This window comes from Malania oleifera, chromosome 12, assembly GCF_029873635.1.
Source record: "Malania oleifera isolate guangnan ecotype guangnan chromosome 12, ASM2987363v1, whole genome shotgun sequence".
NCBI classification, from domain to species: Eukaryota; Viridiplantae; Streptophyta; class Magnoliopsida; order Santalales; family Ximeniaceae; genus Malania; species Malania oleifera.
This window is the reverse complement of record NC_080428.1, coordinates 33,458,441-33,530,529: the sequence shown is the minus strand read 5'-3', so window position 1 is coordinate 33,530,529 and position 72,089 is coordinate 33,458,441. Positions and strand designations below refer to the sequence as shown.

The window sequence follows — 72,089 nt, the reverse complement described above, 5'->3', positions numbered from 1 at the left end:
AAACAGAAACTAAAAGCAGAAACTAGTAACTTGTTTAGTTAGCATTTATAAAATTAATACGAATTAAAAACTAAATTAAAAAATACTCATTTTCATCTTTAAATCAAAATATTATTATAAAAATATAATCAAAATAATAAAATTTCAAAAAAATGCACATTAAAAAAATACTATAATAAAATAAAATTTATTATAATTATTTTACTTAGTTGTTCTACCTTCAAATTTTACTTTATAATAAAATTTTACTAGACATGACAATTGAAAAATAGAAAAGATATTTTATAATTGGCTTTATTATTATTTTTTAAAATTTATATCTATTTTTATTTTAATTATATTTAAATTTATATGATCAACTAATTTGATTTTAATTTAAAAGTGTAAAAAATGAATAATTTAATTAAAAAAAAAACTATTTCTGGATATTAAAATTTATGGCAACAATTTGCCAAAACAACTAAAAACCATAAAATTTGGTTTTAATTTTTTGGCAAACAATTGAAAATCAACAACAAAAACAAACTATTTTTATAATCTGTTTTTTCACTATGGAGAAACAAAAAACAAGAAACAATAGCGATACCAAACAGACCCTTAGTTAGTGGATCCGTAATCATTTGCTTTATGGTTATATGCTTAATATTTGTTTATTATCACATAATATTAATAATGGTTTGACAACAAAATCAACCATGTGGAGTCTTGTGGTAAAATTTTGCAACCACGAAGCCTAAAAAGTTGCCTTATAGCAGGCTATAAATTTTGTCTCTGTAGTCAAGGTAGTTGTAAGAGTTTCCTTAACTCTCTTCTAGAATATTACACCTTTTTCCATCCTAAAAATACAATCGGATGTAGATTTTCTATCATCCATGCAACCTATTTAGTTAGCATTGGAGTACCTAATCACCTCAAGGTGATTTAATCACCTATAAGTGAGCACGTAATTCTTACTACCCTGCAAATATCTCATGACTTTCTTTGTAGCTCTCCAATGACTTAACCTAGGATCACTCAAGTATCTGCTAAGTACATCGATTGCATAAGACCATGTGCACACTTAAACATTTATCAGACTACCAATTGTTGAAGAAAAAGGAACCTTTTTCTTATATTTTTTATCATCATCATCATCATTTTAAGGACATTGATTTCTTGAATGTTTCTCACCCTTCACATTTGGTGTTGCACATAATGAACAAGATTGCATGTTAAATTTGAAGGGACTTGCGGAATAGCCCTAAGATCATGTTGTAGTGCATACGGATAACCAAAAAAAAAATAATCTTATCATGCAAACCCTAATTGCGTGATTAGGATTATACCTGCAAGATCTGTCTAGTTTGATCCTAAATCTGCAAGTACGAAAATGAGCTCTTGAAGACGACAAAGAATATTCTACTGCATTCCTTGAACATGCCTTGTTCCTAAGAGAATGGGCTCATAAGCGGCTGCTAGGATTTTCTTTTCTCACGAAAACGTCTGCCTCTATGAGAATTCCCTTGTCTTACGTGATTGCGCGCATAAACTATGTAATTAGGGATTTTAATCTGAGCATTAGGACTTATATTTTTAATTAAATATCTAATTACTCTCAATATTTTAACAAAGTGTCCTATTTATAATCTCTGGATTTTATTGAGCAATTTATGAATTTTTGGCATTTTTTTATCGCAAAAAAGGTATGGGGAGCTAAAACTGGCACCAATTAGTAATTCACGCATAACATTTTCGTCCAAGCTCCGATCGAGACGATTCGAAATCCTAGAAAAATATGAAAATATTACCTACAACGTTTGTGTTTCGATCTTTGAGAGATACGGGCTCTAGGGGGATCAAGATTGGCTTCGTTCATAAAGGAATAAAAAGAAGAAAGAAGAAAGAAAAAGAAAAAAAAAATACAATACCTATGATGTGACCCAGCCATGCAGTTGGGTCGGGTAAGCTGTGCGCTAGGTTATAGGACAGCCACCCCCCTCCCTATTTAACTCTCTCTTTCCCTCTTGTTCTGGCAAGCCCCCGGGGCTCTCCTCCCATTCCTTTCTCACTCTCCCTTACCCTTCCCTGCCTCTCTTTCCCTCTCCTACTCTCTCATTCCCTGCCTCCCCTTCTCTCAAAATCTCTCTTCCTACTTCCTTTCTCCCTATCCTCTTCTCCTCCCTCTCTTTTTTCCCTTCCTTGCTCCCCTTCTTGCTATTCATGGACAGTCACAGCACTAATACGCTCCTTTTCCTCTGCTCCGGCCACCTGCCAGTAGCCACTATTCTAACCGCTGCTGCCAGCCCCCCTGCTGCAACTCTCCAGCCACAGACTACTACAAGAAATTCCAAGCGCCAACCGGCTGTCCTACAATAGCACGCACTAGCTAGCCAACTGAGACAACCTTTGCTTCTATCGTGCACCACCACCTCTGCTGCAAGTTTCCTTTGCTACCAGGAACAGCCACCTGAAGCCTCCATCTTCTCTAATCTTCCAACACCAGGCCACGCCTAGCTCTAGAACTCCACAGCTAGCAGCAACATCCCTCGAGCTTTATTCTTCTCTCTCTCTCTCTCTCTCTCTCTCTCTCTCTCTCTCTCTCTCCCTCTCCCTCTCCCTCTCTCTCTCTCATCTTTTCCTTTTACTTAGTTGAGTATTGTTAAGACTGTATTGAAATTTATTTAAAATTTTTTACTTTGACTAGTGTTTAGGATTTTTATTATTATTGAAGTATTTATTTAGGATTTTTATTATTATTAAAGTATTTATTTATTTACTTTCTCTTAATTAACTTTAGCGTTAAATTTTAATTAATGCTTCGAGTTAATTAATTAGTCTAGTAAGGTCGTGTTTGGTTCTAAAATTAAAAATTAAAAAAAAAATACAAAAAAAAAAAGAAGAAAAAAATTTGTTTTTGTTTTTAGAAATTAAATTAGTTGTCTTTCTTTTTTAAAATTTAATTTTTGATTGAAGCTTGATTTAGTTTAGAGTCCATCTTATTAATGTTTGTATTTTTATCGTGTTTGGTTATTGTTTAAGTTGTTAAGGCGTTAAATTTTTGTTCAAGTTCTTGGTTGCCTTTAAATTTTGATTTTGGTTCAAATTCTTGATTTTGTTAAAGGTTCGGTTTTTATCGCTCGCATTTATGTTTGTGTGAGTTTCCTTATTGCATGTTTTAGTTGTGTTAAAATTACCCTCTTTGGTTTATATTCCAAATTTTAACGCATGCTTCGATGTCTGCCTAATTAGATGTAGGTTTTTCGTTCTTGTTATTTAATTCAGTGCATGCTAGGATTAGGGTTTAATTTGCGTGTTCGTTTAATTTGTCAAAAGAAATCTCAAACAAATTTGAAAACCCCAAATCTAAATTGAGTTCGGTAACTTTTTATTTTCGATTGAAAAAACGTAAAATTTGAGATTAAACAGCATTCCTTGAGGAGACGATCTAGCCTTTGAGCTAAATATTACACGACAGAATTCCTATACTTGGGATAGCTTCCGAGATGCTCATTTTTTTAGTGAGTCAAGTTTTTGGCGCCGTTGCTAGGGAATGTTGGTCCTAGTCTCAAATTAGCATTTTTCTCATCATTTTAATTAGTCTCATTAAAAAAAAAAAAAACAAAAAAAAAAAGAGTTTTGAAAAAACAAACAAATAAATATGGCTACACCTGCACCATGCACACTTATGGACTTTTTGCAGCTTCAATACACCACTGCACCATCTTCCACTGTTTTACCTACTGAATAACTTGATTTCATAATGCAGCACGGGAGGACCTCATTACTACCCCAGTTCTACGGGACGGAATCTGAGTGCCCTTATTAGCACCTGACATAGTTCGAGTTAACTTGCAATTTTTTTTCTCTCATGCTAGAACTGATGAATCTACTAGACTGCGTTTATTTCTTGCCTCTTTGAAGGATGGGGCACAGATGTGATTTAATTCTTTGAGACCTCACTCTATCACTAATTGGACTGATACGGAGCGTGAATTTCTGCATATGTTTCGTCCCTCACAGAGAACTCAATTTTTACAGGAACAGATTATTCAGTTTATGCATAAGGGTGACGAGACTTTTCGAGATTGCTGGGAGAGATTCAAGGATCCGCTAAGTACTTGTCCACATCATGGGTTTGAATCATGGAGGTTAATTAATTGTTTTTATACTGCTCTTACCCCTGATTGCAAGCACTTTGTCCAGACCATGTGCAATGGAGAATCCTTCAACGAGGATCCGGATCAGATACTATCGTTCTTTGATTACCTAACTGAAAGTGTCCCACAGTGGGATACAAGATACAACCAGGCACCCATGACAGTACACCCTATTAGCATAATCAGTGATGGAGATGCATATGAGCCAAAATATTACCTAGACACTCTGTCGCCTCAATATCAGCCACAACAAACCCTTCAGAGCTGCGAGCTATTAGGATTTCCTGATGATAGCATGACGCAGATAACGAATATATTCCAGCAGTTCATGCAAATTCAAATCAATCAGTATACTCAGGACTTGAATGAATTGCAGGACACCATTAATGCAATGAGCACGCAGTTGGATAACTTAGAAAAAGAGGAATTTCCTATGGAACCTCAACCTAGTCCTCAAGAATACCAGCAACAACAACAACAAATACATAATGTTTCTCTTGAGACAATAAAGACCGCAATCACTTCAAGAAGCAAGAAAGAAGGTTTCCAACTTGAGACGCTCATCGCCTGACAACATGTTGTCCCGGCACTGGAAGTTATGGCTGAAACAGATGAAGTCAAAGAAAAACCAGAGGAAACGGGCCTAGAAGTGAAGCAGTCAGTTAATGAGGAGGTTGTTACTAATAAAGAGTACCAATTTGAGGTACCTTTTCCTCAAAGCTTGGTAGTTATGGAATCTTCACTCCCGATTGGATTAAATGTCAAAGGAGATCGGCTCTGTCCTTGGGGGCAAATCTATAGGAAAATCCACCTCGCGTTTGGGAGGCAATTCTGGTAGTTCCTTAGGAAAAACATCTGGAAATTCCTGCACGACTAGGGTACTATCGAGCTTCGATTCATTTTCTAACGCATCCTTTATAAAAGCCACGAATCCCTGATTTCCATCCTGGAGTAATCTGTTTGCCTGTATAGCTGACACCATCTATGGTGGAGTACGTACCCGTGAACCAACGAATCTAAATTCCTACTCACCAGGGGGTCTAAAAATTACTTCTTTTTGACAACAATCAATGCTGGCGTGATTAGCAGCCAACCAGTCCATACCCAGTATTACATCAAACCCACACATATCAAAAACAATTAGATCTTCTGGTAGCACTCTCCCCTGAATTTCTATTGGATGGCTTCTAAGTACCCTTTGACATCTCATTACTGACCCTGATGGTGTAGCTACTGACAATGCTATATCTAACAATTGGGCCTCACTTCTAGATAATTTAACGTAAGATGCAGAAATAAAGGAATGAGTGGCACCTGAGTCAAATAGAACAATAACTGGATATGATAAAATAGTTAATGTACTTGTCACCACATCCGTGGCAGTCTCAGCATCACCCAACGTCAGAGCGTAAACTAGCGCTGGGGCTGCATTCCTCTACTGGCCTCCATGAAGCGCCTGATATCCTCTCTGATAGGACCTAAAGCTAGAACCTAGTCTTGTGGCCCTAGACATGCACGTGCCATATGGCTGGGTCTCCCACACCAGTAACATACACCTCTCTGCCAGGCACTCCCTCGAATGACGTCTCCCGCATGTCTGGCACACTGGAAAGGTCTGCATACCTTGGTACTCCCGAGGTCCTATGATCTGCCTCTGATCTCCTCTATCACAGCCTCCTCTCCATGGACCCCTACTAGAGCTAGCCTGATAACCCTGAGGCGCCAGCCTCTTCCTCTGACTCTGCGCTTCTAAACCCCTCTAAATACCACTCTCAATAATCGCAACTCTGTCTATGACCTCCGTAAATGTCTAAGCTCTGAAGCCAATAACCTGCTCAAACAAGTTCTGCCTCAATCCCTCTTCAAACTTCCTAGCCTTTTTCTCTTCATCAGGTGCTAGATGTGGAGCAAAACGTGACAACTCGATAAACCGAGTTGCATACTAGGATACGGTCATCTGCCCTTGTACCAGATGCAGAAACTCTGCTACCTTCACGCTCCGAATGACAGAAGGAAAATATCGCTCGAAGAATAGCTCCTTGAATCGATCCCAAGTCACTGGAACTGGAACCAGCCTCTGCTCCTCTATCAATCGCGCTGATCTCCACCACCGCTTCACCTCCTCTATCAGTTTAAACGTTGCAAATACCACCTTCTGTTCATCCGTACATGGAAGCACAGCCAACATCTCTTCAATATCCTGGACCCAATTTTTAGCTATAATTGGGTCATCTCCTCTAGCAAAAGATGGAGGCTTCATTCACGTAAACTGCTTTATCGAATAGCCATGCTCCCCTGAGCTCCTGGCCATCTCAGCCATCACCTGCTGGGTGATGCTATGCAGAACGACATCAATATCGGCACCTCCCATACTGGAAGGTCCTGCTCCATCCCTCCCAGCGTTCGTACCGCTACTTACTGGATCCATCCTGAAAAGACAAGAAAACAGGAAGCTTATCTCCTTATTTTACTCCAATCCTATATTTATAATTAACTACTCTCCCCAATCTTAACTCAAAATCCAGTTCTGCCACCTAGACACACGACCCGACTATAGTTCACTATGATTTTCCTGAAATCATCACCCCAGAAAAAACACAAAAACCACCACGGAAAATTCTATACCAAAACCACATAACAAACCTCAAATTCTTCCGTATACTCTTGTATTGCTTCCACTGCATTCTAAAGTCTACTGAACCTAGCAACCTAGGCTCTGATACCAAATTGAAATGACTTGCTAATAAAATAAAATCTTTTTCCCTAGTTTTAAATCCAATCATTAACCTAAACAGTGGAAGGCCAATCATATAAAATAAATCCACACATAATACAATACCAAAGTGTCAAATCAGTCCACAATATACAATCATCATTATTCTCTCGAAACTACCCTACTGATATAAAGGTTTTACAAAAACATGCCACCCAAAAATACTCACTCTTAAAAAGGGCAATACAACAGCCCCTCTACCTGTGAGGTTGCTCCACTCGCCTAGCTGGTTCACCTTAAAAAAAAAAAAAAAAAAAAAAAAAACCAACACTGATATGAGCCAACGCTCAGACGAAACATGCTATTAATAGGGTGTTGCTATTGAGCTATAGTTTGGTAAAAATAATCTGACTTAAGAATAATATGAAAAATTGAATCCAAAAGTGTTGATATTACATAACGAATAATAAAACCATTAACTGCATAACTGAAATGCCAATCTGTATGAAATTACCTTTCATATTAATACTACTAGTTCTGAAAGTCTGATAGTACTCATAATATCTGAGAAATTTCTCTGGATGGTTGTACATCATGATTTAACCCCTCATGACAGGGTTGTACAGCCCGAACATAGGACCTATCCTGGCTGGTCGACCAAGGTAAGTCAACTGAACTCCAACAGTCTGATCGGCCCCCTCAATCCATATATAATGGAGAGCCTGTCCCAACATGGGCACGATCAACCTCAAACCACTTACTGTCTGAGTAAAGTGGTTGCACTCTGAACTGAATATTTGTAGCTATGGTAGCGTGCTCTGCTGTCTGATCCATCAGGGTCTGATACTATATAGGTAACTAATATCTGTATTATATTGTTTTTACTGTGGTTTCTAAAATAACCATAACCCCATAGAATTTATCTAAAATTCTAATTAAACTGACTGAAAGTCTGATTTTTGTATAATGAAACTGCTGTCTGAATATCTATATATCGGGCGTTATGGTACTGATAAACATGTTATTCTGAAGTTACTGAAAATACATATTTCTGAGTATATTGTACACTAAAAAATTCATCATTCTATAAACATGCAAATATCATTATATTTCTGTTAATAACTATAAACATGGTATTCACAAATTCTATAAATATAGTACTATTCTGTTATCAATTCAAGCCACACAAATAAATATTAATATTATCAGGTTCTAGAAACTGTAAATATTAATAATCTGAATAATAATTTGATAAAAACATATAGTTCGTACTAAAATCGTAAAAGGGTTTCCTAGCATAGCATGCTTCCCTTACTCGACTACTAAAAAGCCCCTATGGTACACTGGTCCAACACCTGTAGGGCTTCCTACTCAACACCCTAAAAACAACATTCGCCAGAATAGAATATCATTATTTCTTTGTCTCCATCATTTCCTACAACTACCAGAAGGCCAAAAACTGAATAAAAGGCCTTACCTGAATCTGGGGAGAAATTCAACTTGATTCCACCGACAATCCGCCCCGGTAAACTTAGAGAGAACTTCTCCAGGAGCGTCGTGATGGCCTCAAATCATCGATCTGGTGACTAACGGGGCTAGAATCAAAGAGAGAAGAGGGAAGGACCATAGGAGAGAGAGAGAGAGAGAGAGAGAGAGAGAGAGAGAGAGAGAAATATTTTCGTTGATTTTTTTTGCAATTAAACGAAGTTTAGGGCTATTTATACTGCAGCCTTCATCGATGAGCCACGTCATCTCATCGACGAGTCTAAGAGGAAATTTGTCAACGAGCTCTCCCCTTTGTCGACAAAATTTAGAATCGCCCAAAACATTTTCTCAGTATCTTCTCGTCGATGAAACATGCCCTCGTCGACGAGACCCTCTTGTACCTTCGTCGACGAATCCCTTGTGTTCGTCGATGAGGCCATGAGAAAATTCCTTAGGCTATTATATCCATAATGCAATGTCATCGAGGAACGCCTGCTGTCTCCTTCTGTTCCTGCTTCCATTTACCTCCCTCTTTATTATTTAAATAACATTATTCTTTGGGTCATTACAAATCAGTGGATGTATCAAAGACGGCTTTCCATACCAGGTATGGCTATTATTAATTCCTGGTTATGTTGTTTGGATTAACAAATGCTCCTACAGTGTTCATGGATATGATGAACAAGGTTTTCCACCAATATTTGGACCAGTTCGTGGTAGTGTTTATCAACAACATACTAGTGTACTCAAAGAGCCTAGAGGAACACGAGGAACATCTGAGGATATTCTTCAGGTGCTGAGATAAGAAAAGTTGTATGCTAAATTTAAAAAATGCGAGTTCTAGCAGGAACAAGTTGCATTTCTGGGACATGTAGTGTCCAGGGAGGGAATTTTAGTGGATCCAGGCAAAGTAGAGGCGGTAGTGGATTGGGCAAGACTGAAGAATGTGCATGAGGTTAGAAATTTCTTAGGTTTAGTAGCGTACTATTGCCTATTCGTTGAGGGATTTTCGAGGCAATTAGGTCCTCTGACACGGCTTACGAGAAAGAACATGAAGTTTGAATGGACTAATGAATGCAAGCAGAGTTTTTAGGAATTAACGCAATAACTAGTCACTGCCCTAGTGTTGACCATTCCGTCAAGAGAGGATGGATTTGTGATCTATAGTGACGCATCTTGGAAAGGACTTAGGTGTGTATTGATGTAGCAAGGAAGGGTTGTTGCTTATGCTTCTCACCAACTCAAGGAGTATGAGAAGAATTATCCGACGCACGACTTGGAGTTGGCGGCTGTAGTTTTTGCATTAAAGATCTAGAGGCCCCACCTATATTGAGAAAAGTGTAACACCTTTACTGATCATAAAAGTATTAAATACTTTTTCACTCAAAAAGTGTTGAACATGAGGCAGAGAAGATGGCTTGAATTGATAAAGGACTACAATTGTACCATTAGTTACCACCCAGGAAAGGCTGATGTGGTAGCTGATGCTTTGAGTCGGAAGTCGATGGGTGCGTCAGTTTCAGCGGTTGTGGTTCAACATCAGATCAGGATGGACGTGGAAAGGTTGGGTGTAGAGTTAGTGGAAGGAAATTCACAGGCGAGCATTGCTAGTTTGATTATTCAGCCAACCTTACAGGAGAAAATTAAAGCCGCACAGATGAAAGACGTGGAGTTTATGGAAATTGTGGAGAAAGTTCGAAGTGAGCAGCAACAAGACTTCAATGTTTCTTAGGATAGAGTTATCAGACTTTACAAGAGGTTGTGTGTAGCTAACGACGCGGAGATTAAAAAGACAATTCTAGAGGAGGCTCATCACTCTCTTTATACTATTCATCCATAAAGTATGAACATGTATAAATGTAATGACCTTGAAGAATAATGGTATTTAAATAATAAAGAGAGAGTAAAATGGAAATTGTAAAAGAGGACAGTAGCAGACTTCATCGACAAGGGTGTGTTTCATTGACAAGAAGACACCAAGAGGCTATTTTTTTTTAGATTTGAATTTTGTCGACAAATTGCCTTCTTGACCTCGTCAACGAGGTGACGTGGCTCGTTGACGAAGGCCAGTGTATGTCTTAAACACGATTTTTTAGCTGATTTTCGTGCAAAAACCCTCTCCTCTCTCTCTCTTCTATGGTTTTCATCCTTTCTTTCTAAGTTTCTAGGCTAGATTTACGCCGGTTTAACGATCTGAAGCCACCACGACACTCCTGGGGAAGTTCTTTGCATATCTACTGGAGTGGATCATCAGTGGGGCTAGTTTGAAATTCATCATTGATTCAAGGTAAGGCTATTTATTCAGAATTTGGTCTTTTCGTAGTTATAGGAAATGTTATTCATGGAAAAATACTGAAATTTGGTTCTGGGAGTTGTTGTTTTCAGGGTATTGAACGGGGAACCTTGTGAGTGCAAGACCAGTGAATTTTAGGGGGTTTCCTTTCAGAAATCAGGTAAGGGAATAAACTAAAGCAGTTAATTTTCCATGAAAATACTATTAAATTATTAGTAGATTTATGTTCAGAAAGCATGTATTACATTTGAATATTATTGAGAAAATGTTTATTTAAGAAAATATTGTTATGATACTGAAATGTATGTATTAGTATGAAATGACAGAAAATATGATTTGAGAATAAAATGTATGGTTTTCTTTAGAATTGTGTGACATGAATATTATTTTACATGAAAATTATTATGTTATGGCAATTTTACGAATAAAGTATCTTTTTCAGAAATGATGGAATATTGCAGTACATTATGGTTTCAAAAAACATGATAAATAGATTATTTATTCAGAATAATATGAATGAAATGTTCGGTGCAAGGCCGTGATTGATAGTCGGCGCAAGGCCATGTATTATGTATGATTTCGACACAAGACCATATTTATGAATGTTTGGCGCAAGGCTGCAGATATAAAAGAATTTGACGCAAGGTCGTATGTATGTATGTATGTATGTTATTACATAAAATTCTATCAATCTATTTATGTTAGACAAGTATATTATCATGTATTATATGTTATCAGAACCCGAATGATAGTTCATTTCAGTTTCAGGAGCATGGTACCCTAGTTATACAGATCAGATTATTACATTCAGACTTGTGCTAACCGCCCCTGCAAGTAGAGGGGGTGGGAGATGGATAGTCGATGTGGCTTTCAGTGTAGAGTTGTAGACGTCCACCTGACAGTCTGAACCAGGGTAAGGCGGGACCATCACACTTACCGACATTTTTGACTCGGCAGTGGTCGGCCAGCCATTATTGGGTCCCGTGTTCGGGCTGCACAACCCGTCATGGGGGGTAATACATGACATCGGCTAGCTATACATCCTGGGTGAATTTCAGTATTATTAGTTATATTAGACATTTTATGATTAGTATGGCTTATTAGAAATTATGAAAGCATATGATTATTCAGTATGTTATGATGAATGTTTTCTAGCATACCAAATGTATTGTGTATGTACTATAACACTAAATATTCATATTGCCACATAACTGTATTTAGTTTATTTTCCCAAACTGATAAGTGTCTCACCCCCAAACTTAAATAATTTTCAAGAAACCCAGAAAGATCGGTGGATCAAGGCCACCTTTGAGATAGGTTAATACTACCCCGCTAGGATGGTAAGTTTTGATCTAGGGACAGGAAATATATGTTGTGTGTTCCTAGGTATGTAAATATTTTTGTATTTTTGGAGATTGTATATAAACACAGTATTCTAGGAATGTAGTTGACTCTAGTATTACACATTTTATGGTTATAAGAATGTGATTTATATTTATTGTTGCTTAGGTTTCCGCTGTGAATGTCAGATGTGTCCCCGTTACCCATGGGTTCGGGTTGACTTTATTATTAAATGTGTTTTATTATATGATAAGATAAGAAGGTCATTACAATAGAGATCTGCGAGAATCGTTCTAGTGGAGTAACATGAAAAGGGAAATAGCCAGATTTGTAGAACAGTGCCTGACATGTCAGTAGGTAAAAGCAGAGCACTTAAGGCTAGCGGGACCACTTCAGCCACTTGATCAATGTACTTTGTGTTAGGGTTGCCTTCAGTGGTGCATGGTTACAATGCCATCTGGGTAATAGTAGATCAGCTGATGAAGACTCTGCACTTCGCTCCATTCAGAGTCAGTTATTCTATGAATAAGCTAGCAGAACTTTATGTGCAAGAGATTTTACGACTGCATGGCATCCCTATTTCCATTGTTTCATATCGAGATCCATGGTTCACCTTTAGGTTCTAGAAAAGTTTGCAGGATGTATTAGAATCTCAACTCACTTTCAGTACCGCGTTTCACCTACACACGGATGGGCAATCTAAGAGGACCACTCAGATTCTAGAGGATATACTGCAGGCATGTATACAGGATTTTGGGAATGGTTGGATTCGGTACTCACCACTTGTTAAGTTTGCGTATAATAATAGTTATTAGGTCAGTATAGAGATGACACCATATGAGGCTTTGTATGGTCGCCGATGCTGATCTCCGTTGTACTAGGAAGAGGTAGGCAAGCAGCAAATTTTGGGGCCAAAACTAGTTTAGCAGACCTGATTTGCAAAGGTCGAGCTCATCAAGGAAAAGATTAAAGCAGCACAGAGCCAACAAAAGAGTTATGCAGATACTAGTCGATAGGAGCTAGAGTTCGAGATTGGTAATATGATATTCTTGAGGATTACTCCGATGAAAGGGGTGATGAGGTTTGGGAAGAAAGACAAGTTGAGCCCTAGGTACACTAGGTCATTCGAGATTTTGGAAAGGATTGGTCCAGTTGCCTATCAAGTAGCATTACCCCCAGCATTGTCTAGGGTTCATAATGTTTTCCACGTATTTGTACTGATAAAGTATGTGCTAGATCCTTCATATGTGATAAGTTATAAGCCTTTGGAGATCAAGGATGCTTTGGCATATGAGGAGGTACCAGTTCAAATTTTAGATCAGAAAATACAAGAGCTACATACTAAGGAAATACCATTAGTGAAAGTGTTGTGGTAGAATCACACAATTGAAGGAGGCCTTTTGGGAATTAGAAACATAAATACGCCAAAAGTACCCACAGTTTTTCAGAGAGACTTAGCGCAGACAATTTAGTACGGCGGCAGAGGTAAGTGTTGATTCTGTTTGCAAGTTAGATAAGGTAGGTTGTGTATTTTTGTTAGTTATTTATGGTTTCATATATAAATGGTCTTTGGGAGACTTTTGTTTGATATTATAATCTCCCAAGACATTGTGTGTAACCACGATATTCCTCTACCATTAGTGAGTGTATTTAATGAACTTATAAAGGGGCCGCTATATGGGTGGTTACCGACCCTTTTATAGAGATGGATTGTGAGTTAAGAATGTTATTAGTATCAGTTAACAAACTTCGAAACTCAGAAAATAAAGGAAAAAAACAAGAAACGAAGAAAGGAAAACTTAAAAAGGGCAAAGCATTAGGACTCGCCGAAACTTTGAGGAAGAAATTTTTATAAGGGGGGAGATTGTAGAAACCCAAACTCGGAAAATAAAGGAAAAAAACAAGAAACGAAGAAAGGAAAACTTAAAAAGGGCAAAGCATTAGGACTCGTTGATGAATCCCTTGTTCTCATTGATGAGTGCCCTTTTGTGCCTCGTTGATGACGTTCAAGCGTCATTGACAAAGAAATTCTGAAAGTCAAGAAATTTCATGCTTAGGTTCATCGACGGACATTCCTCCATAACTCATTGATGAATGCTCCATTTCTTCAATGAATTCGGCCAGGTCAACGGCCTATAAAAAGGCCTTAAATAACTTAAACGTTAAGAAAACAAAATCTCTCTCTCTCTCTCTCTCTCTCTCTCTCTCTCTCTCTCTCTCTCTCTCTCTCTCTCTCTCTCTCTCGCTCTCTCTCCCTCCCTCCCTCTCTCTCTCTCTCAACCGCGAGAACCGTCCCTTCTCTCTTTGATTTCTCACCGTTCGTCGCCCGAATCAACGATCGGAAGTCACCACGATAATCTAGGAGCTTTTCTCTACAAGTCCAGGAAAGTAAATTTTTTAACTTGACTTTCCAGGCACAACTCCAAGGCTAGGGTAAGATTTAGGGAATCAAGAAAAATTGTTGTTTTTGGGAGTTTAATCATTTATTTGGAGTTTGTGGGCCTCAAAAATGTTAAAATAGTATTTTTATCTGGGGTTGAGTTGATTAAACTAGGATTTATGAATTTAGGGTTCACGTTAGCATCGCAGGCACAGTTTCGGGATACCTGTAGGTGTAGCTTCAGAAAAACAGGTAAGGGGATTAAGTTAAGTCAGGTTTTTAATAAGTTTGAACCAATTAAGCATCTTATATGTAAGTATACTATGGTTTTAAAGGTTGATTCGAAAATCAACCGTTCAAAGATGGAATTTTCAAATATAGGATATATGATATGGTATTTTGAATAAAATGAACAGTGAAAGGCTTTCTTATAAACTAAACATACTATAAGGTGCTGGTTGGTTATTTATGGATTATGTTTAAATACTGAAATCGTGTGGCCGGTGAATAATCGGCATAGATATTGTGTAACCGGATTTGGGGTATGGTTATGAAATACTGAATTATTTGTAAAAATACTATAACTGCCTTTGTGAAATATTGGAAGTGGATATAATGGCCATGGGCCAAGTTTTATTTGATGGTCATGTTAGCTTTGGTGCAATCCCAAAAGGGGGTGAATTGGAAATTTAAAATTTATGCCTAGGTTTGTCTAATATAACAATCAGTATTATGCAACCTAGGGGCAGTCTAAGCAGTTTCAAACCCAAGCAGATATTAAACCAAAAAAACTTACAGGTGTAGAAAATAAAGTGCGGAAAATAAACTAACACCAGATATGTTATCGGGGTTCGACCAAAGTGTCTACGTCCCTGCCTTAGCTCACTAGCTCAAGGATTCCACTATGGTTCACTTAACAGGTGGAGCGGCACCGTTTACAACCAGGTTAATTAGCAGGGCTAACCTCAACCTACACCTTACCAAGATGGTGCACCCAACTTTCCTAACCAGGTCTAAGTCAATTCGGGACTATTCAATAGGGATAGTCTCCCTCTTCAGGCCCACGCCTAGAATACAACAAATGTAAATTTACATACACGAAAATGTGCTTCTCAACTAAGAAGATATGTACCAAAGATAATCAATCAACCACACATCAACAATATAGGAATTGTAAGCTCGGTAATGTGATTTTGTGCAAACAACACTCAGCAAAGTATAATCTCAAATATGCTCAAGAGTGTACAAACAAGCTATTTCTTTGAAACAAGATGTAACAAATCTCAAGATTATATTAGGGTTTCAAAGATGCTAATAAAAATATTCAAACTAACTCAAAAATATTTTCCTCAATGAAATAAGCACAAGAGTTGTTTGAAAAATATAGCTTGTAAAATACTTTGCACACAAAAATTATTGCTTTAGGAATCCATCAATAACAATGCTAAGATCCTCAAGCTAATGAGTTTTCCCAAGACAAGATTTATCAAGTTAAATCTATGGGTTAACTCTTGCTTAACTCTCCAAAATCAAACACAATCACAATAGCACAAATGAGAGTTTTAAGCAATTTACAATAGAGCACTAGCACAATAGGAACTCTCACAATGCTTGGATGATCAAAGAAAATAGTATATGAGAGTATTTGGGATAGTATTTGGCAAAATAGGCATTTTAATTTTGAGAGGATTTCGTACTAATGATTTTGCTAATCTCTTACTAATCTTCACAAATGAGACCCTATTTATAAAAGTAGGCCAAATTATAATCGTTAAGAACATCAAGGGAATTATTAATATTGTTTTAAAACCATTAAGAAATATTAACCCCATTTAACCATGCTTAATCGCAGTAAGAATAAAACAACCCAAGAGTTTTCAGGTGCCTGATCCAAGGTTCAGTCGCCCAAACAAACTTTATAGAAAGAATTATTTTTGAACGTTTGGGTGCCCAAATCTGGGCTTGATTTTTTGAACCAAGGAGATTTCCATTCTGTCTGTGTTTCGGTTGCCTAGTCTAGAGTTTGGTTAACCGAAGTTATGTGTTCGGTTACCCAAGGTTATTTTGAACATGAAGGTCGGGCTATCGAGTTGATAGGAAAAGTCAGAGTTATGGTTCGGTCACCCGAGGATGATGCGGTCATTTAAGTTCAGCCGCCCGAAACCAATTCAACGTTCTGACCGGTCAATAGTTTGGTCACTCGAAGTGTTTTGAACACTAAGAGTTCGGTCGCCCGACCTCTCACAGATTTGGCATTTATGTCATATTCACTTGAATTGATTTGCCTGATAATGCAAGTGATTTAGGGGACTATCTTAAGTGTATGTGCAAGGACCTAGGTTCAGTCTATGGTCTAGGTTTTTTTATTAAACCTAAAAACCTGGCATCGGTCAACCCCTAATGACATTCGGTTCCCTATGGTCAATCTACGGTCATGTTGAGCTTACAATTACCTACATGCATGACATGTAGAGATTATTACAGACCGATATAAATTATTACAGACCTAAATATAATAAATGCATTTACAAATGAAGCATAAGCGGGTCTTCTTCTTTTGCCTTTCATTTTCCCATTGAATATGCCAGGAGTATGATCTTCAAGATTTTCAGGCTTCCATCAATCCTTTCTCATGTGTGTGCACTAAATTAACAACATGTTCAAGTACTAGGCACACACATTAGTAATATGCAGTTTGTCATAATCAAAACTAGAGATCGGACTCAAAAAGTCAACAAGCTAAGGGCCGAGTTTTATTTTAACGGTTGTGTGCCAGGTTTTATTTGATGGTCGAGGACCAGATTCTATTAAATGGTAGGTTCTATATGAAATAAGATTTATACTTCAATGTTTACTATTTAAATTACATGATATGGTTTAAGAACCCTGAGGACCAGTTGTGTTATGAGCACGGTACCATTGCTAGGGAATTATTTTTTAGACTAGGTCTACCCACACTGTACTGAGAAATGTAGGGTGGTCTCCATAGTTTAGCCTATGTAGGATGGAGTACCTTCCCTAGAGTCTAGACCAGGAAGTGGTATGGCTAGCGGACCTGCGACTTAGTTGTGGGTGCCTGCAGACGTGCTTGCAGATGGTTACTTTGACTGTATTTGGGCTGATCCCCAAGGTATAAGTCCAGCCTTTGGGCCGCACAACCCGTACCATGGGGGAAGTAATGGTGTTTAGTCCCAAGGAGTGTCTTTTATGCATATATGTTAATTTATGTAAATGGTGTTATTATTTATTGAACTGGTTCATATTGAGGAAGCAAATGCATATTTTTCAACTATAAAGGCGTGAGTATTTGAAAATGAATTAAAACGTTTATAGCAAAGTAAACTCTCTACTCAAGGGCTTGCTGAGAAAGACAAGTACCCTTATAAGTATCAGTTACAACCATACTAGGTCGCATAACGTATTAGAACAAAGGGGAGCTACATGTATGGGCGTGTAATCTCCCTTGTCCTTGGGAACTTTTGCTGATAAATAATTGTGTGTGTGTGTGTGTGTGTGTGTGTGTGTGTGTGTGTGTGTGTGTGTGTGTGAGTATGGTTTGGGAATGAATTTTGTAACTGTGGTTAATTTATCAACTGATGATATTTTGTATACATTAAAACTCACATTGGCTACACATTGATATTAACTTAATCTGCCTTACTAAGAAGTGTCTCACCCCAATATACAAATCATTTTTCAGGACCATCTCAAGATCGTGCTTAGTGAACTTTGGGGAGGGGTGATAGCTAGTTTCAATTTTGTGAGTTTCTATACGATCTCTAATGTACTTAAGTTATGTTTGAAGTCCCTGGATGTGTATTAGGGTTGTATGGATTGAGTTGGGTTTTTGTATTATATTATGTTCTGTAATATGGATATTTTGAGACCTTTGTGTATAAAGGTAGATTAGAACTCTGGTAATAAGTTATAAAGAATGCATCATTTATTTCTGCTGCATTTTTGTATGATGAATATGATATCAGGTACATTGATTGTTGACCTTATTGGTCACACCCGGTTTTGATTATGACAAATACTCATGATATCTAATGGGTGTTTGAGATTTTGTGCAGGAACTTAAGCTATCAGATCTTGATGCACATAGAGCAAGTGAAGATTGAAGACCTAATAACACTGCGTTGTGATATATAATTCATTCATGTAATTGGTATGTAATAATAAATTAGGGTGTTTACGTGTAATAATCACACTCCCCACGTGCATGGTCTAATAGGTAAGCTCAGAATGTATAATAACTAAAACCTAGAAAAGACCTTAGGACACTCATCTTTGCACTTGTATGTTTTAGGCACTTTAATAGGGTGATTGTGTATTGAAACAGGACCGAAATCCAAAAGTTGTGCACTTTCGGTCGACCGACCTATACAGGTCATTTTCCCCCCGGTTGGCTGAATCCAATCTGGGTCAACCGGTTGACCACAATCCGGTCGACCGAGACCCTAAAGCTTATTTGACCCTAGTCGACCGAACCACCTAGAAGTCAATAGTTTGACTTCCTGGTTGACCGAGAGACTTTTGAACTACACCAACTTGCTTTATCGAGTTCCCACGTGTGGGAACCCAATGGTCTGGTCAACCGACCAGTTAGTTCATTTTCACCCTGGTCAACCGAACCGTGCTATTTTGAAAAATCGTCCCTTTAGGTTAACCAACCCTGAAGTTCAAAATTGGCCCAGTCGACTGAGCCATATGAACTTCGGTCGACTGAAAGTCTTCTAGTTGACCGATACTCTCGGGTTGTCTTGTATTTTTTACGGTGGTTAAATATTTTTAACAGGGTTAAATTTGTCAAAACATCATTAATCTTTTCTAATTATACCAGCCTTGTCCCCAACGGTCATAATTCATAGGGTGTCTATAAATACCCCTTCATTTGGGAAAATTAGAGACAAGATTAAGAAAAAGCAAAACAAAATTTTCTCTCAAGCCAAAATCTCTCTACTACTCATACTCTTACTCAAATCACTCAAACTTACCCTCTCAAGTTCCTAAAATCCTCTGTGTGTGTCTTAAGCGTTTGTGTTAATAGGTTTGCTCTCTCATTTTTGTGTGATTGAATCGATTTTCAATGACTGCTAAACCTAAGTGTTCTTAGGGGGCTTTGCTAATAAGTTTATCCTAAGAATACTTGCATTTAGCTTCTGAGTATTGCATTTGTATTGCAATATCTTAGGAAGCTTGTATTTGTTTTTGGGTTGCAAAAACATTTTCAAAAACATACTCAAATATCTTGTGTGATTTATATTGACATATTTTTTAAAAGATATTTGTATTTGTGGTAGTGATCTTTGTTGCAATAATTATTCACTTACATATCATTTGCTGAATACAAATATTACATTTCTTTTGCAAGCCAAGCATATACACTATTTACGTTATTGATATATTCTGCTCTTTGGAATATATGAAACCTGAGTGATATCTTTGTTTAAGCACCTTGATTGAGAAGATTGCTTGCTGACACTCTCATGCACTCATTACATAGATAGCAAATATATTTGAGAGTTGAAATATTAGACCACACTGAGGTTACGTATTAAATCATTTTGTGGTGTTTGTGAGTGAGCGCATTTGGGTACATATCTGCCTTACACAAATACACAATCATTGTATTGTTATTATTTGATTGTAAAATTTGAGTGTTTCCAGCGTGGCCTGAGGGGGCAGTAATCCAACCCAGTAAGGATTGGTTGTTAAGGTTAAGGTCAGCCCTGTGTTAATTGACCTGCTTTGTTTAGGTGTCGCTCCACCCGTTTAAGTAAGCAAGTTATAGTGGGAATCCTTGTGCTTGTTAGCCAAGGCAGGGATGTAGGCAATTGGCCAAACCTCGATGACATTTATGTGTGTCACCCTTAATTTACTACTTTCTAATGCATGTGTGTTTGATTAAATTGCTTTATTTACTTTCTAGTATACATTTGTATTACTTGCACTAGATTGATCATAGGGTTATGAATATACTAGTGTTAGGAGATTGATCTAGGGCTTAAATTTTAAAAATACCAATTCACCCCCACTCTTGGGATCACGGTAAAGCTAACGCTGACACCACTAAGGTAGCACCCTAGTCCCCACATGGCAGGTCAAGGCGTTACATGACCCATAAAGAATCTCACTCTTCTATGAATCAAAACAATAAACACTATATGCACGTGTCCAATAATCATATCAGGATTAAGAGCATAAGCACTCATAATAACCATAAGGCATTAATTGTTTTATGTATTCAATATAAAAATAATTACACCAAGATGATCCTATTCAATGCACACAAAATGTACTAACACAAGGAATTAGAACTATACCACGCCCAATAGTCAAGACAAACCTATTAAAACCTAGTGCTACAGTCCTACCAATGGTGTGTCCAATTTCATTTAAGAATGTAAACAATAAACTTATATTTTATAAGACCTGATGATCCAATATTCTGTGCATAAGACATACTCTACACACTAGATCGCCTACTATTCAGAATAAAAGACACACATGCGTAATCATTAAATACATAATGTTAGGCAAACATTGCTCACAAAGTTTCTCATTAAAATGGAAAAACTAAAGTTATTAATAAATACTAAAAATGATTACATAAAGCATGTCTTTTAGCATAAATCCCTAACAATCTCCCACTTAGACTCAAAGCTATGTTGCCATGCATCTCACTCCCTTTTCCTCTACATGACTATCAAAAGTCCTAATCGGTAAGCTCTTTATAAACGGGTCTGCCAGATTGCTTGCCAATGCAATCTTGGTCATTATCACATCACCTCTCTACACGATATCTAGTATCAGATGATACTTACACTTGATGTATTTTGCCCTCTTGTGGGTCCTGGGTTCCTTTGAGTTAGCAACCACCTCGCTATTTTCACAATAAAGTGTAATAGGCTATTGTACCAAAGGAACCACTCCTAGATCCAATAGAAAGTTCTTAAGCCAAATGGCCTCCTTGAGTGCCTCAAAGGCTGCCACATATTCAGCCTACATAGTGGAATCAGCAACACATGATTGCTTCATACTCCTCTAACTAATGGCTCCACCTCCTAGAGTAAACACTTTTCCCAAGGTTTGGAATCCTTATTTGACTGAAAATATGAGTCTGTGTACCCAATGGGTACTAGACTATCTGCCTGATAAACCAAGATATAATCTCTAGTCCTTTTCAAGTACTTGATTACATATTCTACCACAATCTAGTGTTCCCGCCCTAAGTTAGACTGTTATCTGTTGACCATGCCTACTGCAAAACAGATGTCAGGTCTAGTGCAAACCATAGCATACATGAGGCTTGCATAAGGAACTGCCTTTGTGTTCTCTACCTCAATCGGTGTTTTAGGACACTGATCCTTGGATAGAGAGATTCCATGTCTAAAAGGGAGTAACCCTTTCTTAGAATCATGTATGCTAAAACGGGCAAGAATCTTATTGACATAAGTAGCTTGTGATAAGTCCAACATCCTTTGCTTGCAATCTCGCAAAAGCTTAATCCCATGGATGTGACCGGCTTCTCCCAAGTCCTTCATGTCCGGATAACCATACCTTAACCGAAGATAATATGCCCACATCATTTTCGATGAGTAAGAAATCATCCACATATAGCATCAAGAGATCAAAACGGATGTTCCAAGATCTAGATTCCTGCTTAAGTCAATAAATGGACTTCTTAAGCTTGCACAACATATGTTATTGGCCCACTGCTACAAAACCATATGGTTGCACCATATAGATGCACTCATCAAGACTTCCATTAAAGAAAGTTGTATTGACATCCATTAGCCAAATTTCATAATCGAAATGAGATGTAATGGATAAGAGAATCTGGATAGACATTACCATGGCTACCGGCGAGAAAGTTTTCTCATAGTCGATTCCCTATTTCTAAGTTTTTTTTTTTTTTTTGCAACAAGCCTAACCTTAATGATTTCCACCCTCATGTATGCTCCTCTCTTCTTCTTATAGATCTACTTGCATCCGATGGGTTTTATCCCTTCAGGTGGCTCTACAAGATCCCAGACTTGATTAGAGTACATGGACTCCATCTCTGATTTCATAGCCTTCTGCCAGAGTTCTACATCTTTATCTTAAAGTGCTTCACAGTAGTTTCCAGGTTTATTATCTAGTTCATCAGGGATCCTATCATAAGACTCTCTCAATAACATACACCAATCAGGTTGGTGTACAACCCTCCCACTACGATGAGGCACATTTTGCTGTATTGATCCTGATCCTTGTGCACTATCATTCTGCCCTGGCTATACAACCGGCGTATTGATGTTAGCTACACGTGATTAGTCAAACTCAACTTGAGTTATAAAATTCCTCCCACTACGACGAGGCATTAGGATGTCAATGACTCTGTCTTGTGGTGGTTCGTCTTGCACTATTGGTATAGCTGGTATATCTCTCAACTCTTCTAGAACAATCATACTTCTAGGTTTTTGGTTCATTACATAGTCCTCTTCTAAGAATTGAGCATTGGTGCTAACAATGACCTTCTGATCCTTAAGACAATAAAATAAACCACCTTTTGTTCCTATAGGTTAGCCAACAAATAAATAGACATCTGTCCTTGATTCCAACTTATCTATTTTCCCTTTTAGCACGTGTGCTGGACTACCCATATCTGAACATGCTACAAACTAGGTTTGCGCCCAATCCACAATTTTGTGGGTGTAGTAGGTACTAACTTAGATAGGACCAAGTTCATAATATAGGCTACTGTTTCTAGTGTGTGCCCCCAAAATGAATTAGGCAAATCGGAATAACTCATCATAGATCCGACAATGTCCACAAGAGTCTTATTCCTTCTTTCTGCTACAACATTCTGTTATGGCATACTAGGTGTAGACAACTAGGATTCAATTCCCTCCTTTAATAAGTAATCCACAAATTCTCCTAAGAGGTACTCGCCACCACTATTAGATCGTAGTGTCTTGATACATTTACCCTGATGCTTCTCCATTTCTTCCTTAAATACCTTGAATTTCTCAAAGCATTCAGACTTATGGCGCATCAAAAAAATATACCCATACCTTGAGTAATCATCAATAAAAGTAATGAAATACTCAAATCCACCTCCAGCCTAAATACACAAATCATAGTGAACCAGTTTTAATGCCTCTTTTGCTCTATAGCCCTTGGACGAAAAGGGTCGCTTGATCATCTTACCTTCTAAGCAGGATTCATAGACTGGCACTGCCTCCACTTCTAATGAACCTAATGGTCCATTCTGAACCAGCCTTGAAATCCATCTCAAATTAATATGACCTAGGCGTAAGTGCCAAAGATAAGCTTTGTTTAATTCAGAAGGTTTCTTTCTATTAAATGGTAGTTTAATAGTGTTATTCAATTCATTTAGTTGCACTATATAAGAAGCATAATTAATAATATAAATATCATCCACCAATATACTAGAAACGATAAAACATTTATTTAACTTAATAACAACTGAGTTATTGAAATAAATGGAATATTCGTAATCAACCAACTTGGGAACTGAGTTCAAATTTCCTTTAATGGAAGGTATATAAAGAGAGTCTTTCAATATTAAAATCCTATCTCTACTAAAAGAAATTTGAATATCTTCTACTGCAACTACTGACACTCTTGTGCCATCACTCAGAAAAACGTAAATCTCCCCATCACTTAACTAGCAAGTTTGCTGGAACCCCTGCAAAGAATTGCAAATATGATTAGTGGTTCTCGTATCTACACACCAGATACTTGTAGATATCACCGCTAAACATGTTTCAACTACTTGTGAATGAGATATACCTTTGTTGTTCTATTTGGTGAGATAAACTAAACATTGTGATTTCCAGTGCCCTGGTTGCTTGCAGTGAAAACACTTTCCCTTAGGCTTTTTCACACCATATTGCAGCCCACGTACTACTGGAGGAGCTCCCTATGGTTTCTGAACCTTTTTCTGCTTCTCTCAGCCTTTTGGCCTAGAAGAAGAACCTTTCTCAGTGATAAGGCCCCCAGCTGCTTGAAGCTCTTTAAGTAGTTCTTCCAATTAGCCAAAGAGCTTATTCATGTTGTAGTTTAGGCAAAAATTCTTTAAAAAGTTAGGCAACTACTAGAGAACGATATTGACCTGATTTTCCTCATTGATTTCAGCTCCAAGGATCTCTAGCTCATTGAGAAAACCAATCATCTTCAGAACATGACCCCTTACTAGGGTCCCTTCTACCATAGTAGTACTCATGAGTTCCTTCATAGCAGTCTACCTAATAGCACGATTTTGATCCCCAAACATTTCTTTGAGGTTTTGCATTATATCATAGGTAGAAGGCATAACCTAATGCTGATGTTACAAAACATTCAACATAGATGCCAAAATGTAACATCGTGCCATCTCATCAGCCTTAATCCACTTCCAGTAAGCCTGGGTTTCCTCATCGGTTGCCCCTTCACCGGGTTTCTATGGACATACCTCTACAAGCACATAATTGTACTCCTCTATAGTCAGTACAATACCCAACTTCCTTTTCCAGTCAATATAATTAGGTCCAACCAGTTTGTTTTCTTTGAGAATAATAGCCAGGGGATTGAAAGCCATTTTAATATTAAGAATCACATATTATAACAAAATATGATGAGCAATAATAAACTTTAAATTCAATTAAAAGAACATGGTTCCCTCTACCAATATTTTCTTTTAAAGAGATGGCACGGTCATAGACCAAATATTTCATATTTTCATGTCTTTGGCTACAAATGTTTTATTCTTAGAGATAATGAACACCTAGGAAAATTTGACACAAAATCTGATGAAGGTATCTTTCTAGGTTATGTCTTAGACAGTAAAGCCTACAGGGTGTATAACAAAAGAACATTGACCATTGTAGAATCCATTCATATAGTATTCGATGAGGCTAATCCATTCTTTAAAAGGTCTGATGAGGATGATTTTGAGATAATTAAGGAATTAGAAAAATTATCGATTAAAAATAATTCAGATAAGAGCAATGAATTTAAGGAAACATCTTCTGAAGATAATCAAGTAGAAAGCGAGATTCATGAACTACCTAGGGAATGGAAGTATGTAAGGAATCACCCCATAGATCAAATCATAGGTGAGCCATCATGTGGAGTAACTACACAATCTTCACTTAGAAATTTGGTTAGCCACTTTGCATTCTTATCACAAGAAGAACCTAAGAATGTGAGTGAGGTAATTGAGGATGAATCATGGGTGATATCTATGCAAGAAGAATTAAATCAATTTGAAAGAAATAAAGTCTGGACATTAGTTCCCACACCTGATAATCATACAATTATTGGAACAAAATGGGCCTATAAGAACAAGAAAGATGAAAATGGAATAGTAATTAGAAACAAAGCCGGACTAGTAGCTCAAGGATATAACCAGGAGGAAGGCATAGATTTTGAGGAAACATTTGCTCCTGTAGCTAGAATGGAAGCCATTCGGATGTTATTAGCATATATTGTTTTTAATAATTTCAAATTATAACAAATGGATGTTAAAAGTACTTTTTAAATGGCTATATAAATGAGAAAGTTTATGTTGAACAATCCCCATGATTTGAAAACCACAAATTTCCAAATCATATCTATAAATTGACTAAAGCCTTGTATGGATTGAAACAAGCTTCTAGAGTTTGGTATGAAAGGCTTAGTGGTTTTCTAATAGATAATGGGTTTACTAGAGGGAAGATTGACACAACACTCTTCATAAAGACTAAAAAGGATAACTTGCTCCTAGTACAAATATACGTAGATGATATCATTTTTGGATCAACAAACGAAGAGTTGTGTAATGAGTTTGCCAGTTGCATGCAAAGTGAATTTGAAATGAGCATGATGTGTGAACTTAACTTCTTTCTAGGACTTCAGATCAAATAGGAAAAACACGAGATTTTCATAAATTAATCAAAATACATTAGAGACTTGCTCAAAAAGTTTAACATGGAAGATGGTAAAATTTTAGGAACACCTATGAGTTCTTCCACAAAATTAGATAAAGATGAGCAAGGTATACCGGTGGATGTTAAGTTCTACCGTTGAATGATAGGTAGCCTGTTATACCTAACTTCTAATAGACCTGATATTATGTTTAGCGTATGCATGTGCGCAAGATTTTAGGCTACACCCAAAGAGTCACATCTATTAGCAGTAAAGAGAATACTTAGATACGTTATTGGAACTATTGAACTTGGATTATGGTATCCTAAGTACACTTCTCTTGAGATTGTTAATTATTCTGATGCCGAATTTTCGGTACTAAAGTAGATAGAAAAAGCATGAGCGGCACTTGTCTTTTTTTAGGGCAATCCTTAGTTTCTTGCTTCTCCAAGAAACAAAACTTAGTTGCATTGTCCATAGCCGAAGTAGAATACATAGCGGCTAGAAGTTGTGCTCAAACGCTTTACATGAAGCAACAACTAATGGACTATGGATTGCACTATCAAAATGTACCTATAAAGTGTGACAATATAAGTGCAATAAATATCTCAAAGAATCTCATATCACATTCACAAACTAAGCACATAAAAATTAGACCTCATTTTCTACGTGACCATATGGAAAAAGGGGATATAGCACTTGAGTTTGTATGCACAGATGAACAATGGGTAGATATATTCACAGAACCACTTTCGGAGGATAGGTTTATTCAAACTAGACGTGAATTAGGCTTGATGTACAATAGGGAAGTTGTCTAGAGATATATCAGAATACATAACTAAGAAGGAGCAATCTAATTCAAAAATTAAGTAATTGCTATTTATAGAGAACTGTATGTTAAATACTTTATGAATATGTTGACTCTACGAGTCCAATCCGATTTTGATAATGACAAATTACTTGGTATTTGATCTGTGCATTGAGTTTGTGAACAGGACCTATATTAAGCATGCACGGAAAGATAACGAATCATGGAAGCCATAAAGTAAAGCTGATACATTTTGGAAAGCACCATGGAACTCAAAGAGTGCGAGAATCAAGATGCAAGCCGCATAGTTCAAGAATATCTTGGGAATGGGTATTTAGATCTCATGTACTTACATTTTCGTATGATTTAATTTGAGGCTCATGATAACTTAGAATGGTTTTAGGATTCATGCATTTTATGTACATTATTAGGAAACTCTCATGGATCTTGAAATGTTTTCAAAATCATGAAAAATATGTTTATGAAAGACCTAAGAAAAGGAGCCAAGCAGATTTTTTAGTTAGAAATGAAAATTTGAGAAAATGGGGACTTCGGTCGCCTGAATTCAAACATTAGTAGCCTGAAGAATTTCTTCAGTTGCCTGAAGATTAAGTTTAGTCGCCTGAAGAATTAAATGGAGAAGATAGCACCTAGCCGAGGCTCTTTGGTCGCCTGACCTTGGAACCTCAGGCACCTGAAGTTGACACTTCGGTTGCCTGAACTCGCGGAAAAGCCTAAAAATCAGTTCTTTATTAAAAAGACACGTGAAGTATCTTATTGATCCAACGGCTGAGATTAATTCTAAGGGTAATATAATATATATTATGAATATCTAAGGCTGATGCATCCCAACTAGGAAAATAAGCAAGAACAAGCTTTAAGAAGAAGAAAGAGATCTCCACTACTAGGCCACTTCAAATGCTGCACTTAGACTAATTTGGACCAAACCAAATTCAGAGTTTAGGAGGAAAATCATACGTTTTTGTCATAGTTGATGACTTCTCAAGACACACATGGGTACTATTCTTAGGTTATAAAGATGAAGCATGTGAAAATTTTATAAATCTATGCAAGAGAGTACAAAATGAAAAGGGATACACAATTACCAAAATTTGAAGTGATAGGGGTAGAGAGTTTAAAAATCAAGGCATGGAAGACTATTGTAACTCATTAGGAATTGCCCATAATTTTCAGCTCCTAGAACACCACAACAAAATGGCTAGTTGAAAGAAAAAATAGATCTATACAAGAAATGGCCAGAACTATGCTTAACGAACATAAATTGCCCAAATACTTCTGCGCCGAGGCAGTGAATACCGCTTGCTATGTACTAAATAGAGTTCTAATTAGACCATCACTTAATAAGACTCCTTACGAGTTATGGAATGGCCATAGACCAAACATATCATATTTTCATGTTTTTGGCTATAAGTGTTTTGTGCTTAGAGACAATGAGCATCTAGGAAAGTTTGATGTGAAATCAGATGAAGGTATCTTCCTAGGGTATGCTTTAGATAGTAAAGCCTATAGAGTGTATAACAAAAAAACATTGACGGTCATGGAATCTATTCATGTAGTGTTCAATGAGACAAATCCCTTCTCCAAAAGAATTGATGAAGATGAACCTAAATTAAACAAGGAACTAAAAGAACTATCAATTGAGAATGATTCAGAAAAGACAAATAAACTTAGAGAACCATCCATTGAAATTGATGAAACTACAACTGAGGTAAATGCACCACCTAGAGAATGGAAATACATAAAGAATCATCCCATAAATCAAATAATAGGAAAACCATCACGTGGAGTATCCACTCACTCCTCTCTTAGGAACATGATGAGTCATTGTGCATTTTTATCACAAGAAGAACCTAAGAATGTGAGTGAAGCTATAGAGGATGAATCTTGGGTGCTATCCATACAAGAGGAATTAAATCAATTTGAAAGAAATAGAGTATGGACTTTAGTTCCCAGACCAGAGGATAAGTCAATCATAGGGACCAAATGGATATATAAGAATAAGAAAGATGAAAATGGAATAGTTGTGAGAAATAAGGCTAGCTTAGTAGCTCAGGGATATAACCAAGAAGAAGGTATAGATTTTGAAGAAACATTTGCCCCAATAGCTAGGATGGAAGCCATATGAATGTTATTAGCATATGCAGTTTTTAAGGATTTCAAGCTATATCAAATGGATGTGAAAAGCGCATTTTTAAATGGCTACATAAATGAGGAAGTGTATGTAGAACAACCCCCAGGGTTTGAAAACCATAAGAATTCAGATCATGTTTATAAACTAACAAAGGTTTTATACAGTTTAAAGCAAGCTCCTAGAGCTTGGTATGAAAGGTTAAGCGGATTTCTATTGGAAAAAGGATTTATAAGAGGAAAGATAGATACAATCCTATTCATAAAGGCTAAGAAAGATGATATTCTCCTAGTGCAAGTATATGTAGATGACATCATCTTTGGCGCTACTAATAAAGAATTGTGTAATGAATTTGCCAATACAATGCAAAATGAATTTGAGATGAGCATGATGGGTGAACTAAATTTCTTTCTAAGACTTCAGATTAAATAAGCAAATCATGGAATATTCATCAATCAATCAAAGTATATTAGAGACCTACTCAAAAAAATTTAACATGGAAGACGGAAAAATACTAGGTACACCTATGAGCACTTCATTGAAATTAGATAAAGATGAACAAGGTATGCCAGTAGATGTAAACCTATATCGTGGAATGATAGGTAGCTTGTTATACCTGACTACCAGTAGACCAAATATAATGTTTAGTGTATGTTTGTGCGCAAGATTTCAATCTGCTCCAAAAGAGTCTCATTTGCTAGCTATTAAACGGATACTTAGATATTTGATGGGAACCGTGGACATTGGGTTATGGTATCCTAAATACACATCCTTTGAAATTCTTAGTTATTCAGATGCTGATTTTTAGAGTAGCAAAGTAGATAGAAAGAGCACTAGCGGTACTTGTCATTTCTTAGGACACTCCTTGGTCTCTTGGTTTTCCAAGAAACAAAATTCAGTTGCACTTTCCACAGCTGAGGCTGAATACATAGCGGCTGGTAGCTGTTGTGCTAAAACGCTTTACATAAAGCAACAACTGAAGGATTTTGGAGTAAGATATGAAACAATTCCCATAAGATGCGACAATACGAGTGCAATAAATATCTCAAAGAATCCCATATTACATTCACGAACTAAGCACATAGAAATACGACATCACTTTCTTCGTGACCATGTACAAAAAGGGGATGTAAGACCTAAGTTTGTATGCACGGATGAACAATAGGCCGATATATTCACGAAACCACTTGCGGAGGATAGATTTATACAAATTAGACATGAATTAGGTCTCATGCATAGTCGAGAGGTTGCTTAGAATCATGTTAAATGATATAATTCAGGGGGAGCAACATCTCTTACGACTTAATCACTTGAAAGTGCATATTATTAATATTTGGTATCAACATTTGGATACATTCAAAACCTTAAGATCTCTAAGGGGAGAAGAACATAAGGTTGCATTTACTCATGTTTTATTTGTTTACACCTTTTTGTTGATGTCAAAAGGGGAAGAAAATCTGGAAAAGCAAAAATAATAAAATGGAAGCAAAGAGTCTTGGTAAAACTAAGTTGCAAATGGCGAGATATTCATAGGGAGAAATCTAGCATATTACATTCATTATGAGCATATTTCATATTTCATTTGGATTCAGGCTAAACACTTTGTCTATGAACATGAGCATATTGTCATTCATTGAATATTTGATGCATTAATTGAGGGGGAGCCTTGTTAGGCGTAACCCATTATATATTTTTGCTCATGCATTTGTCATCATCAAAAAGGGAGAGATTGTTGACTCTACGAGTCCAATCCGGTTTTGATAATGACAAATCACTTGGTATTTGATCTGTGCATTGAGTTTGTGAACAGGACCTATATTAAGCATGCATGGAAAAATAACGAGTCATGGAAGCCATAAAGTAAAGTTGATACATTTTGGAAAGCACCATGGAACTCAAAGAGTGTGAGAATCAAGATGCAAGCGACAAAGTTCAAGAATATCTTGGGAATGGGTATTTAGATCTCATGTACTTACATTTTCGTATGATTTAATTTGAGGCTCATTATAACTTAGAATGGTTTTAGGATTCAAGCATTTCATGTACATCATTAGGAAACTCTCATGGATCTTGAAATGTTTTCAAAATCATGAAAAATATGTTTTATGAAAGACCCAAGAAAAGGAGCCAAGCAGATTTTTTAGTTAGAAATGAAAATTTGAGAAAATGGGGACTTCGGTCGCCTGAACTCAAACATCAGTAGCCTGAAGAATTTCTTCGGTTGCCTGAAAATTAAGTTCAGTCGCATGAAAAATTAAATGGAGAAGACAGAACCTGGCCGAGGCTCTTCGGTCGCCTGACCTTGGAACCTCAGGCGCCTGAAGTTGACACTTTAGGAGCCTAAAGTCAAGCTCGGTTGCCTGAACTCGCGGGAAAGCCTAAAAATTAGTTCTCTATTAAAAAGACACGCGAAGTATCTTATTGATCCCAGAGCTGAGATTAATTCTAAGGGTAATATAATATATATTATGAATATCTAAACCCTAGAACACAAGCTAGGAGATACAACAAGAAAAGTATACATCTCATTGCAAGACTTGAACCCTAGAGCTAATTTTCTGCACGTAAATCTTCTTCCATCTTCGTTGGGCAAATCTCTACTGAAATCAAAAGGGCATTCATTCATCCAACTAAACTTTAATCCAATATTAAGGTTTGATCTTTCAAGTTATTACTTTTCAAGAACCTCTCATCTCTTTACGTGTTTATCATTAGAAAGAGGTTGTGATCTTGAGTGTGTATTCACATATAAAAACTAATTTTTGAAAAGATCATGTCTTGAGAAAAACTTGTTAGCTTGGTTGATTGATTTGTGATTCAAGAAGTATATAAACACATATTTATATATATTGTTCATTGGGCTTCTTATTGAAAAACCTACTTTGATTAAAATATTGAAACTTGAAAGAAGCTTTGTGATTTTGATTGAGTTTGTATTCAAGACAAAGATTTTGTTAACTAGTTCACTTCAAATATACTTGTGCATCTTTACAAAGTGAATCAAGAACCCTAGTTGACTCCAAAGCTTTTCAAATATATTTTCACTTGGGAGTTTTGATTAAATACGAATTTGTGTGTTGACACATATCATACATCAAACGATTGTATTGTTTTTCATACATTCTTGAGCTTCAAGTTATATCATATGTTAATGTATTAGGAAATTGAATTGTACTCACAAGCTTTTGTTGGAAGCATTGTTTTGATTGTTTTTTTCAGATTTCATTGTGAATACGATTCGGGTTGTGAACCGGGTGTGAGGAGGAAGCTATACCTCTTGTGAGCAGCGGATAAGGAGGGAGCTATACCTCTTGTAAGCAGTAGTTTGTAAGGGAAGCTCCATCCCACTTTAAGGAGCAAGGTTTTGGGTGAATCCTTAAGTGGTTGCTCAAGGTAAGGACGTAAGCCAAGTCGGCTGAACCTCGTAAAATCGTGTTTGTCTTCTCTCTTCCTTTTACTCTTTATTTTCCACATTATATTTAAATTGAGTATATTGCATGCATAGATAGGTTTTCCACACTCATACATAATTGAGCAACAAGAAGTAGTTGGTAAATTGATAAGAAGTGTGTAAAAGGAAACTAAGTGGCTTAATTTTTTTTTTTTTTATATCCAATTCACCCCCCCCCCCTCTTGGGATTACACCTTAATCAACTGAGTATATGATACGTGTTGATATACACATGATTTTTGGACTTTAATGAACTAAATTGCTTGCCTACCTATATAAATGTTGTTTGAAATGCTGGTGTAGGCTCAACATGAAAATTGTTTCTACAAAATAGCTATATTTTTAAAAGGGAGGAGAAATAATTTTTTTAATAAAGGGGAGAGATATTTATATTCGTATATTTTTATACCTTTTTGATTGATTGGGGGATAGAATATTTATATTAGAGCAAAAAAAAAAATTCAAGATCAAAAAGGAGAGATACTTTTCAAGATCAAAAGAAGAGATATTTTCTAGAGCAAAAATAATTTTAGAGCATAAATATTTTCTAGATTACATTGCTATATTATAAATCATTCATTATCTTAAGGAGAGCCTTATTAGGCTTAACCCATTTTTGTCCGTGTATTTGTCATCATAAAAAAGGGGAAGATTGTTGATTCTATGAGTCCAATCTTGTTTTGATAATGACAAATCACTTGGTATTTTACCCGTGCATTTAGATTTTGAATAGGATAATTACTTAGCATGCATGGATGACGAGCATGATATGGAAACCACGAGGAATACAAAGTACATACCACTTGGCTCAATCCATAGAAACCAAAGAGTAGAAGGATAAAGGCAATCCATATTTTCAGTTGTAATTTGCATTAGGTTTGATTATATTGGCATAACTCATAAGATATGATGCGAAGCTCAAATTAACATATAGACTGACCTTAGGATGCATGTTCTTCATGACATATTCATATGCATTGACCTGGGTTGTGTTGACTCTATGAATCTAATCCCGTTTTGATTATGACAAAACCAATGTTTCTCACCTGTGCACTGAGTCTCTTGAACACGTTCATCCTAAGCATGCACTATTGGTAAGAACTCAAGCAAGCCATATGGACTATGAAAATCAAGCTTCATTTATGGCATCTGAAGAATCAAAAGAATGAAGACTTATTTTCTATTGTATTTACATTCATTTTTAATTGGTCTATAATATAATATGAACTGTAATAGTGCATCTGCATGCATGATAGGATTTAATGCTCAACATAACCATAGATTGACCATAGGGACCGAATGACCTTAGGGCACCCTTCGGTCGACCGATGCCGGGTTTTTAGGACTAACTCAAAAGACCTTAGATCCATGCATAAACACACAAGATAGTCCCCAATATCACTTATATTATCAGGGGAATTAATTGAAGTAAATAGGACATAAAATGCCAAACTTGGGACGTTTTAGGCGACCGAACCCCTGGTGTTCAAAACACCTCAGGCGACCAAACCTTTGAGCAGTCAGAAGGTTGACTTGGTTTTGGGCGACCAAACCAAAAATGACCGTAGCGTCCTCGGGTGATCGAACCACCATTCTGACTTCTCCCAACAACTTAGCAGCCCAAACTCCCACGTTCAAATATGCCTTGGGCTACGAAATACATGAGTTCAGCATACCAAACTTTAGACCGGGTGACCAAATCATGGACATCTAGAGAATCGCCTCGGTTCAGCACACCAAACCCATATTCGGGCACCCAAACTTCAAAAGTAACTTTTCTGAGTGTGTCTGTTCAGGCAACCGAACTGTGGATTGGGCACCCAAAACTCTCGAGTTATTTTTTTTTTTTACCACAGTTAAGAATGGTTAAATGGGCTTAATTGTCTTAAAAACTTTTAAAACATTTTTAATATTCCCCATTGTGTCCCAACGGTTACATTTTAAGTCCTACCTATATATAGCACTTCATTTGGCTTAATTAGTAACAAGATTAGTAAAAGTGATTAATAATTTTTTTCTCTAATTTTTCATACTCTTTTGCTATATTCTTTTCATTCCAAGCTCATATTTTGAAATCTCTCATTCATACTTTCTTATAAACATCTTTTTGAAAGTGAGAGAAAGTGTTAGTTGTTCCCATTTCTTGCAAATCAATTGTAAGATTGAAGGGAAGTGATTGTGGTTAGTGCATACACTCTTACATATCATTTCCTTGGCAGATACTCTCTTATAAGCATACGATTTTGAAAATCCATTTTGAGAGTTCTTGCTTATTTGATCTTTCCCATAGTATTTTATTTCATAAATATTTTATTGGAAAGATCTTGATTTTTGCTTGCTAGTCTTGACACTCATATTGCAAGACTTGAAAGCTTGCATATAATCTTTGATATTGTTTTTGCAAGTTTCAATCAAAAATATCTATTGTGCTTTACATTTAGAATATCCCTGAGATATTTGATTTGGATTGTGTTAAACTTCCTTTGATTATTTGTGTGTTGAATATCTTATCTTAAATCAAAGGTTCAACTCTCACATATACATACACACACATCTTAGAGAGTTTATATATTGGATCTCACCTGAGCATTAAATCCATATCATCTGTGTGTGCATATTTATCTGTGTTGTATTTTCGTACATATCTTCTTGTTGAGAAGCATATTTCTGTGTATGCAAAAATTTGTATTAAATATTCATTGTATTCCAGGTGTGGGCCTGAAGAGGGAGACTAGCCCTGTTGAATAGTCCTGGATTGGCTTAGACCCGGTTAGGAAAGATAGGTGCACCATCCTGGTAAGGTGTAGGTTGAGGTCAGCCCGTAAATTGACCTAGTTGTATTGGGTGTCACTCCACCCGTTAAGTGAGCTTTATAGTGGAATCCTTGTGCTAGTAAGCCAAGGCAGGGATGTAGGCACTTTGGTCAAACCTCAATAACATATCATGTGTGCATTTTACATTTCTGCAAGTTATTTACCGCACGTGTATGTTTTATTGTGAATGATTGGATTTATAATTGTATAGAAAGACCCTAGGTTGTGTATTACTGTTATTAAACTAGTTAACCTAGGAAAAAATTTTAAATCTCCAATTCATCCCCCCCCCCTCTTGGGATTGCACCAAAGCTAATAGGTTGGATCGGGCTGATTAACAGGTAGCTCGTCGACAAATCCCCTGGTCTCATCAACGAATGACTAAAGGCCACTTATCTTCGAATGCTTTGCTCTTATCAACAAGAAAATACCGAGAGCTCAAAAATCTTAGGCAGTCCACCTGTTGATGAATCCCCTATTTTCGTCACCGAATGAGTGTTGAACAGTTGTTGACTAATGTATCCACTCTTCAATGAGTTAGTAGCATAAAACGGCGTTTGAGGGTGGACATGGACATAAATCTTTTATTTTAAATGATCCAAAAGCTAGAATTCTTCCAAATGGCGAGAACACTTATAAGTTGTTGACTTTTTGAGTCTGATCCCTGGTTTTGATAATGACAAATCGCATGTTACTAATGTGTGTGCCTAAGTACTTGAATAGGTTAATCATTCAGATCACACACATGAAGTGAAGTGGAAGCTAGAAAGACCTTAAAAGAGCACATACTATCTGGTGTATTCAATGATCTGAGGAGCAAAGGAAGAAGAAGAAGAAGATACTTATTTTAAATGTAAATGCATGTGGTATTTGTATTTTGGGTCTGTAATATTTGCATCTGCATGCATGATATGAATAAGCTCAACAAGACCATAGATTGACTATAGGGAACCGAATGACCTTAGGGCATCCTTCAGTTGACCGACACCGAATTTTTGGACTTAACTCTCAAAAGACCTTAGACTAAGCATAGGTTCCAAAATATTGCATGAAAAGTCCCCCATAATCTTTGTATTGACTATCATGTAAATAGGGGTAACTTCATAAGAAGAGTAGGACCAAATTGCACAAACTTGGTGTGTCTAGTGGTGTGTTCGGTTGACCGAACCCTAACACATTGAGCACTTCGGTCGACTAAACCTCCTCAGGGTCAATGTTTTGACCCTTCAATCGACTGACCTCAAAATAGGCAGCAATGCCCTGGTCAACCGAACTAACACGTGGGGTGATCCCAACGCCCTGGTCGACCGAACTGATAGTAGAAAAATGGCTCAGTTGACTGAACGTTCAACTTTGATCAACTAAACTTAGCCTGGTCGACCGAACCTCGGAGGTTCAAAATCACCTCAAATATGGTCCACCAAAACCTCAGTTCAAAAATGCCCTAGTCGACCGAACTTGGCAATCTGGTCGACCGAACCTCTCGAACTGGAAAATTTTTTACCGCTGTAAACGAGGTTATTTTTAAACTAAACATCATTAATCTTTTTCCAAAATGACCTGCAAGTCCCCAACAATCATATTTTTTTTCCCAAGTCTATGTATACCCTTTCATTTGTTTTAATTAGTATCAGATTAGCAAAAATCATTAAAAAAAATTCTCTGAAATTTTCATACTCCTTTTATTGCTCAAATTCTTTCAATATTTTCAAAGCATACTACTTATACTCTCTTTTATTATTTCTTTGATAAATGATTCAAGAGAGCATATTTTTAAACCTTGGTTTGGCCTTCCGTTTTACAAATTAAAGTCATTTTTACTCTCATCTTGCACATATCTTTTATACCTTACTTTGAGAGTATTATCTTAGTTTCTTTCACATATTTCATTTGATAAATATTCTTGGGAGTTAATTTTATTTTCTTGTGAATCTTGCACATCCATTGCAAGATTCAAAGGCTCATTGACTTGTGCTTGCGAAAAATATTTTTGAGCCATAAACCCTACATTCTCTTGCACTTTATTAAGAGAAATATTTTTGGAGAAATTTCTTATTTGGGCATAAAATCTTTGAGAACTCATCATACACATATTTATTCAAAGATCATTTTTTGTGAAAATCACATTCTCACATTGAGCTTATTTGCATATCATACGTGAGTGTATTTGTGCTTATTGTTGTACACATCTGCTTGTATTAGAAGCATATTGGTTGTACAAAATATTTCATTTGATTATCTATTGTATTCCCAACGTATGATCGAAAGAAGGAGACTAGCCCTGCGAATGGTCTCAGACTGGTTTAGACCTGGTTAAGAGAACTAGGTCCACCATCTTGGTAAGGTATTGTAAACGGTGTTGCTCCACCCGTGAAGTAAGCAACTAGTGGAATACTTGAACTGTGGCTCAAAGCAGGGACGTAGGCAGTATTGGTCGAACCCTGATATCATATCTGGTGTCAACTTTATTTATCTGCAATTTATTTTTAGCACCTATATGATATTTGACATTACTCTGATTATATTGTTTATATATTGATTTGGTATATGCTTAGAAAGACCCTAGGTTGTGTAATACTGATATTTGGTTTAACATAAGAGAAAAGTTTAAAATTCCAATTTACCCCCCTTCTTGAAAATACACCAATTCCAACATAAGTACAAATTCTAAACCCTAGGTCATCACTTTTTGCATATTTTTGAGAGCTTTGAACATCGTTGCAAAACTTTGCCCGCACTCCAAAGCATTCATATCAAGTTTGGGCATTCGTCAACATCACCTTCAAGATCCAAGTGCTTACATTCATCATAGTACGAAAAATTGGTTTGGTCTTGAGGTTTGATTAAATCTATTGTTGAGCATTCAATTCTATATTTTCTATAAGCCCATCTATTCCCATATTCTTTTATTTAATAATTTTTTAGGGAACAAGAACTTGAGTATTCTATATACTTACTTGAAAAATCTTTTGGGGAAAATTTTCTAGGGCTTATATCTTTGTGATTCAAAGTTATATTTTTTATTCAAAATATTTTATATTTGAAAGTAAAAAAGTTTGAATCTTTGCAATAAACAAAGTGATATTTCTATTCAAAGGATAACTTATTGTTTCTTGTGAGAGTTGTTTGAAAGAAAATTTTAGGATCTACAAAGCATATATTTTTAAGAAATTATTTTGTTCAGAGAAATATTGAATAATCATTAGATCATTGAAGCATCTTATTTATATATATATATTTTATAAAGATCACAACTTTTATACATCATTGGAAAAATCACATACTGCATTTGAGCTTCATATTATATCTTGTGAAAGTACTTCAAATTTTTATTGTACTCATTAGCTTGTTCAGAAGCATCTGAGTGTTCGGCCATTTTATTCATCTATTGTATTAATGGTTCAGTTTGTGAATCATGAGGAGGAAGCTACACCTCTTGTAAGTAGTGGATTGTAACGGGAAGCTCCGTCCCAAGTTAAGGAGCAGTATAGTGGAATCCTTGGGTAACTACCCAAGACGAAGATGTAGGTCAGGTTGGCTAAACCTCGTAAAAATCGTGTTTGCATCTCTCTTCCCTTAACTCTTTTTGTTGGAAGTCCCAACCCGGAGTATATAGTCTAGAGGGGGGGTGAATAGACTCTTTTCGTGGAATACGTATTTTTCTACAAAATAAAAACTCTTGGCAAGATACAAGAAATTATATTACAATATAAATATAAATCATGCACAAGATATAAAATAAAGAGTGTAAGGGAGAGAAAGAACAACACCGGTATTTTTACATGGTTCGGCACCAAGCCTACATCCACGCCTTAGCACCAAGCCAAGGATTCTACAATCCACTATAATTGCTCCTTCCACAGTGGAGCAAGCCTTACAAACTTGGGAACAAATCCCAACCGCTCACAAAGAGCCTTTACCGATTCGGTTCACAAAGAACCTTACAACTTGGTTCACAAAGAACCTTTCACAAGAAGATGGAAGATTACAAAGAATGCTCATTACAATGAGAAAATATGATTTACAACTCAAACCTCACACTATTCTCTCAAGAATTGAATCAAACACAATAAGTGAGCAAGAGAGAATGAGCACATGTAATGAAGAACTAATATGCAATGTGTTAGGTTTTGTATAAAATAATGTTTTTTACTAACAATGATCAAAGACCTTCAAAACCTTGTTAATACAAGTCTAATAGCTTGCATTTATAGCCCAAGAACCTTAGGAGCCGTTAACTAGCCGTTGGGGGGAAGAAAAAATATTTTATTTGGCCGACTAGTCGTTTTCCGCCCGTTGGGGCGCTTCTGCACAGAATTCGTCGACGAAATCTGAATTTCGTCAACGAGGTCCCTGAATCAGAAAAAGTGACCAAATGAAAGTTGTGGTATTTTGTCTTAGCTTTCCAGGGACACCAAGATCGTCCCATTTGGATTTTTATAGAAAAAGTTATGCCCAAAATACCGCAAGGTGTTCAGGACTCAAGATTGCACTACGGTAGTGACGATTGCTTTGTTTTTCCTTGTCAAAAAATATTTTAATGACTTAAAACATTCTTGGACAAAAGTATATGAAATATATTGAGTCTAATGAAGATTAAAACTTGTCCAAGTGAGTTTCCCCATAAATATAAGATATCTTGTTTTATGAAAACATATTTGAAAGCTTGTTTCGATATCTTATATGCTTAGTATGTCCTTTATTGAATATACTTGACTTTCTTTGAACCTTTAGGACATTAAACTTGTTTTAACACAATCGGGACTAAGTATAAAAATGTTCTTAAAATTAGGATGTTAAAAACTTGTCCCTTTGAAAACATATTTGAATTTTAGGATTCATTTGATAAACTCTTGTTTTAACTTAGAAAGTCATGAAAGGTGAGTTTGGGTTTATGTCTTTAGTGCGATCCTATAAACTCATGTGTCCTAGTATGCATGTGCTTTGCTCAACTCTTGCTCAGAAATCATGCAAGAAACACACTCACAAGAATTACAAAACTTACTACCTCACACAAACCTTATTACAAATAATTCTCCAATTGAGCTTCCTTTTGGTTGTGCTTGGGTCATTCCGAGTACGTGTCCAATTGATCTTTCCTTCTTGACGTCTACTCGGTCCGATCTTTGCCTTCGATCCAATAATTCATGTACGAGTACCTGTACTAAACATGATCTGCAAAGATAGGAAAACACTAGGAACAACATATAGGTTAATATCATCAAAACACATTAAACAATGATGGTGTAGCCACTAAGGCTAACACTTTTAATTTCCGCTTGCACTTAATTATTTGATTGTTGTGTATTTTAAGTAATTGGGTAATCTTTTTTGCATGATAAAATCACGCATTAAAATTGATAAGTTGAGAAATACTGAACTACTTGTCATCTAGTTTGTGAGTGTGTGATTGTAAGTTCTTCAAAAATTAGAATCTAAAGACTAAGATTTTAAAATACCCAATGCACCCCCCTCCCCTCTCTTGGGATTACACATAAATTCACATGTTGGAACCCTATCTATGCTTTAGTGTCATATCATGATTAATTCAAGCCCCCATAAAAAAACACCTCCAAGACTTCAAGATTAATTGATTAAACAATATAGGTTCTTAAGGGGAAATTATAACAGAAGTCGGCCCCTCCACATGTACTTGCGCCTAACTTTTAAGATTTTGACATGTGGTATGTGGGGCCCAATTGAATGACTCCCTCCTACTAGACTAGTGTTAACATTGTTTGCCTCGTTTGTGTGAAATAAAAAAAAAATGTTTTAAAAAAGGAAAGGTTCTTCACTGCTCTCTTTCGCATATCTCCCCTCTTTCTCTGTTCTTCGCCTGAGATCTAGAAAATTGGCGAAGATGATGAAAAATTGGATGCCATCGTGGTCCTTGCTTGCACTAGCGGTGGGTGAAGCAGCGATGTCTTGCCACGACGTGGAGGGGCCACTTCCAATGATGGAGTAGCTAGCTAACATTCAAACATCGCTGCTTCACCCATTTTCTTTTCTTTCCTTTCCTTTCTTAATTTTCTTCTCTCTGAATTGATTATACAGGCCAATTTCACAAATAAAACCAGACATCACTGCTTCACCCACCACTAGTGCAAGCAAGGACCACGATGGCATCCAATTTTTCATCATCTTCTCCAATTTTCTAGTTCTCGGGTGAAGAACATAGAAAGAGGGAGATATGCGAGAGAGAGCAACAAAGAACCCTTCCTTTTTCAAAACATTTTTTTTTTCACACAAGTGGGCAAACAGCATTAACGCCAATCCAACAGGAGGGAGCCATTCAACTAGGCCCCACATACCACGTGTCAAAATTTTAAAAGCTAGGCACAGGTACACGTGGAGGGGCCGCCTCGTGTTATAATTTCCCGTTTCAATGGGGCACCTGTTATAATTTCCCGTTTCAATGGGGCATCAATTTACATTATCACTTAACGAAAATTGTTCATTTAATGCTCCAAATATTTATTGTAGTGATGCTTTATTTATTTATTTATTTATTTATTTATTTATTTATTTATTATTATTATTATGGACAAAAGATATTGACTTTTTATAAGATTTTAAATATTTTAGTGACTTTTTTTAACATTTCAAAATCTCCAAACCTCTCCTAACATTTAATTTTTGAACAGTTATATTTCTAAAAAAATTATCATTTTGTCAAATATAAAAGGAGGAATGTGTTTTTTTTTTCAAATCTTAAGAGAAGCCTATGAAATTTTTAAAATCTCAAGAGAGACCCCTAAAATTTTTGAAATTTTAACGGTCTTTGCCTTTTTGTTGAACTCCTTTTTTTTTTTAACCATATATCTACGAGAATCTTAATTGGGTACTAAACAAGATAATCTATCTTCTACCTCTTCCTCTTTCTGGTCTCGCTCACATTTTTAAATCTATATTTTTGAACTTCTCCCTGGCTCAACATTCCTCGCTTGGTTTTTCTTATCAAAATATTAGCAAAAAATTTCCAAACTATTCAAATTGTGTTTGAAAGTATGATTCAGTTTTCGATTTCAGTTTGTATAGATTTGTGCAAAAGTCAATACGATTTTGTACTACATAATCGTGCTCCCAAAAACATAAAATTAAGCAGCAGCAACAACAAAAATATTCAAGCTTGGTGCCTATGAGCATGGTTTGGATTTTGGAATTGGCAATTTTATATGAAATACTGCAACTTATACATTTATTTTCAGTTATTTATCATAAGGTAAAACATTAACAGAAAATAATATCACAAATCAAAACATAAAAAATCATATATACCATATCTCAATGACTATGATCATCAACTCCCTTAATTTCTTCAAGCACATCTTCTTCCAAGCCTAACCTTCAATCCATGTTTCATATGAAGAATGACAAAATTGCTTATTGAAACAGGTTGACCTTCCACAAGCTCAACCTCATAATTATAAGCAATCACAGTTGCGATTGCCTTCATCTGAAGAAAAGATATCTCCTTACCAATACAACTCCTTGGCCCTGCATTGAACGCTGTGAACTTCTAAGATGGCTCATGCTTGATCCCTCCTCCCTCCTCCCTCCAATACCCACCTCTCTGGCTTGAACTCCATACAGTCCTCCCCCCCATATCTCCTCCATCCTTCCCATCGAGTACAGCATCACCAGGATCTTCGCGTTCGTGTCGAAGCGGTGCCCGCTCGAGAGAACGTCAGGCTGCGCCGCCGCCTTCTGCACGATCGGAACCGGTGGAAACAGCCTCAGCGTCTCGCACAAGGCCCCGTGGAGCTAGACCATTTTCCCGAGTGCCTCGGTGCTGAAGCGCGTACATTTTTTATTGTCTCCGTCCAAGTTTGCTCCGATTTCGTCTCGGATTTTGTTCCGGGCCGCAGGGTTCGTCGCGAGGAGGTAGACGAACCAGGTGAGGGCAGCGCTGATGGTGTCCCTCCCCGCAGCCATGAGGTTGAACGCAGTGTCCCTGAGGAAGGAGTCGTCTGTTTTTTGCTGATGGTTTTTCTGTTGCTCTTGCTTCATGTAAGCTGTCAACAAGTTGAACTCTTCCTCTTCTTCTACTTCTTCTTTTTCTTCATTCTCTTCTTTTTGTGCTTTGCTTCTTTTGAAGAATTCTTCTCGTTTCAAAGAGATGCACTGAGTTATGAAGCTTTCTACGGTCTCATACGCTTTGGACATCTTCTTCTCTTCTCCGACCTGAAGCCATTTCTGCAGCTTCCAGAATGTCTCCGGCACAATGTAGCGGTGAAACAAGACTTCTTCCATTTCGTCGAACGCCTTCGCGAACGGAACCTCGGGGAATTTTACGGAGAGGCAGCCAAGTTCGAAGCCTAAAACGAGCACGCAAATGCTATCGAAAATGAGTCTCTAGAACAAATCCTGCATGTCAACCACAATGCCGCGCTCGCAGACGTGATCAAGAACTGGGATTAGCCCATTCTCCACCATTCTCCAAGTGGTTTTCTCCAAGAACTGCTGGAACCTGAAGTGTTTGATGAGGGAGTGCGTGATTCGTCTCTGGGATTTCCACAACTCCGAGTCGGAATTGAAAATCCCGTCTCCCAAAACGTCGAAGATCATTTTGTACTGAGGTCCTTTGGGGAAATTGGAGAAGTTCTTGCTGGAGATGTAGTGGGCGTTGGCGGGGTCGCTGGTGATTACCATGTCCATGCTGGCGAAGCTGGGGCATTTGAGCTCGAACGTGCAGCCGCTCTGTTTGAGCACGCGCGTCGCGAAGTCGAGCACGTGGTGGGCGTTGTGGAGGAGGCCCGGGAGCATGCCGACGACCGGCCAGTTGGTCATCGGCGACCGCGGCGAAGGCGACGCCTTCTTTGGGACGCGCAGGCGGAGGACGAGAAAGCAGAGAAGGGCTAGTAGAATTTCTGCGTAGCCCACTGTCGCCATTGGAGGATGGGTGATGGCTCATGGCAAATAATATATATGTTTGCGCTTTTTATTGTGGTGATCACTAGGAGTTTGTGCATCTTGATTTAGGAGAATGTTGCATGGTTTCAATTTTCTATTTTGTAATGGAGTATACCATTGGGCTTTAAAAACAAGCAAAAGCTTTGATTGTATTTAATGGTGTCGGTAAGCTCTAATTAAACCTTTGTAGTGTGGAGGAGCTACTGGGCATTACAGGGTGACACGAACCGTTGGTCATCAAGCATCTTGCTTGCTTAACCTTTTTCTTGTCTTCCCCCTTTAGATGTGCATTAATAAAGCTCTTTTACCGTTCGAAAAAATTTAAAAAAAAAGTGATCAATTAATCTCCTTTTAATGGGTAAACAACAAACAACTATACTTTTTTTTTCTCAAACTTCTTCTTTAGTCCATTAGAGGATTAATGACTCTAATATATTGTGTTCCTATTATTGGAGGCATATATACAAAGAGGCCTTTCATACTTATTGCATCAATCGTGTTATATGTACTCGTGATGATACAGGCTCATGTGACAAGTTATCAATAGATCCCGTGGGTCTCTGTCATCACAGCCCATGACACCTAATATTTTTTCCTTATTACATAATGCATATAATTAGAATGAATTAAATTTATCACTTCATATTTCCATCATTTCTATTTATTTTTCATTCAATTTCGTTCTCATCCCATTATGTTCGCAAATCAAATAATATGATTTTCATGATGCAAGACTCAATCATATTATTCAAGTTGTATAGCTATAGTTGGTCTAAAATCTTATACTAAAGGGAGGATATAACCATACAAACTAAGCAGACGTTAAGCTTTTTATAACTCATATTTAGTGCAAGCAATATAAAAGAGTGAAGGCACATGTATATATATACATATAGTCTAGAGCTACATTTAGTCTTGGGCCTAGATAGGTATATGTTAATTAATCTTAGATATTGACTTTGTTTCGTAAATAATTAGCAGCTTGACAATCAAATAATATTATTTTCATGATGCAAGACTCAGTCATATTATTCGGGTTGTATAGCTATAGTTGGCTTAAAACCTTATACTAAGGGAGGATATAACCATGAGTGAGACAAACTAAGCAAGCGTTAAGCTTTTTATAACTCATATTTAGTGTAAGCAATATAAAAGAGTGAAGGCACATGTATATATATACATATAGTCTAGAGCTACATTTAGTCTTGGGCCTAGATAGGTATATGTTAATTAATCTTAGATACTAACTTTGTTTCGTAAATAATTAGCAGCTTGACAATCACCTTTCTTTATATGCAACTAGGAATAAAATGATACTTAAAAGGCCTACTGGCCTCTAATGGACTTTTGCAACATTAAGCTAGCTAATTAATCTAATAGTATGAATAATTCATTTCATATTATAGATGGTGACCTTTTGAACTAGTTCAAGTCTATTCAATCTATATTAATCTTAGGAAACAAATATGCCTAAAGTTGTTAACACAATAGACTACTCAATAGCTTAAAAACTACCAAAAAACAAATTACACGCAATAAGAATACTGTAAAATTTACAATTTGAATACCAATCCCTTTATGTTATGTTGTTTATAGGGTGGTTCTTATACTTGGAGTTTCATAAATAAGGGAAGGAAGAAGAACATGGAGGGGCTGCACAGCAGGGACTCGTCGATGAGTGCCCTGAGCTCGTCGACGAGTAAATACCGAGAGCCATAATTTCTCAGAATTGAAGACTCGTCGACAAGAGTATTAACACGTTGATGAGTGGTCTTCTTCATATCGTCGACGAATCCTTGTAGTCATCGACGAGTGTCTCCTGGGCTGCGAAGACAAATTCAAAATTTGAATTTGGACGTTATGGTAGTTGGGTATTTGGAGGGAAACCTCCGAGAAACTTCTATTTATGTATTTCTGAATGTATTTTGTATACAGAGAACTTTGTAAGACTAGTGTATTGTTGTTCTTCACATTATAGTGAATATTGAGTGTCATTTGCTTTATTCTTATTTGATAAATTGTTGTTTCTCATCCATATTGGTTGTGTGTTGTTGAGGCTTGGTGATTTGTTGCAAGTTTACATCTTCCGCTGTGTGTGTGTGTGTGTGTGTGTGTGTGTGTGTGTGTGTGTGTATCCTATACTCAATTCAAATCACAACAAATTGGTATCAGAGCGATTGTTGTTATAGCATTGGGATCATCTTCTGCAAGATTTGACATTGTCAAATTTGATGGAATCGAAAACTTTGGTTTGTGGCAGAGGAGAGTAAAGGATATTCTTGTACAACATGGAATGACTAAGGCTCTACTTGGTGTTCGAACGGTTGGAATGGATAAGGCAACATGGAGAGAATTGGAAGCAAAGGTCGTTTCTTCAATACGCTTGTGTTTGGCCGATGAAGTTCTCTATCATGTGATGGAGGAGGATTCTCTAGCGGCTGTGTGGCGAAAGCTTGAAAGTTGGTATATGTCTAAATCCTTGTCAAACAAACTTTTTCTTTAAGCAAAGATTGTATTGGCTTAAGATGGTTGAGGGTTCAGATTTAAACCAACATATCAACATTTTTAATCAAATTGTGAGTGATTTGGCACGCGTTGATGTAACATTCGAGGAGGAAGATAATGCATTGATGCTATTAAATTCCCTTCCTACGTCTCAAACTTATGAAAATTTGGTTACAACTCTTACATGAGGCAAAGATGATCAGAATTTGGAAAAAGTGACAAGTGCATTGCTTGGTTTTCATCAAAAAAATGGTAATTAGCAATGAAGTTTCACATGGTGAAGGACTCATTGTAAAAGGAAATCAAGAACATGGGAGACGTAAGTCCCAAGGTAAATCTCGGTTGTAGTCCGAGAAGAAGAAGAAGAAGAAAGACGTGAAATGCTTTAAGTGCGATGAAATCGGGCACATAAGGTCTGAATGTCTGGAGTGGAAGAAAGGGAATTCTAAAAATCAACAAGGTTCGTCAAAATCTACATGTGTAGTAGAAGGAGATTCAGAAAGAAGTGATGGAGATATGTTGTGTATTTCATTGGGTTCGGAGTGCCTCATAGAAGACTTTTGGATTCTAGATACCGGATGCTCTTATCATATGACAACAAACAGAAAATGGTTTGACACCTACAGGTCAGTCAATACTAGTTGTGTTTTGATGGGAAATAATATTTCATGCAAAATACTTGGTATTGGAGATATAAAAATTAAAATGCATGATGGTGTTGTAAGAACTATATATGATGTAAGACATGTGGAGGGTCTAGGAAAGAGTGTTATTTCATTGGGTATTTTAGACTGTAATGAATATAGTTATGAGTCTGAAAAAGGAGATATGAAAGTGTGTGAAGGTGATTCGATAGTGATGAAAGGAGAAAAGATAGAGGGAAATATCTATGTACTACAGGGTGTTATGGTTGTAGGTGGAGATGCAGTCATTGAATTTGAATCAGTTACTTCGTGGTATATGCAGTTGAAGCATATGGGTGACTACATATATTCAGATGTTTGAAAACAGATGATGATAGCATCAAAGGAGAGACGTGTATTTTGTGAGTTTATTACAAAGGGTCTTGGTGTACTTCATACAGTGGCTGAGGTGGAGAATCAGACCGGGAGAGAAATCCTTATGTTAGACATTGGGGACTGAGTACGCTGGTTTTTTCAAGAAGTTTTGTAAGCAGGGCAAGTTATATGCAAAGCTTGCAAGGTACTTCTTGATGAAGTTAGTGAGTATGGTGCATTTCTCGTATGATCGATTGCCAAAAGTATCGCTAAATGGGAAAGTTGCAAGTGAATTATGGGCATGTTTTTGTAGTAGACTACTCAGTTGGGAGTGGATGTCCACTGGTGCACTATTCAAGTGATGGAGGATCTAGGCTTGGTGTTTTGTCTAGATAATACCTCTTTCTTTATTCACTAAGAAAGGAGGGTGCAAGCAGGGTGATCATGTGGCAAACAAAGGGGTGATCGAGGACATGACTTTTTGTTGATAAAGTCATAAGGCAACGTACTCTAGTAAAGGAAGGGAAACAGAAATGCCAGAAAATTGTAGTAGCAACAATCATGTTATTCAGGTGGAGTTAGGGACTCAAGGCAAAAATGAGGGGAGTTCGAACTCAGGTTAACAATATCACAAATTAAATGGGCTTGTGATATAGGTGAAGCAACAAACTCAGGCCAGAGATGGCATTGGTCATATTGCAGGGAGTTTCAGCTCGAGAGATTGGTAGAATCACCGTAAGCTCATGTGCATTATCATACCACCACTCAAGTGTGTGAGGTAGTGAGGCTTCCAATATGGAAGAGGGTGATAGAATGCAGTGGAGTGATATGTCTGCTGTGTATGAATGACATGTTATTTGCTGGAAATGCTTTAACTAAGGCTTTAATCAGTTGGAAACTCTGTTTGAAGGTTTTGACATGAATGTTTTTTGCGTACGGTCAAGATGGGTCTTGGTTTATTGATTCGCATGGACAAAGCTACAGGGAGATTGGTATTATCTCATGGTGGCTTTATGGATAAAGATGCATGGAGATTAGTGTTATCTCAAGGTGGCTTTGTGGATGGAACCATAGGAAGACTTCGTTTGCCATCTCAAGGGGTTCTGTGGAGAATCACTGTGAAATGTCTACCGCTCGGTACCCAAGGACGGGCTGTGATGTCCGGGATATGTCAAAGGTCCTCCATGATTGTGTAAATGGGATGTTTCAGCAGGCAATAGAGTGGACCGTCAGTTGTGAGATTTGTTGAAGACTATGTAGGGGGCTTTGGTGATATGAGGCTTGCAGCAGTGTTTGTTTACTGTTGTTGGAAGGCTTTCTTGGAAGTCTAGGGTGCATTCTTCTAGTGATGAATCTACAACTACATCGGGCTTGATGGTAGAAGTTGAAGCTGCCATCGGTAAGTTCAAGAGGTATTACTTGGACATGGTATTTGTCTCCAAGTGTTAGAAGGGAGACATAACCCAAATGGGCGATTCAAGTTCAAGGTGGAGCAGTTCATATGTTTTTCAGTATTTTCTTAAGGGGGCGTATAATCATCAAGGTGGAGATTGTTGTTTATCGTGTGACTCTTATACTTGGAGTGTAATGACCCGAAGAAAAATGGTATTTAAATAATAAAAAGAAAGGGAAATGGAAATCGGAAACAGAAGAAGGAGTGTTCGTCAATGACATTGCATTTTGGAAAGGATAAATCTCGAGGAATTTTTCCAGCTTCTCGTTGACAAATACAGGAGACTCGTCGGCGAGGGTATAACAGGAGATTATCGACAAGGATGGGATTCATTGGCGAAAATATAATTGGGCTCGTCGACGAGGAGACGTGGTTCGTCGACGAGGAAATATCGAGGGGATGATTTTGGGGTTTTTGAATTTCATCGACGAAGTGGAGAGTTCATTGACGAGATGACGTGGCTCGTCAACGAATGCCACAATTTAAATAGGCCTAATGTAACGACCTCAAAGTGGGGACACCTGTTAATCACAGTAGAAACCTAAGCAGCAGTAAACATAAAATTTCAATCATCCAACCATAAAACATAATACCAAAGTTATCTACATTCCCAAAATACTGTAGTTATTTACATTCTTCCAAACTATTTCAAAATACATCTAGGATCCCATAACCAAAATAATTTTGATCCTAGTACATTGCTTACCCTCCTAATGGGGTAATATATCACTGACTCAACGGCGGTCACGACCCGCCGGTCCTTCAAGGTTTCCTGAAAAATTAATTTAGTTCGGGGGTGAGACACTTCTCAGTAAAGGAAAGTAAACTAAATACGACTGTTTGGAAACATGAACATTTAAGGCATTATACATATACAGTACATTTCATATTTTCGTAAATGTTCATCATATCATACTGAATAATCAAATGCTTTCATATTTTCTAATAAGTCATAACATACATAAAACATCTGTTATAACTGATAATACTGAAAATATACTCAGGATGAATAGCTAGCTAATGTCATGTATTACCACCCACCACGGGTTGTGCATCCCGAAGGCGGGACCTGACAATGGTTGGCCGACCACTGCCGAGTCAAATATGTCTATAAGTACGATGGGCCCACCACACCCTAGTCTGACTACCAGGTGGACGTCCATACTCTACTAAAAGTCACATCGACTATCCATCTCCCACCCCCTCGTGGAGTGGTTAGCACTAATCTGTATATAGATATCTGATCTATATAGCTACAGTACCGAGCTCCTGAAACTGAACTAAACTAACATCCAGGCTCTGATAACATATAATACGTGATATTATAGCATCTTTCATCATTATGGCCTTGTGGCGAACATTTCATAATTACGGCCTTGCGCCGAAGATTTCATAATTACGGCCTTGCACCGAACATTTCATAAATACGGCCTTGCGCCAAACATTTCATATATGTATATCATTATGAAAATAATCAATTTATCATGCATTTTCAATATCATATGGTACTATATTCTTTCATAGTTTCTTAAAACATATTCTATTCGTATCATCGTCATATCATGATATTCTTCCGTGTAAAATAATATTCATGTCACACATTTGCTGTATAAAATCATACATTGCATTCTAAAATCATAGTTTCTGGCATCTCATACATATACATACATTTCAGCATAGTAGCAGTATTTTTCTCAACCGTACATTTCCTTCGTAATCTATAGATATAATACATACTTTCCACAAAATAAATTTTCTCATAATAATAATAATTTGCATGAAAATGACTGCTTTAGTTTATTCCCTTACCTAGCTACTGAGAAAGTCCCCTAAAATATCCTAGTCTAACACCCGTAGGATTTCCTGATCAATACCCTGAAAATGAAAATTCCCAATACTAAACTTCAGTATTTCTACGTATACACAATTTCCTATAACTACCATAAGATCAAATTTGGCTTAAAAAGTCTTACCTCAACTTAGGGATGATTTCAAACTAGCTTTCACCAATAATCCGCTCCGGAAGATTTGGATAGAACTTCCCCAGGAGCGTTGTGGTGACTTTGGATTGTCGATCCGGTGTAAATCTGGCCCAAAATTGATGAGAGATAGAGAGAGAGAGGGCTGAATAGAAGAGAGAGAGAGAGAGAGAGAGAGAGAGAGAGAGAGAGAGGAAAGTTTGCTTAACTGTGAAGTAAAATTCGGATTTTTTTCATATTTATAGAACTGGATTCGTTGACGAGCCACATCATTCGTCGACAAATCCTTTAATATTTTCGTTGACGAAATTCAGTCCTCGTCAACGAAATTCAGTCAGCTCAAAACCTCTCTCAGTATTTCCTCATCGACGAATCCTGTCTTCGTCAACGAATTCTCTTATACCCTCATCGATGAATCCCCTATATTCGTCAATGAAGCCCTGATGATTCACTCGATTATTTCTTTCAAACTGCGATGTCGTCGACAAAGTCGACCTCCTCCTTCTGTTACTATTTTCCATTTCCCTTCCTCTTTATTATTTAATCTCCATTTTTATTCGGGTTGTCACACCTAAAGTTCATTTTTGGATGAAATTTCCTGCGTAGATATTCTCTCTCCCTTACCCTTCGGTTCCTCCTCCTTCTCTCTTCAATTTTGGGCCAGATTTTTGCCAGTTCAATGATCTGAAGCCGCCACAACGTTTGTGGGAAAGTTCTCTGCAAGTCTACCGGAGCGGATCGTTGGTGGGGCTAAGGTGGAAACCATCCCAAATCCAAGGTAAGGTTTTCTACTCAATATTTGGATTTTTGGCAGTTGTAGAAAGTGTTATACGCTTGGAAATACTGAACTTTTGTTCTAGGAAATCCCGTTTTCAGGGTGTTGAACGGGGAACCCTGCGGGTGCGGGACAGATTTTCTTAGGGGCTTTTCAAGAATCAGGTAAGGGGATAAACTAAGCTAGTTTTTTTTAAGAAAATGTATGTAGATATATAGCATTTGATTTCAGGAAAGTAAATATGTTCATATATATGATTTATACTTGAGAAAACACTATTGAAAATGATGGTATGTTGAATATATGAAAAACGTGTTTAGTGTGGCATGAATAGAAATTGTTATGAAATACTGTTTTCTGGAAATGTGATTATAATACGGATTTTTATAATGGAAAACCGGCGTATGGCCGAGATTTTTATATGTTTTTCCGGCGTACGGGCTATGCTATGTGTATGATTTGCCACCGTACGGGCTGAGCTATGGATATATTTTGCCGGCGTATGGGCCGTGTTATGAATGTGATTTGCCTACGTACGGGTTGTACTATGATATGATTTTCCGGCGTACGGGCAGAGCTATGGATGTGATTTGCCAACATAAAGACTGTGCTATGATATGATTTGCCAGCGTACAGGCCGAGCTATGATAAAATGTGTAATACTGGCGTACAGGCTGATATTTTCATGATATACGTATATATGCAAAATGTTATGATTGATCTGATAATTAATGATATGAGATATCCATGTATCACAGTTTCAGTATATGTTATATGATATCTAAACCTGGTTGGCTTGGTATAAGCTAGCACTTCCACGGTACCGTTGCTATGTGTCTATGGTCATCATAATTATGATATTTGTGTTAACGCCGCTGTACGGAGTGGTGTGAGATTGGATGGTCGATGTGGTTTATAAGAAGTGTGTGAACACCCCTGGTGTACGGACAAGGTCTGGCAGACCCATCAGACTTACAGACTGTACTTTTGACTTGGCAGTGGTCGGCCAACCATTTGTCAAGTCCCGCCTTCGGACCACACAACCCAGTCATGTGAGGGTAATACATGACAACAGCCAGCTAACCTACCAAGAATGTTTTTGTATTACTTTACGAGATGAAATATGATTATGAAAATGTAATATGTTCTGTCATGTTATAATGATATATATACATATATATATATATATATGTTTTCCTAAATATGATATAATAAAATTTTCGGGAGCCCCTGATAGGAGAGCGGGTAAAGCCCCACTGATCTAGTACGGTAGATCTGCCCTTCCAGAAGGGTAAGTATTTTGATAGGGTCGGATGTATTTTTTGAAAATGGCCATAAGACATCTTTTTGGACTAAGTGTTGTGTATATATGTATATACTGATTGTAGTAACTCTGGTATTGTGATGTATGGTATAATGAGGTGTTTTTGATTTATGTTTCTTGCTGCATAGGCTTCCGTAATGTATTCTTGATGTATCCCTGGTACCCATGGGTCCAGGTGGATTATAATCTGCTAAGATTGGTGATACTGATTATATTATATATAAAAATGGGGAAATTCATCAAGTCGTCACATGGAGTTTCATAAATAAGGGAAGGAAGAAGAACATGGAGGGGCTGTGTTGACTCTACAAGTCCAATCCGGTTTTGATAATGACAAATCACTTGGTATTTGATCTGTGCGTTGAGTTTGTGAACAGGAACCATATTAAGCATGCACGGAAGGATAACGAGTCATGGAAGCCTTAAAGTAAAGCACACATATCTTGGAAAGATCCATGGAACTCAAAGAGTATGAGAATCAAGATGCAAGCAGCAAAGTTCAAGCACATCTTGGGAATGGGTACTTAGACCTCATGTATTTACATTTTCGTAAGATTTAATTTGAGACTCAACATATACCTTAGAATGACTTTGGGACTCATGCATTTCATGAACATCATTAGGGGACATTCGTGGACTTAGAATTAATGTCAAAACCCTAGAAAATGTTTTTATGAAATAGTCAAGAAAGAAAACAAAACACATTTTTGAATTGAAAAGTAAATATGCAAATATTGGGAACTTCAGATGACAGAACTTCAAGTTCAGTTAACTAAAAAATTTCCTCAGACGTCTGCAGAATAAGCTCAATCGTCTGAAGTTTTATGGGTGAAAAACAGAAAGTGGTAGAAGCACCTCAGATGACTGAACTTGACACTTCGGTCGTCTGAACTTGACACTTCGATCATCTGACCCTTGATCTCAGTCATCTAACCCTATGTCCAAACTATTTTTTCAATGGATAAAATGACTTCAATCGTCTGGGCTCTTGACCTCAGTTATCTGAACTTGCGGGAAAGATTAAAAATGTAATTTTTATTGAGCAAACGCACGAGCTATCTTATAATCCAATGGTTGAGATCAATTTTAAGGGTGAGACACTATTTATACTTTATATCTAAACCCTAGTTCGAAGTCTACTCTTCACTCTACATTCATCTACTTTGGGCAAATCTACTCAGAATATCTAAGTAGAACTCAGTTACTCATTTGGTTCTTTCATTATAGTATTAAGGTTTGATAAATCATATTTTTTTGTTAAGAGTTAGTTGGATAGATTTTTTCTTATATAAGCTAATTTACTTGTTGATATCTATATTTCATAGAGTATATCATTGCAAAATCTACTTTTGAATTCTTGTTAAGAAGTTGATCTTGTGTGTGCATATAGAAAATCATTTCATTAAGAATATTACCACTGGAGAAGAGCTTTAGGTATTTATTAAACACTTTTGATTCAAGTGAGATTTCATTCAAAGAGTTGATATTTTCAATAGAACAAACCTACTTATTTGAATATCATTTATGTTTGTAACTATATATATATATATATATATATATATATATATATATTGAAGGATATTTCATAAAATCATATAGTAAGAGTGTTGATTTTTGGTATCATCATCTTAGAGATACATATATGTATACATCAAGTCAAATATTACCTAGATCACATTGAGATTGAAATATTATTGAGATTAAAATATTTCGTGAAATAATTTTTACAAAGTGGGTGTAACATCTTTGCAGTCTACAAAGTTATTCTTATATTCAAAGATCTAACCTAAGTTCTCCAAAGTAGTGAGTTATACAAATATTTTTAGGAGATTGGATAAAAAGGAATTTGTGTATTGAAGCATATCATGCATAAACGATTGTATCATTTTCATACATTCTGAGCTTCAAGTTATATCATATATTAAATGTATCAGGAATTTGAATTATACTTACAAGCTTTTGTTCGGAAGCATTTTTGAGTGTCTTTACAGATTCTATTGTATTCACGGTTCGGTGTGTGAACCGGTATTTGAAGAGAGAGTTGTATCTGTTGTAAGCAGCAGAGTAGGAAGGAGTTGTACCTCTTGTAAGCAGCGGATTGTAAGGGAAGTTGCGTCCCAATTTAAAGAGCATGGATTTTAGTGAAATCCTTGAGTGGTTGCTCAAGGCGAGGACGTAGGCTGAGTTGGCTAAACCTCGTAAAACCCGTTTTTGTCTTCTCTCTTCCCTTTACTCTTTACTTTCAACACTTCATTTAAATTGTTCGACTTGCATATGTTGGTTGAATAACATTGCACACAATTAATTGGGTAAAAAGAACTTATTGATAAAATCAATTTAAGTAAGTTATAAATCCTAGCAATTGATTTGGTAAGTAAATAAATAAATAGGGATTAAGTGATAAATAGATTCAAAGAATTTTAAAATACCCAATTCACCCCCCCCCCTCCCCTCTTGGGATTACACTTAATTCAACAATTGGTATCAAAGCAGGTTTACATAGGCTTAATAGTTTATTTGTAAAAAGATCACATGGCACATATCTGTGTAACTCCATTCGGTGAGGGACACTCATCCACTAGACCACCAATTTTCTATGGTGTAAACTACACCTATTGGAAATGTAGGATGAGCATATATTTATTAAACATAGATTGGAAGGTTTGAAAAATAGTGACTAAGGGAAATCACATTCCCATGAAAGTAATAGATAAGATTAATATACCTAAAACTGAAGATGAGTATACAGAGGAAGACTGGAAATCAGTACAAATCAATGCTACTGCCATGAACTTGCTTTTCTGTGCATTAGATGTCAATGAATTTAATAGGGTAATGGCATGTAACTCAACTAAAGAAATTTGGGAAAAATTAGAAGTTACATATGAAGGCACTAAGGAAGTCGAGGATAGTAGGAGAGACATGCTCACTAGTGAATATGAAGCATTTAAAATGACTACTGATGAATCCATACAATCCATGTACACTAGATTCACACACATCAATTATTCCTTAAATGCGCTTGGAAAGACTTACCCTACTTATGAGTTGATCAGGAAAATACTAAGGGGATTACCTCCAGTGTGGGAAGCGAAAGCTACGGCAATAGCAGAAGGGAGAAATCTTAAGGAGATATCGATGGACGAACTCATTGGATCGCTCATCACCTATAAGCTGGCAATAAATGAGAGGAAGAATGAGCAAAGCTATAATGACCTACTTAACTAATCATATAACAAAACCTAATAAATAAAATAATCAACTTGAACCGGTGGGTAACGGGGCACCTTTCATGCACAGCGGAACCTAGGCAGCAGTAAATATAAACAAAATTTATCAACCATAAATTACATATTACCAGAGTCTACTATATTCCCAAAGATACTGTGTTTATATACAGTTTCCAAAACATCAAAATAGACCTAGGATCTTACAACAAAAATCTCCTAATCCTAGATCAAAACTTACCCTTCTAGCAGGGAAGCTCAACTCACTCAGCGGCGGCCCTAACCCGCCGGTCTCTTCGGGTTTCCTGAAATAATTTAAACTTAGGGTGAGACATCTCTTAGTAAGGGTAGATAAATTAAAATCAGATGTGTGGCAACATGAATATTTAATGTTGTAATACATATACCATACATTTCACATACCATAAAACATAAATTGTAATATGATTAGATAAACATATAATTTCATACTTCCAAGTAATCAAACTAATCATGTATTATTTGGTATAATATATAATACTGAAAACTACCCAGGATGTATAGCTAGTCGATGTCATGTATTACCCCCACAACGGGTTGTGCAGCCCAAAGGCGGGACCTGACAATGGCTGGCCGACCACTGCCGAGTCAAAAATGTCTATAAGTACGATGGGCTCGCCATACCCTGATCCGGACTGCCAGGTGGACGTCTACAAATCTACATTGAAAGCCACATCAACTATCCATCTCCCACCCCCTCGTGGGGTGGTTAGCACCAATCTGAACATAGATATCTTATCTATAAGTTACGGTACCGTGCTCCTGAAACTGAACTAAACTAACATCCAGGTTCTGATAACATATAGTACATAAACATATACTGTTTATCATAAATCAAATAATATCATTTTCTAAATCCCACATTAACATAATAATTATGTCCTTGCGTCGAAAACATGAATAAATGCGGCCTTGCGCCGAATAACATGAGTAATTGCGGCCTTGTGCCGACCATGTCATATATTCTGAAATCATAATTTACTGTGTTTATCATGTTATTCCTGAAAATATTTGTAATCATGCTTTATTTTGTAAATCTAACTTAACATGGTATAAAATAATATTCATGCCACACGAATTGAATGAAACCATTTATTCCGTTCTGAAATCCCATTTCCTGTACAATTGCAGTATTTTCCCAAACTTACATTTTCTCAATTATACTCATATATAATCACATTTTTTTTGAAAATTATTCTACTATTAAATAATAGTAATTCCAATGGAAAATAACTGCTTTAATTTATCCCCTTACCTGGCAACTAAAAAGGCTTTCTATAATACTGATCGTACACCCATAGGAAAGCCTGAGCAATACCCTGAAAATGATAACTCCCAGAACTAAACTTCAGCATTTATTCGAGTACATCATTTCTTTCAACTGTGGAAAGACCAAATTTCAAATAAAAAGTCTTACCTTGATTCAGGGATGAATTCCAACTCGCTTCCACCAACGATCCGCTCCTATAGCTTTGGAGAGAACTTCCCTAAGAGCATCGTGGTGGCCTCAGATCGTCGATCCGGCGAACGAAGGAGCCGAAATAGAAGAGAGAGGAGAGAGAAACCGTAAGGAGAGAGAAAGGGAGTTATATTCTATTTTTCTTCTGCGTAAATCCGAGTTTTGCACTATTTATAGAGCCGAATTCATCGACGAGATACATCACCTCGTCAACGAGTCCCTGAAGAGTTTCGTCGACGAACCTTCACCCCTTGTCGACGAAATTCAGAATCGCCAAAACCCTCCTCGATATTTTCTCGTCGACGAAACATACCCTCGTCAACGAGACCCTATGCTATCCTCGTCGATGAATCCCTTGTATTCGTCGACAAGTCCTTGATTAAATTCCACAGTTATTACTCCCAAAGTGCAATGTCGTTGACGAACGCGAAGTCTGCTTCCTCATTCTATTTCTATTTCCATTTCCCTCCCTCTTTATTATTTAAATACCATTATTTTTCAGGTCATTACATTCTCCCCTCCTTATAAAATTTCGTCCTCGAAATTTACTATTCATACAACTCATCATCCCTTAAAGGCAAAATAGTCTACTTATTTTATTATTTGCCCTCACTTATGGCAGAGGAATACCATGGTTACATTTCAAGTTCTAGGAGATTACATATACCAAAATTAAATTCCCCCAAAACTAAAATACCACTTACTAACTAAAGCATTACATATTCCTACAAAAGAAACATTACATATTTACTCACATTTCCTAATCACATATGGCTTCTTCGAATAATTGTGTGTATTTCTGTCTAATCTGTTCCTCGAGCTCCCAAGAAGCCTCTTCTACTGTGTGATTCTTCCATAGAACTTTTACAAGAGGAATCTTCTCATTACGTAGTTCTTGTTCCTTTCTATCCTGAATCTGCACTGGTTCCTCCTTATAGACTAGCAAATCACTGAACTCTAACTCACCATAGCTGATAATATGAGAAGGGTCTGGGACGTATTTCCTCAACATAGATACATGGAATACGTCGTGCATCCTGGATAGTGCAGGTGGCAAAGCTAGCCTATAGGCAACTGGTCCCACTTTCTCTAAAATCTCAAACGGACCGATGAACCTAGGGCTAAGTTTACCCTTTCTAACAAATCTCATAACCCCTTTCAATGGAGTTATCTTCAAAAATATATGATCACCCACATCGAACTCCAAATTCCTGCGGCGATTGTCGGCACAACTTTTTTTCGACTCAGAGTTGCACTGATTCTATCCCTGATGAGCTGAACTTTATATTACGCCTGCTGTACCAGCTTTGGCCCCACAACTCACCGCTCACCCATCTCATCCCAATACAAAGGAGATCGACATCTCCTACCATACAGTGCCTTAAACGGTGTCATACCAATGCTGGCCTGAAAATTGTTATTATATGCGAACTCTACCAGCGGCATGAACTGAGTCCAACTACCCCCAAAATCTAATACACATGCTTGGAACATATCTTCTAGTATCTATATTGTCCTCTCAGTCTGCCCATCTGACTGAGGATGAAATGTCATACTAAACGATAGCTAAGACCTTAGAGCTTCCTGCAAACTTCTCCAAAAACGTGACGTAAAATGTGGGTCTCGATCTGACACAATAGATACGGGCACTCCATGAGAACGAAATATCTCCTGAACGTAAATCTCCACTAAATGGCTAACGGAATAGCTGATCTTGATAGGGAGGAAATAAGCGGACTTGGTCAATTGATCTACTATTACCCATATCGCATTCTGGCCATGCGATGTCGATGGCAACCCTGACACAAAGTCCATGGATATATGATCCCACTTCCACTCTGGGATAAATAATTGCTACAACTAACCCACTGGCCTTTGGTGCTTAGCTTTTACCAGCTGGCACGTCAAGCACTAAGCTACATACTCGGCAATCTCTCTCTTCATACCACTCCACCAATAAAACTCTCGCAAATCCCTATACATTTTCGTACTACCAGGATGAACTGTATACAATGATCTGTGAGTCTCCTCTAAAATAGTCTTCCTAATGTCAGAGTCAGCAGGAACACATAATCTAGAACGGAACCATAAAGTTCTGTCATCTGAGATGCAGAATTCCTCACCCTGACAAATCTGCACTCTATCTATCACCTCTGCTAATTCTGGATCTTCCTTCTGAGCAGCTTTAATTCTTTCTTGCAGAGTAGGCTGCACTACTAGGCTAGCGATACATACTGAAGGATTACCCTCTATCAATTCAATGCCGAGTCTCTTTAGATCCATCATGATCGGACGCTGGATCTTCATAGCCACCAATGTTGATTCCCCAGACTTTCTGCTCAGTGCATCAGCTACCACATTTTCATTCCCTAGGTGGTAACTGATGGTACAATCAAAATATTTAATTAACTCTAAACTCATTCTCTGTCTCGTATCAATTCCTTCTAGGTGAATAAATACTTTAAACTCTTGTGGTCGGAGAAAATCTTACACTGCTCGTCGTACAAGTAATGTCTCCAAATTTTCAATACGTGTACCACTGCAGCCAATTTAAGATCATGGGTAGGGTAGTTCTTTTCATATTCTTTCAACTGTCTAGACGCATACGTCACCACCCTGCCATGCTACATCAGTATACAGCCAAGTCCCTTCAAGGACGCATCACTGAAGATAGTATAACCCTCACCCCCAGATGGGATGATCAGTACTGGCGTTGTGACTAGCCTCTGCTTCAATTCCTGAAAATTCTGCTCACAACTGTCGTCCCATTCAAATTTGGCATTCTTCCTAGTCAGTCGTGTTAGAGGCCCTAATAAAGCTGAGAACCCCTCGACAAAATGACGGTAATATCCAGCTAACCCCATGAAACTCCTAATCTCCTAAACGTTCCTCAATCTAGCCCAATTCACTACTGCCTCCATCTTACTAGGATCCATAAAATTCCGTCTCCTGAGATAACATGCCCCAAAAACACAACTTTCTCGAGCCATAAGTCACATTTTCTGAATTTGGCATATAGCTTATTTTCCCTGAGCATCTGCAAAACCTGCCTCAAATGTATCTCATGCTCCTCGAATAGACGAGTACATCATCAATAAAAACAACAACAAACTGATCTAAATATGGATGAAAAATCTTATTCATCAAACCCATAAATACCACAGGAGCATTCGTCGGACCAAATGGCATAAGAAGGAATTCATAATGTCGATACCTGGTCCTAAAAGTCGTCTTCGATACATCTTCTGCTCTTACCTTTACTTGATGGTAGCCTGATCTAAGGTCGATCTTAGAATATACCCATGTACCCTGGAGCTGGTCAAACAAGTCATCAATACGGGGTAGAGGATACTTGTTCTTTATGGTCACTTTATGAATCTCCCTATAGTATATGCACATTCTCATAGACCCATCCTTCTTCTTCATGAACAGTACTGAAGCTCCCCATGGGGATACACTAGGTCGTATGAAACCCTTATCAAATAAATCCTGCAATTAATCTTTCAGTTTTGCCAACTCTGCTGGCGCCATTCTATATGGTGCTTTAAATATCGGCGTTGTACCGTGAAGTAGATCAATGGGAAAATCTACCTCACGATCAGGTGGCAAACCTGGTAATTCATTTGGAAACACATCAATAAACTCCTTTACTACTGGCGTACTGGTGAGCTTCATTTCATTCCCTGTTGTTTCCTTCACAAAGGCCACAAATCCCTGACAACCACTCAAAAGCAGTCTCCTCGCCTGAACAGATGAAACCATCTGAGGTAGAGATTGCACTCATGACCTTATAAATTTAAATTCTGGTCTTCCTAGAGGTCTAAAAATTACTTCTCTCACATGGCAGTCTATACTAGCAAAATTTGCTGCTAGCCAATCTATGTCGAAAATAATATCAAACTCATACATATCTAGCATTAACAAATCAGTAGATAGAATCCTCCCCTGAACATCAAATGGACAACCATGAAGCACCCTACTACATCTCACTGCTAACCCTTTTGGTGTAGCTACTAAGAATTCAAAATCTAATGTCTATGTTTCAGCCCCACACAATTTAACACATCCCACAGATACAAATGAGTGTGTGGCCCCTGAGTCGAATAGTGCAATAACTTTAAATGAAAACATATTGACCGTACCTATCACCACGTCGCCGGCTGTCTCAGCATCACCTAGCGTCAGAGCGAAAACTCTGGCTGGGGCCATAGTTTGCTGCTGGCCTCCACATGGCGCCTGGTAGCCTCCTTGAGTAGGCCTAGGAGTAAGAGCAGCACCAATCTAAGCCTGACAGTCCCTTATCATATGTCCTGGCTCCCCACACCGGTCGCAGACACCTCGCTCGGCACGACACTCCCCTAAGTGTCTCTTTTCATAAGATGGGCAAACTGGAGATGGCCGCGCACCCTGAAAACCGCAATTCCCGGTCTCCTACCTCCAATCTCTGTAATAGCCACCACAAACCACGACTGACTCCCTGCTGGGAACCAGAAGGTGTGGATCTCTTCTTCTGTCTCTGCTCCTCAGCCTCCAACCGCTCTCCATTCTCTGCTATAGTGGCCCTATCCACCAATTCAGTAAAATCCTATAACTTCAATATCGACACATGTTTATGTATTTCTCTCCCCAGACCTCTCTCAAACTTTCGTACCTTCTTTGCTTCATCTGGTATAATGTACGGGGCAAAGCGAGATAATTCGATGAACCTCGTCGCGTACTGTTGTACAGTCTACTATCCCTGCTTCAGTTTCAGGAACTCCTCAATCTTCACTTCCCTGGACGAGGCTGAAAAATAATTATCGAAGAATGTCTCCTTAAACCGTTCCCATGTCATCTTTGAAGGTACTATCTTCTTCTGCTCTAAAAGTTTCACCACTGACCACCATTTCTCAACCTCCCTAGTCAGTTTGTAGGTAGCAAATAGCACCCTCTGCTCCTCTAAACACTACAGCATTGCAAATATTCTCTCGATCTCCTACACCCAGTTTTCAGTGACTGCAGGATATTTTTCTCCTGAGAAAGTCAGAGGATTCATCTTAATAAATTTCTCGATTGAGCTACCGTGGCCTGCCGATGGACCCCCTATTCCCTAAAGATTCTGGCAATTTCGGCCATGACTTGCTGTGCCACGCTGCGCAAACCTGCATCTGAATCACCGTCCGCAGTGCCCGAGGGTCTAGCACCCTCATTCCCACTAGCGTGGGCACTACTGCTACCAGGGTCCATCCTAAAAACAAATAACTTAATTCAAAACCCGTTCACTATACATATCACTCAACCAATATAGTATATACTCCTAATTAATCCACCTCTCCTAATATTAATTCAAGGTTCAATCCTGCAACCTAGATACCCAACCCGATGATAGTTTACCATAACTTTCCTAAAATCGTCACCCCAGTAAAATAACACAAACCACCACGGAAGTCCTGCATCTAGACTACAAAACCAGACCTCAAATCCCCTTATCTTATACCCTGGTATTATTATTGCTGCATTCTAAAGTCTAAAGAACCTAGTATCCTAGGCTCTGATCAAAATGTAATGACCTGCTTAACTAATCATATAATAAAACCTAATAAATAAAATAATCAACTCGAACCCGTGGGTAACGGGGCACCTATCATACACAGCGGAACCTAGGCAGCAATAAATATAAACCACATTCATCAATCATAAATAACATAATACCAGAGTCTACTATATTCCCAAAGATACTGTGTTTATATACAATCTCCAAAACATCAAAATAAACCTAGGATCTTACAACAAAAATCTCCTGATCCAAAATCAAAACTTACCCTTCTAGCAGGGAAGCTCAACTCACTCAGCGGCGGCCCTGACCCGCCGGTCTCTCCGGATTTCATGAAATAATTTAAACTTAGGGTGAGACACCTCTCAGTAAGAGTAGATAAATTAAAATCAACTGTGTCGAAACATGAATATTTAATGTTGTAATACCTATACCGTACATTTCACATACCATAAAACATAAATCGTAATATGGTTAGATAAAAATATAATTTCATACTTCCAAGTAATCATACTAATCATGTATTATCTGGTATAATTTATAATACTGAAAAACTACCTAGGATGTATAGTTAGTTGATGTCATGTATTACCCCCCATGACGGGTTGAGCAGCCCAAAAGCAGGACCCGACAATGGCTAGTCGACCACTACCGAGTCAAAAATGTCTGTAAGTACGATGGGCCAGCCACACCCTAGTCTGGACTGCCAGGTGGACGTCTACAACTCTACACTGAAAGCCACATCGACTATCCATCTCTCACTCCCTCATGGGGTGGTTAACACCAATCTGAACATAGATATCTTATCTATAAGCTACGGTACCGTGCTCCCGAAACTGAACTAAACTAACATCCGGGTTCTGATAACATATAGTACATTAACATATATTGTTTATCGTAAATCAAATAATATCATTTTCTGAATCCCACATTAACATAATAATTATAGCCTCATGCCGAAAACATGAATAAATGCGGCCTTGCACCGAATAATATGAGTAATTGCAGCCTTGCGCCGACCATATCATATATTCTGAAATCATAATTTACTGTGTTTATCATGTTATTCCTAAAAATATTTGTAATCATGCTTTATTTTGTAAATCTAACTTAACATGGTATAATATATATATATATATATATATATATAAAATAATATTCATGCCACACGAATTGAATGAAACCATTTATTACATTCTGAAATCCCATTTCCTGTACAATTGCAGTATTTTCCCAAACTTACATTTTCTCAATTATACTCAAATATAATCACATTTTTTCTGAAAATTATTCTACTATAAAATAATAATAATTCTAATGGAAAATAACTGCTTTAATTTATCCCCTTACCTAACAACTGAAAAAACCCTCTATAATACTAGTCTTACACCCGTAGGAAACCCTTAGCAGTACCCTGAAAATGATAACTCCTATAACTAAACTTCAGTATTTATTCGAGTGCATCATTTCCTTCAACTATGGAAAGACCAAATTTCAAATAAAAAGTTTTACCTTGATTCAGGGATGAATTCCAACTCACTTCCACTAATGATCTGCTCCTGCAGCTTTGGAGAGAACTTTCCCATGAGCATCGTGGTGGCCTCAGATCGTCGATCCGGCGAACGATGGAGCCGAAATTGAAGAGAGAGAGAGGAAGTGATTTTCTATTTTTCTTCTGCGTAAAACCAAGTTTTGCACTATTTATAGAACCAAATTCGTCGACGAGACATGTCACCTCGTCGATGAGTCCCTAAAGAGTTTCATTGACGAACCTTCAACCCTCATCAACAAAATTCAAAATTACCAAAACCCTCCTCGGTATTTTCTCGTCGACGAAACATACGCTCGTCGACGAGACCCTGTGTTATCCTCGTCGATGAATCCCCTGTATTCATCGACGAGTCACTGATTAAATTCCTTAGTTATTACTCCCAAAGTGCAATGTCATCGATGAAAGCAAAGTTTGCTGCCTCCTTCTATTTCTGTTTCCATTTCCCTCCTTCTTTATTATTTAAATACCATTATTCTTCGGGTCATTACAAAAGAAAAGCCAAGAAAACCACAGCACTTGAGGCAACATCTCACAGCTCCAGTGAGGAAAGTGGCTTAGAATCATATGACGAGATGGCCTTGCTTACAAAGAAGTTCGTAAAGTCCCTAAAAAAGAACAAGAAGTTCAATAGAAAATTTCGGAACTCTAAATCAGAAAGAGAAGAGTCTAGCATAAAGAAAAAGACGGAAGATCTTCCAACATGCTACAACTGCCGAGAGGTTGGACACATCAAGTCTAAGTGTCCTAAACTAGTGAAAGCCTCAAAGAAAAAGAAGAAGGCACTGAAAGTAGGCTGGGATACACACAGCACTAGTTGTTAAAATCTAAATTCAATGACAACGAGGTTGCCAATCTGTGTCTAATAGCACATGATGACCTTGAGGTACAATCATTGTTTTCATCCTCTTCATATTATTCTAGTGAGTCTGAAAATGAAAATGAAAATGACTTGATTTCATATGATGAACTGAAACAAGAATACCTATACTCTATTAAAATGCTTGAGAATTAAACAAAGAAAATTTTTGAGTTAAAAAGTAAAGTCAAAGAACTTTCAAGGCTAATTGAACACCAAAATGAATCTCATGCATCTTTCATAAAAGATAAAGATTTGAAAATTGATGAGTTAGAAAAGGATTTGAAAAATAAATATGAAATTATTTGTAAATTTACTGAGGGACAAAACAATTTTGAAAAGCTCCTAGGATCTCAAAGAAATTCCCTAGAAAAGGAAGGGCTTGGTTTTAATGGGAAGGAAAATCTAAAGAATAGACACATTTACATGGGTTATTTTATAAAAGAGTCAAAGTCATATGTTCCAACTAAGAATTATTATAGAAATACTACATACTTTAAATGTAGAAGGTTGGGTCACATACAATTCGACTGTCCTTTCAAAAATAAATATGTAAAAATTAAGAAAGTATGGAAGGTCAAAAGGTCAATCTAGCACTAACCCCCCTGGACCCAAGAAAATATGGGTACCAAAGGTAGTTGTTTGATTGTGTCTTATAGATATGCTTAAGATCAGCATCCTCAAAAGACAAATGGTATATGGATAGTGGATGTTCACTTCACATGACCAGGGATGAAGCGAAGTTCACATTCTTCACACCCAAGGATGAAGGGTTTGTTAAATTTGGAGATAATGCTAAGGGAAGGACCACAGGTGTAGGTAAATTCGGTAATGATTCCTCACTCATTATATATGATGCTTTATTAGTTGAAGGTTTACACAACTTATTGAGCATAAGCCAACTATGCGATAAAAGTTACAAAGTATCTTTTGAACATGACAAGTGCATAGTTGAACACAAAATGGATAATAAGATATTGTTCATTGCTAAGCGTCGTGAAAACGTATATACCACTAGCTTTGATAACTTAACTTCACAGAGTGTGACATGCTTATCTGCTATGAACGAAATTAGTTGGATTTGGCATAGGAGACTAGGACACATAATATGCATTTAATCTCGAAACTTGTTAAGAAAGAATTAGTTAAGGGACTGCCTAAGACTAAATTTGTGAAAGATAAAATATATGATGCATGCCAACTAGGAAAACAAGCAAGAACAAGTTTTAAGAAGAAGAAAAAGATCTCCACTACTAGGCCACTCCAAATGTTACACTTAGACTTACTTGGTTCAACCCCAATTTAGATCTTAGGAGAAAAATCATACGCTTTTGTCATAGTTGATGACTTTTCAAGATTTACATGGGTATTATTCTCAGGGCACAAAGATGAAGCATGTGAACAATTCATAAACCTGTGTAAGAAAATCCAAAATGAAAAGGGATATACAATCACTAAAATTAGAAGTGATAGGGGTAGAGAATTTAAAAATCAAGGCATGGAAGACTATTTTAATTCATTAGGAATTGCCCATAATTTTTTAGCACCTAGAACACCACAGCAGAATGGTATAGTTGAACGGAAGAATAGGTCCATACAAGAATTGGCCAGAACTATGCTTAATGAACATAAACTACCTAAGTATTTATGGGCTGAGGCAGTGAATACCGTCTGCTATGTTCTAAATAGAGTATTGATCAAACCATCACTTAATAAGATGCCTTACGAATTATGGAATGATCATAGACTAAACATATCATATTTTCATGTCTTTGGCTGTAAATGTTTTGTGCTTAGAGACAATGAACACCTAGGAAAGTTTGATGTGAAATCTAATGAAGGTATCTTCCTAGGGTATGCATTAGATAGTAAAGCATATAGAGTATATAACAAATGAACATTGACGGTCGTAGAATCTATTCATGTAGTGTTCGATGAGTCAAATCCCTTCTCCAAAAGAACTGATGAAGATGAAATTGAATTAAACAAGGAATTTGAAGAACGATCCATTGAGAATAATTCAGAAAAGAATAATGAACGTAAGGAACCATCCATTGAAATTGATCAAACTGAAAATGAGGTTAATGAACCACCTAGAAAATGGAAATATATAAAGAATCATCCCATTGATCAAATAATAGGTGAACCATTACGTGGAGTAGCCACTCAATCCTCTCTTAGGAATATGATTAGTCATTTTGCATTTCTATCTCAAGAAGAAACTAAAAATGTGAGTGAAGCTATAAAGGATGAATCATGGGTGTTGTCTATGCAAGAAGAATTAAATCAATTTGAGAGAAACAAAGTATGGACATTAGTTCCCAGACCTGAGGATAAGTCAATCATAGGAACCAAATGGATATATAAGAATAAGAAAGATGAACATGGAGTAGCTGTGAGAAATAAGGCTAGATTAGTAGCTCAAGGATATAATCAAGAAGAAGTTATAGATTTTGAAGAAACATTTGCACCTGTAACTAGAATGGAAGTCATTCGAATGCTTTTAGCATATGCAGCTTTTAAGGATTTCAAGTTATATCAAATGGACGTCAAAAGCGCATTTTTAAATGGCTGTATAAATGATGTAGAACAACCCGCTGGCTTTGAAAACCATAAGAATCCAGATCATGTGTATAGACTGACAAAAGCCTTGTACAGTTTAAAGCAAGCTCCTTAAGCTTGGTATGAAAGGTTAAGCAGTTTTCTATTAGAAAATGGATTTATAAGAGGAAAGATAGATACAACCATGTTCATTAAGTCCAAGAAAGATGACATTCTACTAGTGCAAGTATATGTAGATGACATCATATTTGGCGCTACGAATCAAGAATTGTGTGATGAATTTGCCAATACCATGCAAAATGAATTTGAGATGAGCATGATGGGTAAACTAAATTTCTTCCTAGGACTTTAGATCAAACAAGAAAAACATGAAATATTCATAAATCAATCGAAGAATATTAGAGACATACTCAAAAAGTTTAAGATGGAAGATGGAAAAATACTAGGTACACCTATGAGTGCTTCATTGAAATTAGACAAAGATGAATAAGGTATACCAGTAAATGTCAAGCTATATCGTGGAATGATAGGTAGCTTATTATATCTGACTTCCAATAGACTTGATATAATGTTTAGCGTATGTTTGTGCGCAAGATTTCATGCGGCACCAAAAGAGTCACATTTGTTAGCCGTTAAAAGAATACTTAGATACCTAATAGGAACCATGGAAATTGGATTATGGTATCCTAAGTCCACATCTTTTGAGATTATCAGCTATTCAGATGCTGATTTTGCGGGTAGCAAAGTGGATAGGAAGAGCACTAGTGGTACTTGTCATTTCTTAGGACATTCCTTAGTCTCTTGGTTTTCCAAGAAACAAAATTCAGTAGCTCTTTCCACTGCTGAGGCTGAATACATAACAATAGGTAGTTGTTGTGCTCAAATGCTATACATGAAACAACAACTGAAGGATTTTGGATTAAGTTATGAATCAATCCTTATAAGATGCGATAATACGAGTGTGATAAATATTTCCAAGAATTCCATATTACATTCACGAACTAAACATATAGAGATAAGACATCATTTTCATCATGTTCATGTGCAAAAAGGGGATGTGACACTTGAGTTTGTATGCACAGATAAACAATGGGCAGATATACTCACGAAACCACTTGTGGAGGATAGGTTTACCCAAATTAGGCTTGAATTAGGCCTGATACCCAAGAGGTTGCTTAGAATTATACAAGATAATATAATTCAGCAATGTCACTTAAAATGTAATCACTTGGTGTCAAATCAATCATTTTTTTTGTATCACATTAATTCACATTTGTTATCAAATCAATCAACATTTGTTCACAATCGATATAACATTAGTCAACATTTGGTATCCTCATGTAATCTTTGAAATTTATGCGTTAGCAAGGGGGATAGTTGATGTCAAAAAGTATGAGAAGAAATTCTTTTTTAACTAATGGTTGCACAAGTTTACAACTTAAGATTTTCTAAGGGGAAAAGAACATCAAGGTATGTCTACTCATTTTTTATTATTTTACGCCATTTTGTTGATGTCAAAAGGGGGAGAAAATTGGGAGCAAAAATAATAGAAATCAGGAGAAAAAGCATAAATAAGAGAAATCTAGAAAAAGGAGCAAAAATTAACACTTGATTGTTGGGGAGAAATATCAGAAGCAAAAATTGTTGGGAAAACTAATTGTGCAAAAGGGGGAGAAGTATAGTAACAAAAATTGTTGAAACATCATGACCATATTGTCATTCATTGAATATTTGATGCATTAATTGAGGGGGAGCCTTGTTTGGTGTAACCCATTATATATATTTTTGTTAGTGCATTTGTCATCATCAAAAAGGGGGAGATTGTTGACTCTACGAGTCCAATCTGGTTTTGATAATGACAAATCATTTGGTATTTGGTATGTGCGTTGAGTTTGTGAACAGGAACCTTATTAAGCATGCACGAAAGGATAATGAGTCATGGAAGCCTTAAGTAAAGCACACATATCTTGGCAAGATCCATGGAACTCAAAGAGTACGAGAATCAAGACGCAAGCGGCAAAGTTCAAGCACATCTTGGGAATGGGTACTTAGACCTCATGTATTTACAATTTTGTATGATTTAATTAGGGGCTCAACATATACCTTAGAATGACTTTGGGACTCACGCATTTCATGAACATCATTAGGGGACATTCATGGACTTAGAATTAATGTCAAAACCCTGGAAAATGTTTTTATGAAAGAGTCAAGAAAGAAAACAAAACACATTTTTGAACTAGAAAGTAAATATGCAAAAATTGGGAACTTCAGATAACTGAACTTTAAGTTCAGTTGACTAAAAAATTTCCTCATACGTCTGAAGAATAAGCTCAATTGTCTGAATTTTTATGGGTGAAAAACAGAAACTGGCAGAAGCACCTCAAATGACTAAACTTGACACTTCAGTCGTCAGAACTTCACACTTGGATCATCTAACCCTTGATCTCAGTCGTCTAACCCTGTGTCTAGGCTATTTTTTCAAAGGATAAAATTATTTCAGTCATCTGGGCTCTTGACCTCGGTCGTCTGAACTTACAGGAAAGATTAAAAATGTAATTTTTATTAAGAAAACACACGAGCTATCTTATGATCCAACGGTTGAGATCAATTTTAAGGGTGAGACACTATTTATACTTCATATCTAAATCGTAGTACGAAGGAAAAACAGAAGAAGATCAACGTAAAGAGTAGAACACATCTTGTTGAAAAGAGAACTATGAAACTTGAGTTGATTGATATACGATTGCCTACTCTTCACTCTACATTCATCTACTTTGGGCAAATCTACTCAGAATATCTAAGTAGAACTCAATTACTCATTTGGTTCTTTCATTCTAGTATTGAGGTTTGATAAATCATATTTTTTGTTAAGAGTTAGTTGGATAGATTTTTTCTTATATAAGCTGATCTACTTGTTGATATCCATATTTCATAGGGTATATCATTGCAAAATCTACTTTTGAATTCTTGTTAAGAAGTTGATCTTGTGTGTGCATATAGCAATCATTTCATTAAGAATATTACCACTTGAGAAGAGCTTTAGGTATTGATTAAACACTTTTGATTCAAGTGAGATTTCATTCAAAGAGTTGATCTTTTCAATAGAACAAACCTACTTATTTGAAGATCATTTATGTTTGTAACTACATATATATATTGAAGGATATTTTCATAAAATCATATAGTAAGAGTGTTGATTTTTGGTATCATCATCTTAGAGATACATATACATATACATCAAGTCAAATATAACCTAGATCACGTTGAGATTGAAATATTATTGAAATTAAAATATTTTGTGAAATAATTTTTACAAAGTGGGTGTAACATCTTTGCAGTCTACAAAGTTATTCTTATATTCAATGATCTAACCTAAGTTCTCCAAAGCAGTGAGTTATACAAATATTTTCGGGAGATTGGATAAAAAGGAATTTGTGTATTGAAGCATATCAT

General features: G+C 37.0%; 1 pseudogene; it reads right to left on the bottom strand.

The window, feature by feature from the left end:
* Window positions 1-42,779: 42,779 nt before the first annotated feature.
* Window positions 42,780-44,353, bottom strand: LOC131143863 (alkane hydroxylase MAH1-like; annotated as a pseudogene).
* Between the last annotated feature and the right edge of the window lie 27,736 nt (window positions 44,354-72,089).